Source organism: Chenopodium quinoa, unplaced genomic scaffold (assembly GCF_001683475.1).
Source record: "Chenopodium quinoa cultivar QQ74 unplaced genomic scaffold, ASM168347v1, whole genome shotgun sequence".
Lineage (NCBI taxonomy): Eukaryota > Viridiplantae > Streptophyta > Magnoliopsida > Caryophyllales > Amaranthaceae > Chenopodium > Chenopodium quinoa.
This window is the reverse complement of record NW_018744996.1, coordinates 311,932-384,020: the sequence shown is the minus strand read 5'-3', so window position 1 is coordinate 384,020 and position 72,089 is coordinate 311,932. Positions and strand designations below refer to the sequence as shown.

General features: G+C 34.7%; 5 protein-coding genes and 1 long non-coding RNA gene across 11 annotated transcripts; 5 read left to right on the top strand and 1 right to left on the bottom strand.

Annotated features, from left to right (window-relative positions):
- Positions 1-23,888: 23,888 nt before the first annotated feature.
- Positions 23,889-32,704, bottom strand: LOC110707209. 3 transcript variants are annotated; one of them, XR_002508440.1, is made up of 5 exons: positions 32,617-32,704; positions 32,112-32,219; positions 29,495-29,564; positions 27,649-27,778; positions 23,889-25,271 (listed from the first exon to the last, which is right to left on the bottom strand). It is a non-coding gene; the product is annotated as an uncharacterized LOC110707209 (long non-coding RNA). The 3 variants fall into 3 exon arrangements; XR_002508441.1 differs by having other exon boundaries at positions 23,889-25,123; XR_002508439.1 differs by having other exon boundaries at positions 23,889-27,778.
- Positions 30,620-33,495, top strand: LOC110707208 (myb-related protein 2-like). 4 transcript variants are annotated; one of them, XM_021885212.1, is made up of 7 exons: positions 30,621-31,100; positions 31,175-31,386; positions 31,496-31,572; positions 31,791-31,848; positions 31,938-32,016; positions 32,104-32,287; positions 32,572-33,495. In XM_021885212.1, the coding sequence occupies exons 2-7, from the start codon at positions 31,182-31,184 to the stop codon at positions 33,229-33,231; spliced, it is 1,263 nt and encodes a 420-aa protein (XP_021740904.1). In that variant the 5' UTR covers positions 30,621-31,100; positions 31,175-31,181; the 3' UTR covers positions 33,232-33,495. The 4 variants fall into 4 exon arrangements, with proteins under 4 accessions (XP_021740907.1, XP_021740905.1, XP_021740904.1 ...); XM_021885215.1 differs by having other exon boundaries at positions 30,620-31,386; positions 32,104-32,173; positions 32,578-33,495; XM_021885213.1 differs by having other exon boundaries at positions 30,620-31,386; positions 32,578-33,495.
- Positions 33,496-40,628: 7,133 nt separating this feature from the next.
- Positions 40,629-41,807, top strand: LOC110707143 (glutathione S-transferase T3-like). The gene has a single exon (XM_021885155.1). The coding sequence runs from the start codon at positions 40,629-40,631 to the stop codon at positions 41,805-41,807; it is 1,179 nt and encodes a 392-aa protein (XP_021740847.1).
- A 1,369-nt stretch (positions 41,808-43,176) lies between these two features.
- On the top strand, positions 43,177-43,818 carry LOC110707142. The gene has a single exon (XM_021885154.1). It carries the CDS (start codon positions 43,177-43,179, stop codon positions 43,816-43,818), a length of 642 nt encoding a protein of 213 aa, XP_021740846.1.
- A 10,101-nt stretch (positions 43,819-53,919) lies between these two features.
- LOC110707141 lies at positions 53,920-54,831 on the top strand. The gene is made up of 2 exons (XM_021885152.1): positions 53,920-54,497; positions 54,555-54,831. Exons 1-2 carry the CDS (start codon positions 53,920-53,922, stop codon positions 54,829-54,831), a joined length of 855 nt encoding a protein of 284 aa, XP_021740844.1.
- A 1,153-nt stretch (positions 54,832-55,984) lies between these two features.
- On the top strand, positions 55,985-61,332 carry LOC110707207 (protein ABHD18-like). Its single transcript, XM_021885211.1, has 5 exons — positions 55,985-57,434; positions 58,775-58,859; positions 58,985-59,151; positions 59,329-59,603; positions 60,861-61,332. Exons 1-5 carry the CDS (start codon positions 57,053-57,055, stop codon positions 61,035-61,037), a joined length of 1,086 nt encoding a protein of 361 aa, XP_021740903.1. The 5' UTR covers positions 55,985-57,052; the 3' UTR covers positions 61,038-61,332.
- The last annotated feature ends 10,757 nt before the right edge of the window (positions 61,333-72,089 follow it).

Here is a 72,089-nt window from a genome sequence, read left to right as displayed (position 1 = left end):
TAATGTTCTATTATGGCTTCTTAACAGAGCTACAAATAGGAAGTTGAGTTATGGTGCAATCAAAGATGTTGCGCGTCATTTTAATGTGTCAAGGAGAACCATTGGTAGCATATGGAACAAAGGGAAAAGGTAGAGTATTAAAACTGATTTTATAAGTATATCAAAACTGATTTTATATACTTATAATATATAATATTCGAATATTTCATAAAATATTAAAATCTGATTTTTATTATTTAATTTGGCTGAATTTTATTAATAATTTTCTAATTTAATTGTTTTCATAAAACTGAAAATTAATATATAATTTTCGGTTTCTTGAGAAAATAAATATTGATTTTATTTTTATTATTTGGTTCGAAAATTTGGAAGATAAAAATGAGTTTTGGAAGCTTAATAATCTCGGATTTTATGAGGAAAATAAAATAGATTTCGTTTGATTTAATTATCTTACCTTAAATTAATTAAAATCCCAAGTTTTCCTATTTTCATAAATTAATATCTTATATTTGATCATATATATTTTGATACTAAATCTCTTATACTTATTTTTCAAGCAAGGTTTTAAACTAATTTCATGATCATCTTACAATTTAAACACTTTCATAATCTAATTTCTACTTATTCTTCAAGCAAGCACTTGCCTTAATTTTATTAGCCATCCATTTAATTACCTTAAATCTACACTTTTCATATTCCTTCCTTCATGAGCTTACCATAATTCTTGTAATCCTACAACTATAAATACCCCTTTCATACCTCTCATATTATCCACACAAAAACCCAATTCTCTTCTTTTCTCTTATTCTTCTTTTCCCTAAACCTTTTCCTAATTCTCTTCTCTCCTTTTCATACAAATATTATCCCATATACCTTTGAAGCCAATTTTCAGGAACTTCTGGTCATTTTTTTGGGGTTTTGATGTTTCACAAAAGATGGTTTCTCTCAAAAAATACTTGAGTTTAGACGCGAATACAATTTTCTTTAATTCTATTCCTTTATTTTCTTCATGGTTAGTTTTCTAAAATATATATAGTTATTCAAAGTTATAATTTTATATTAAAGTATTATTTTTAAAGATTTTTATAGTCCATGCATATATAGATTTGGGTTTATGTCGAAAAATGTTGTGATAACCTTATGGTAATATTGAACTTTGAAAGTGCGAAATGTTGATTTGAGATTCGGAATCAAGGTACGTTTAGGTGGCTAGATACTTTACTAAAGTGCTTTGAGTTGATCAACATGTTTATGTGAAATTATGTTTGAATAGATTTAAATATTTTATGTTTGATAAATAAAAATGTTTGAGGAATTGATTTTAAATATCATGTTTTGAATGGTTTGAATTATTTATTATGTTTGAAAGACAGAGTTATTGATTTTTGAAAAGTTATTTATATGAGATTTAATTCTCAATTATTTAATTAAAGGTTGATTTATCAAGACGAATTATTGATTAATTATTTAATGTTTTCCAACCATGTTTATGTAATTCTATTATGCAGATTTGGTTGATAAGACTGTAGAATTTGTATGACCTAGTCTTTCCTCAAAGATAGTCTTTTTACATAGAAATACTAACTTGGGGTGTGTGCACACATGTGTTCATAACCGGTAACCGAGTTTTCGGGTACCCCAGAAGTGCGGGTGCCCAGAAGAGCAGGTAGTAGATTAGGCGGCCCATTACCGACCCGGTAAGACCGGGTACCCGCTTTTATCGGGTCGGGTCACCGGGTTAAATATATCAGTTTTTATTTTTTTTATGAACTGTTTTCATTTTTAAAAAACTATTGTGTTTATTTTCAAAAAAAAAAAAAAAACAACTGTGTTTATTTTAAAAAAAAACCTGTTGTGTTTATTTTTTTTTTTAAAAAAACCTGCTGTTTTTTTTATTAAAAGAAAAAAAACCTTCCAAATAGTTTAGTTTTCTTAGGCTTGTTTGATTCGATTTTGCTCCCGTCAAGTCATTAGAAGACATTTTCTGATCAAAGAAAAAAAAAAAACAAGCACACTCTCATTACTTAACCCTAAAAATGTAATTGAAAAAAAAATAATAAATAAACAAACATCAGCAAATAAATAAACCCAAAAAAAATAGAAGACTAACCTGAGAGAGTGACAGTGAAAGATGCCCGGAAAATGAGAGTAGAGAGGTGCGGTGAGAGTGAGTGTTTGAGAGATGAGAGAGATGCGATTAGTTGTCTACTCAAAGTTAGCCTAGTAAGGTTGTAACCCTAAAGCCTAAAGAGAGTGCTTTTTAGAAAGAAAAAAATAAAAATAAATAAAATACGGATATTTAACGGGTACCCGTTACACTTAGAGGGAAGCCCATCACCCGACCCGCAAATCTAATTTTTTAACGAGTCGGATATCCGATCCGCAAAAAGGGAAATTTTCAAAAGTCAGTGAGTAGGGTCAACTGAGTCGGTATTTTTAACACCCCTAGCACACATCGGAGAGGAATTAGTTTCAAAAGATTTGGTTTTCATTATTTGAAATATTATTCAAATTTATTGAGTTATTAAAGTTTTTGAGAATTTTTGAGAATTGGTTTGAAATTATGAAGATTGAATTATTGAAATGAATATTAGAATTTCCATGTTGGATTTTAAGAGCATGTTTGCTAATAAATTGAGTTTACTTATTTTGCACTTAAATGTACTTATCATATTTTGCTAATCTGTATTCCTATTTGTTTAGTTCCCCTATTTATCATAAGTCCGTAATTGTAAGCAGTGATGATTTTCTGGAGTCTTGATTGAGCATATGGGAATCCCGGAATTTGCTTCACCTAGTTTAGGAATGTTGGTTGTTTTTTTATTTCAAATTGAGTACTCATAACAATGGTTAATATTTTAAGTATTTAATTAAGGAGAGTTGAGATTTCCGCTGCAAGTTTATTATTGAGTTAAGTATTTAAAGTAGCCTTACATTATAACGTGGTGGTAATACGCCTGAGTTTATCTCTACGGTATAATTATACATATTATACTAGTATTTTTGTAGAGGGGATATGGGGGTGTTTCTCAACATGGAACATTAACCCCCAAGGCAACTACTATCACAACATCCTAATCAACAATAACAACAACAACATTAACATCACATAATCCAACAACATTGAAATACAATTCTATACTGAAAAATTTAAATTTGACAGGGAAGGTAAGAGAGCACCTAGCTTTAAGATTCTTCATCAGAATCTCTATAAACAAATCTGGAGAGAAGAGTGGTGAAAACTAGGGTTCTTCAATTTAATAATGGAAGAACGAAAGAACTTGTTTAGAGAGAGAATGTAATGTCAGTAGTGAGAGTAGAAGAGGGTGTAGAAAAGTAGGGAATAAATGTTGTACAAGTAATCAGAAATGGCACATTTATTTGTGCAAATTAGAGGGTAAAAGAGAAACATAACCCCACATGGACAATTATTTGTGCAAATTAGAGGGTAAAAATGAGGGCAAAAGTGTCATTTTAGACATTTAGGAAAATGAGGGTAAAAATAGAAAAAAAAATGAAATGGGAAGAACATTTAGGACTTCCCGAAAAGGAAAATGGGAAAATCAATTGGTGACGGAGAGAGTAATTTATATATTTTAGAACACCCAATTCAAGTAATTAATTGTAAATTATTTTTTGTTTCTTTTAGAGACACCACAACCCTTGTCTTGGCTTATATAATAGAGATAATTAATTTTTTTTTTTAAATGATCAATTTCTATTCTTGTAATTTATGAATATTTTTATTTAATTTTTTTTTTAAAAGAAAAAAATAATTTTTTTAGTAATCAGTTGGTACATTGATTGATGTGTTTAAAAAAAACAAAAAAAAAATTGTTAGTAGTCAAACTGGCACATTGATTAACTGATATGAATGGTATGTATGATTTGGTGAATTGCTATTTATTTTTAGAAAGTAATAATTGTAATATCGGTGTTTCATGGGAACCATCACAACTTTCCTCCTTGATTTATATAAGGAAAAATTGATTTAAAGTAATCCAAGATTTGGGGGCCTTCTTTTTTTATTAGGCCAAATCGGTCACCAACCTAAATAGCAGGTCACTATGTCACGTGTCATGTTTTAATTCGTTTAAATAAAATTAATTTTATTTTTCATTTTTTTAATAAATAAAAAATTTACTTGTTTTTTTTTTAGAAAAACAGCCCCTTTCTCCTCCATCGATATCGATTTTCGGCCGCCACTTTCCCTCCATTTCCGGCCACCACTTTCCCTCTCCCTTCCCCTCCCATTTTCGACCATCCTCGGCCCCTCCCTTTTCACTCCATTTTCCGACCACCGCCCTCCCTTTTCACTCCATTTTTTGACCACCCACCCTCCCTCCATTTTTCGACCACCCATCCTCCCTTTTCACTCCATTTTCAGTTCCCTCTCTGTCACTCGTGAACCTTCGTTCGCCCTAAAACCTAGAAGTCAGCATTTTCAGTAGTTTTGGGTGAACAAGGGTTTTGTTTTGGGTGGCAAGGGTGGGGAGAGGTGGTTTCGGGGAGGGGAGATGAAGGATAGGGTTGATGCGCTAAGGGGAGGGGCGGCAAGGGTGGCTAGGGGTAGGGGTGAGCATAACAAGGTACCCTGTAAAAATTCTTAGAACCGGAATCGAACCTGTTGCAACAGGTTCCTCAAATGGGAACCGAAACTGGAATCGGAACCTGTTGAATAGGTTCCTGGAAATTAGGAACCGGAACCGAAACCTACAGGTTCCGATTCTGATTCAGGGTACCCTGTCTTGTAATATACTTATTAAGTTTTTTCAGATTTTTATAATAAAAAACTGGTTGGTCACTAATTTATAATGTTTACAACTCGTAAAATTAACAAATTATAGTAGTTGTCTAACAAATTAATATGTATATTTATAATTGTGATTTTGATTATTATTATTTAAAAAATAAGTTAGAATTGGTGTATAACTTAAAATTAAGTGATACTTTTAACAGGTTACTAGATACCCTATAGGTTCCGCTAAAAAAATTAAGAACCTGAACCGAAACCTGTTGCAATAAGTTCTCCATTTTGCTACCCGGAACCGGAACCTCTTGTACAGGTTCTGCTTCTGGAACTTGCAGTTCCTAACAGGTTCCGGTTCCGATTCAGGGTACCCTGATTTTTTGCTCACCCCTAGCTGGGGGAAGGGGATGGGTGGCAAGGTGGCTGGCCGGCAAAAGTGGGAGGGGCGGCTGGGTTGAGATGGTTGGGGGAGGAGGAAGAGAGAGAAAGTGTTTGAATTTTTTTTCTTAAAAAAAAAAAAAAAATTACCTATTCTTCAGATTGCTGGTCAACTTGGCTTGATAAAAAAAAAGATTTTTTTATCAAAAACTACCTATTATAACAATATTTTTTGCGAGAAACTAGCTAATAAAAAAATGTTGTAATAAACTATCTATTAAAAGGGTAAATGTTGTAAAAGACTATCTTATGTCGGAATGCCACCGTTGACCTAAGTTTTCCGACGCTGACCCTCCTATGTGCCCATCACATGATTTTTCCCTCCCTTTTCCCCCCTATCCTAGTCTTCTTTGTACAAAACTCACTATTCTCTCATTCATAGCTCTCTCACACTTCATTAACACTTAACAAACCACAATGATTGATTAGCGAATAATGATTGGTTCGACAAAGAAGGGGTCCGCTTGATACTGACGATTTTTCTAACAAATTTTGACATTCCAAGCGTGCTCTTATACTACAAAGCATAATGAAATCAATTTTTTTTTTTTAAAACCAAGTAAGCATGACTATATTAAATCAATCTCCGCCAAAGTATAAAGGCTTTGGGGAAAAGAGTCTGTACAAATAAATTCCGAGTTTGAATTCGTAGCCCATCTAGCAACCAAATGCGCTAAAGAGTTACCACCTCGTCTCACATGCTTACACTGGAAAAACGTAAAGAAATTACTAACGTTAAGGATATCCTCATAAAATAGAAGTGTAGGAGCACAACCCTTCTGCTTTGCCTGAATAGCACGAACCACCCGCAGCGCATCACACTCCAAAATTACTTCTTCGTATCCAAGCCAGCGACCCAACTCCACCCCAAAACGAGGAGCGCCAGCTTCAACCATAGTTCGACTCCAACGGACGTCAATGTGTTTCACAGCAGCTGCCAATAGTTGCCCCCTAGACCCTCTGATCACTGCACCAAATTTGATCCCACTCTCCTGCATTACGTACGCATCCACATTAATCTTCACCTTTCCACCAGATGGGGGATGCCACGAAGCCCTCAATGCAGGAGCACACCCTCCACTTGTCTTGCATACCTTCGAGTTATAGGCACAATGGTCAAAGAACAACTTCACTAAACCAGCTCCCATCCACACGCACTGCATCAACACTAGAGTCACCCTTAAAAATATGTTGGTTCCTGCAGTGCCAAATTGCCCACGTCAGAGATGCAATTATACTCAAGCGTTCTTTATTGACCTTTATTGTAGCCATCCAAACAAATCTAGCATCAAAAGAGCTTATGGGTGCAACACCTAACAGGTCACTAAAGTCACTCCTTGCCCAAACTGCTGCCGCATGAGTGCACTCAAAGAGAGTATGCATAATGGGCTCCTCCCCACTACTATAGATAAGGCAGCGAGGTGAGTCTCTAATATGACACCTGTACAAAACACCTATCACTGCCAAAGAGCCCTTACAAGCAACTCCACAGAATATGGTTAAGCTTTGGAGGTCCCCCCACATTCCAAATCAATTTCCATAATGAGTTGGATTATCACCATGAAATAAATCCCAAGCTCGCAAATGTCCAAGCCGACCCAACTAGTACCCACTTTTTGCAGAATCAATCCCATCCTTCAAAGGCCATCAATAACCTTTTGGTCAGAGCAAGGAAGAAGGAGATAAAGGATTGCTAGTCTGTCAGCCGCACTAAAATTCGAGGCAATCACCTCATCATTCCAACAATGCAAGGTATTATTGATCAAGTCAAATACCTTGTGGTCCGGGTTACTGCTACCGATAGGCGTGGGCACCACATAAGAACTGTCACCAGGAAGCCATGCTTCGTCCCACACTTGGATGCTCGTCCCATCCCCAACCCGCCACTTCAACCCATCAAGCAGAAGGCATTTAGCACCCCACATGTTACGCCAACTATAACTCGGATCGTATCATTGTCTAGCCTCAAGAAAATCAAAATTCTTGAAATAACGGGCCTTAAGAACATCATGTAACAAAGAGGTATTGTCATATGATAATCGCCAACATTGCTTTGCCAATAAAGCTTGATTAAACACACGTAAATAACGAAAACCCACACTAGGCGAAAAATGCAAATGGGCACTGGTTCAAAACCCCCATTTCGCACCGGTTTTGAACCGGTCCTTATTTGAGGGGTGCCAAAAACCAAAAGATTCGCACCGGTTTTAAACTGGTGCGAAAAATAGCCCCCAAAAAAAAAAAACTTTTAGCACCGGTTCTGTTTCAAAACCGGTGCCAAAAATGCCCCCAAAAAATAAATTTTTTTCCTCCTCCTTAGGTACATGTTACTCCTCCACAATGAATTTTTTTTTCCGCCCAAACTCCTCCTTCTTAGGTCACTAAAGTCACACCCTTACCAAACCAGCTGCAGCAACAACCTCGCAGAGCATAAGTAGCAGCAGATCAGATAGTGAATAACCATGCTATTAATATTTCATTTCAGCCACAATAACAAATTTTAGAGTATTCAAAGCAGAAACAAATCAATAACACTTGAGCAAGCAAAGCAAATCAATCGAAACCAATAACAAACTAAACAAGAAGACTAATTGAACTAAACAAACTAAACCAACAACAAACACAACCTCACAACCATTCAAACAATCAACACAAAGAATTCACAAAATGAATTACAATCTAAGGCCACAGAGTAATATCCCATAATTTCGCAAACTTTCTTAAATTAGATTCAATATATCTAGTTCTAATTTCACCTCCAACACAAACTTAGACCATATAATATCACAAAAATAAAACACGAATAATCAGTAGGAATTCATTAGAGTTTAACAGAGAGAGAGAGAGAAAATACCCCAAGCAACAGTACACTAGTTAGCTTGGCATTCAATGCCTATTCAAACACAACAACAAAAATCGCAAATTTCATCAAAATAAAGCAAATAATTCATGAATCCATCAGAGGTTTTATTTTCATCCAAAAACTTTTCAAACTGTGTTACCTCAACGGACAAACCGGAGCAAATCACAGTGAGAAGTTGTACGGTGAAAGTGAGTCCCTTCATCATATGGATTATCCTAGTGTAACTATTTACGGCCAAGGGACTCAACGCATTATGATATCTATAGCACACATCATGTCCGCTCAAAGAGGTTCATTGGGCACATTAATAGTACACAATCAAGGAACAATAATCCAGCAACAATAATCAAGGAACAATAATCCAGCAACAATAACCAGCAACAATAATCTAGCCCGCCAGCAATGTATGCTGGTATACAACATGTTTGCCGCGCTTTTTTTTGGGTATTAATAACAACGTATGCTGGTATACAACATGATTTCCGCGCTTCATGCTCACTTCATGTGCAACAACAACAACACAAGCTCAGCATAGGCAAAGGCAGAGACTCAACATGCACAACAACAACAACACAAGCTCAGCATAGGCAACAACAATAAAAGAGGCTGACCAAAGGAATCAACATCAACAATGGTTGACCACATGAAGCAATAATAACACAGGCTACGCATAGGAAGCAACAACAACACAGGTTGAGGGACAGCAGCACAACCTAAACCGACAACAACACTGGCTAAGCACAGGAAGCAATAACAACACAGGTTAGGCATAGGAAGCAACAACAACATAGGCTAAGCATAGGAACCAACAACAACACAGGCTAGTCACATGAAGCATTATCAACACATGGTAACCATAGGAAGAAACATTACCACACCCTGGCCATAGGCATTCACAACAACATAGGCTAACCATTAGAACCAACATCAACATAGGCTGACCATAGGAACCACAACACAGAATGAGCATATGAAACAAAAACAACACAGGCTGAGCAGAGTAACAAACAACTACATAGGGTGGGCAAAGGAATTAACAATATCACAAGCTACACATAGTAAGCAACAACCACCACACAACATCAACGAACACCAACACAAATATCATCAAAATCCATCCTGGCCAGCAACTGAAGTTACTGGCATACAGTCACAACCACAAACAAATCCTCCACTCTAAACATGCTGTTATTTATGAAAAAAAAATAGAAAAAGAAAATAAACGGAATGATAAATAAATTAGGGTTTCACAGAGACATTTACCCATCAGCTACAGTTACTGGATCTAACGCTTAAGAAGTGAACCGGGGGGGACTCAAGATTCACATCATCTTCATCATCGCATGAGATTTTTGCCCCAACTCCATGAATTCTTCTGAGGGTCAGACAAGAAACCCTACGAACAGATGGAAGGTATAATGGGAAAACATTCATGGCCGACATCGAGGGACTCAAACACAGATCTTTTAACCTTTGCTTTCTGTGACTTGTGTTTCTTTCCATATTAACTTCTTGCACCAACTCGATAAGATACACATTTAGAAAATAATACATGAAAAGAGCTGGGATGTGACATGCTTTTCTTCCTTCTTTTTTGGGTTTAGGTTAACCAAAATACAACGCATTCTGAAGTATGAACCATTACAATGATGGCCTAACAAAATGAAATAAGATAATAAATCAGTAAAACAACCTTTCACAGTTTGCATCTATCCCTACAATTCGGTCTTTATCATATACAGAACGACAGGCAAGGCACCGTCCCTCTGACTCATCCTTCTCAGCCATATCCATTATGTGATGCCAACACCACACACAAATCTGCACACAAGAACAGAAAAATTAATACATTTGCAGAGAAAGTACAAGTTCAAACTTCAAAACTTGTCAATAGAGATTATTACTATTATTAACTATTAGGTAGAGTCGGCTGAAACTAATCAGAAAAAGCATGATTTTGTTCCAGAATTGAAGGGAAATATATTAGGTAGTCACTTTTTTCGTCTATGTTGCCAGGCAGCTTCTCGGCTCATCTAACATGTATTTTCTAACAAGATTCATACAAATTCTATCCAAAAATCAACTTCACACACCCTTTCAGCTTGTCCCGAAAGACAAAAGTTAACACTTTTGTCATACTCTTCCTTGTCCTTTCCTCTCTCTAAACCAACACTTCTTATTACTTTGTTGTTTTTTCCACTATTTGCCATTTCAATTTTTGTTTACTACAAATGACAACTATTCCTAATCCCTCCGAGCTGATTTCCATCAGTGGAATCAAATTTTGTGAACGGAGGGAATAACCCATAGGATCCAAGTTCCAAGTTGAAAGCAAGAGCAATCTGAATTGTGAGAAGAGATAAACATATTTTTTGGTAATCCTTTGCTTTTTATGAATCAATTTCCCCCTAGAGCTCCCCAAAGGTCCATATACATGCATTTAAACTAAAACATGGAATATCATTATCCAGTAGAAGCATTAGACAGAACTCGAGAGACCAGCATTACAATGAAACAATGAATCATACAAAGTTGTAGCTGCAATTATCTCCCATTAGACTATAATATGTAGATTGAAATCAGTTGTTAGTCAGAGTTGGGATTTCTAAGACTTGGCTAGCGCCTCAACTTCCCCTATTTGGCAGTTTACCAATGCACACTATCCTATCATGAAACTTATCTTAAAGTAGCTTAAGAGATCAAGCGCATTCAACCTTAGGAAGTTCATTTTAAACATTTATTTTATTGGTCTGTACACAAACATATTCACACACAGTAACATAGCATCAATAAACCATCAAAAATCCCAATTCACCCAAATCAACCAAAAAAATGCCCAATTTCCACAACATTAACACTCTTTTTAAATATGCATGCATTGTCATAAAATAATTCAAAAACATCAAAATCGCAAAATTAATTTCATCGGATCATCCAAACCAGCAACAACTTCACAGAAAATTAACACAAAAATCCTTTAACCTAAGAAAATACAAAATTGACACAAAAATCCTAAAAAAGCAAAATAAAATTCACAGAAAAATCAAAATAATCACCAAAAAAAATTAAAAATAATTACTTAACCTTTAACCTTGAGATTGATATGAGTATATTGATCAGGAGCAGGCTTCTTATCTTCATTAAAAGCGTTGTTACCTCCATTGTTGTTGGTATCAATTTCTCCAGCCATATTCAACAAATTTCGAACAATGTTACATCAATTAAACCCAAAAATTCAAAGCATTTAACATTAATAATTGGACCAAAAGACCAAAATATAACGCAAAGCTAAATAACCCAGAAACCCTAACCTCGAATTTCTGATTTTTGGTTCGAAATTGATTCGAATTTGTTGTTGTTGAAGACGCACGCACATCGAATTGATTCAAAATAGACGCACTCAGAAACCCTAACCTCCAATATTGTAGATTCAAGAAATAGACAGCGGCGATGATGGTTGTCCTTGGTTCGAATTGATGTTTGATTTCGAAGGAGAGCAGCAGGTTATTCAAGGCCGATTTCTTCAGTAGATTAGGGTTTGTTTGAGGAGAGAGGAGAGAGAAGAGAGAGATAAGAAGGAAGAGGGGAAATAGAAATAAGGAAAAATTGACGGCGGCGGCGATGGTGGTTGTGCTTGGTTCTTCAATGGAGAATTTCGAGTACGCTTCAATGGAGGATAGAGAGAGGAAAGAAAGGAGGAAAGATCGAAGAAATGAAAGAGAAAGAAAGAGTATATATACAGACCAAGTTTTTTTTTTTATTTAACAAAAGCTTTCGCATCGGTTTGAACTGAACCGGTGCGATTAACTCATTTTTCGCACCGATTTAATTTTTTGCATCAATTTGGTTAGAACCGGTGCGAAAACTCTTTCTCTCCATCTCGCCTATTTTTTCGCACCGATTTTTAAAAATCGGTGCGCATTTGGCGGTGCTCATTTAAGATTTTCTACTAGTGCCAAACCCCCTTTTGATTTCGGAAGACAAAGATCCTCCCACTTATGCCAATGCATCTTTCTTTCCGAACCATTCGAACCCCACCAAAACTTGGTCAACAAAGAGTGAATTTCATCAATCAAACCGTCGAGAATTTTGAAAATACTCATCATATAGGTAGGGATGGCTTGAGCCACCGCCTTAATGAGGATCTCCTTACCCAGTCTAGAAAGGAGAAGGCCTGAAATCATACCACTGCAGCCGGTGTCCCTTCAGCAACCTTGTTCCATTAATAAGCCTTTCACGAAAGTAAGAGTAATCTAGACGGCAACCTGTATCCATTCGCCCTTAAGAAAAAGCCAATTGCAGAAGCTCTGAAGCTTATTAATGGCAAATTGCAGTGGACATTGACTCAAGACCATCAAATTACTTAAATTGATAAGTGTTGTCTTGGCCATTAAGCTATTAAGGGGTGAAGCCATTGTGCTTGCATCCATTAAAGCAACTCGATAAAACCTAATTTTAGGAACACCCAATTTTTTTTTACAACAAATCAACAATTGAAAGAGGAATTAATCGAAAACTAGCAAAATTGCATAAATTTAAGTAATTCAACCTAAATTAGAAGCAAGAACAAGGGAATTGATGGTTGTAAGGAAGGAAAGGAAGGATAATTGGGAATTTGTAGCTTATAAGTGTGACCTGGACATTAGGGAGGGAAAATTAGGAGAAAAAAAGGAAGGGAAAGGCTTAACTAAAATGTCACGTGAGGAGTACATGGGAGTTCAACACCGGGAAACCTTGGTCAACGGTGACATTACGACCTAGGGTAGTCTGTTACAACATTTACCCTTTTAATTATTAGGTAGTTTCTCGCAAAAAAAGTGTTATAATAGGTAGTTTCTTACAAAAAGTCCTAAAAAAGAAAACCCCCTAAAGCTTGGATTATTGAGGAGTAATCCAAAGGTTCAGTGGGATTATTAAATTTAAATGAGCTAAAGGTTGAATTATTTAAATCAAATTTTCCTTAATATAATAGAATTAGTTTTATATCTTATCCTATATCCTCATTATGTTAGGTTAGAGTCATTAACACACTTGTACCCAATCCACACTAAAATTATTTTATTATATTTCTCCATTTGTTTATTTGTTTATTTTTTATAACTAGTGTAATTTGTTTCATAATGTTCTTAACATTTATTGTTTATACAAAAATTAAGAAAATTTAGAGATAGTGTATAGAAAACTGGTGGTATAAGAAAAAAATTAAATAAATTAAAAGTAATATAAAAGGTGGAAAATGTAAGAAAAAGGTTAACTTGGTAAAAAAAAAAATGAGTTTCTGCAATTATAATAGGGTGGGAAGAGTAAGGTTGTAAAATGAAATACGGTGAAAATATTACGAACATTATACAACATATGCGAAAATAGAAAGTGCTAAGATTGTTATAAAAATGAGGTAGTTGTTAAAAAAAAAAGAAAAGAAAAAAGAAAAAAGGGAGAATATTAGAGAGAGAGATGTAGATAGTAATTTCTTGTTGTACTCTCATTTCATTAGACCATGCCATATATATACATGATGAGAATAATGTAACCTTCATGTACAATTAAGATTCCATTTATGTGGGGGTTACAATGGAGGTAATGGCATATGGGGTTACAAGGAAGTTACAATGGGTGGCATAATATTAAGAGAGTTACAAGCCATAATGAACATCCACAATAATTATATTTTGTAACTCTCCCCCTTGGATAGCCATTATCTAAAATAGATTTAATGTGCATATATGTTGTCTCATTAAAAACCTTTCCAGGGAAAAACCTTGTGGGAAAAAACCATGGATAAGGGAAAAAGAGTGTAGCGCGCAGTTACTCTCCCTCATTATTATATCACTAGAGATCTTTGAGATGAAACAATCCAATTCAATGAACTAGCTTTTTAAATGTTGCAGTCGGAAGAGCCTTAGTAAATAAGTCTGCTAAGTTCTCACATGAACGAATCTGCATAACATTCATATCTCCATTCTTCTGAAGATCATGATTGAAGAAAAATTTGGGTGAGATGTGCTTTATTCTATCGCCTTTGATGTATCCTTCCTTAAGTTGAGCAATACAAGCTGCATTATCATCATATAGAGTTGTCGGTGCTTCTTTCCCGAATGATAAACCACAAACTTCTTTTAAATGTTGAATTACCGACCTTAACCATACACATTCACGACTAGCCTCGTGAATTGCTAAAATCTCATAATGATTTGAAGAAGTAGCTGCAATGGTGTGTTTCATAGAACGCCCAAGAAATGGCAGTACTACCATATGTGAACACATATCCAGTTTGTGATCGAGCATTATGTGGATCAGATAAATAACCTACATCAGCAAAACCAATCAAATTTTCTTTGGACAATTTAGGGAAAAATAAACCCATATCCTTCGTACCTTGAAGGTAACAAAGTATATGTTTAATCTTCCAATGCCTTCGGGTTGGACATGAACTAAACCTTGCTAATAAATTAACTGAAAATAATATGTCGGGTCGTGTATGACTTGCAAGGTACATTAGTGCTTCAATTACACTTAGGTATGGCGCTTCAGGACCAAGAATTTCTTCATCGTTTTCCCGAGGTCGGAAAGGATCCTTCTCTACATCAAGTGATCTTACAACCATAGGGCTGCTAAGTGGATGTGTTGTATCCATAGAAAATCATTTAAGGGCTTTTCCTATGCATGTTGATTGATGCATAAGGATTCCATTCTCTAGGTTCTCTATTTTTAACCCCAAGAAAAACTTTGTCTTTCCAAGATCTTTCATTTCAAATTCTTTCTTTATACAATTGGTAGTCACCGAAATTTCTTCAGGAGTTCCAATGATATTCAAATCATCAACATACACTGCAATTATAACAAATTCTGACCCAAATTTCTTTATAAAAATACATGGGCCGATGGGATCATTCTTATAACATTATTTTAAAAAATACTCATTTAGATGATTATACCACATACGCCCAGATTGCTTCAATCCATATAGAGATTTGTTCGATAAAAAATAGAAATGTTCTCGAGAACTAGATTTTGCTGCTTCTGGCAGCTTGAATCCTTCTAGAAGTTTCATGTAAGTGTCATTATCTAGTGAGCCATATAAATAAGTTGTGACTACATCCATCAAACGTAAGTCAAGTCCTTCTCTTATTGCCAGATTAATCAAAAATCTAAAAAGTAGTTGCATCCACCACAGGAGAGTATGTCTCCTCATAATCAATACCTGGTCTTTGTGAGAATCCTTGTACAACTAATCGTGCCATATATCTTACAAATTCACCATTTTCATTTATCTTTCGCACAAAGACCTATTTATATCCCACTGGCTTTACACCTTTAGGTGTACGGACTACAGGTTCGAATACCTCTATTTTTCCAAGAGATTTTAATTTTTCTTCAATTGCTTCTTTCCATTTTGGCCAATCATTTCTTTGTCTACATTCTTCAATGGATTTTGGTTCATGATCCTCATTATTATCCATAACATCTAATGCCACATTGCATGCAAAAATATCATCAACGTCGATTTGATTTCGTTTCCATGTAATTCCAGACATGATATAACTTGTTGAAATTTCTTCATTATCAGGTACCTGAATTTCTTGAATCATGTCTAAAGTCTCTTCTGGAGTTCCATCGCAAATTGTTTCCTCAATTTGACCATCATCAATCATTGCTCCTTTTCTTTTCCGAGGATTCTTATCTTTGGAACCTATTGGTCTTCCACGTTTCTGACGTGGTTAAGACTCATTTGCAAATTTATTTTGGCCTTTCGGGATATCTATTTTAAACGGTGCATTTACTGATGGAATATGTGACTTAGTCACTCTTTTTGGGTTAGCAAACAAGTCTGGCAATTTATTTGCTAAACTTTGTAAATGAATTTTCTTTTGAACTTCCAGTTCACATTGTTTAGTTTGAGGATCAAGATAAGAAATGATAATTCATTCCATTTAATTTCCTTTTCTAGCTCTCTATTTTCTCCCCCTAATGTTGGGAAAAGTGACTCGTTAAAATGCAATATGCAAAATGAGCCGTAAATAAATCCCCTGTTGTAGGCTCAAGATATTTAATTATTGATGGGGATTCAAATCCAACATATATTCCCAACCTCCTTTGAGGACCCATCTTACAGCGTTGTGGTGGAGCTACTGGGACATAAACCGCACATCTAAAAATTCTTAGATGAGAAATATTTAGTTCGTGACCATAAATCAATTGTTAAGGAGAGAACTTGTGATAACTTGTTGGCCTGATGCAAATTAGCGCTGCTGCATGTAATATAGCATGTCCCCATGCAGAAATTGGGAGAGTGGATTTCATAAGCAATGATCTAGAAATTAACTGAAGACGTTTAATTAATGACTTTTCCAAACCGTTTTGTGTATGAACATGTGCTACATGATGTTCAACATTTATCCCAATGGACATGCAATAATCATTGAAAGTTTGAGACGTAAATTCACCAGCATTATCATGACAAATAGTCTTAATAGGAATATCTGGAAAATGTGCCCGTAATTTAATCAATTGGGCAAGTAATCTTGCAAACGCCAAGTTGCGAGTTGATAACAAGGATACATGTGACCACCTAGTCGATGCATGCATCGATTAAAATCATAAAATATCTAAATGGTCCACATGGGGGATATATGGGCCCACAAATATCTCCTTGTATACGTTCGAGAAACTAATTGATTTAAAATTAATTTTATCTGGTGATGGAAGAACTATCAACTTGCCTTCTAAGCAAGCAACACATGAAAAATTATTATGAAGAATCTGTTGGCTCTTCAAAGAATGTCCACATGAATTCTTAATTATTTTTAATTTCGCATCATTATTGAACTGGGATGGCCTAACCGGTCATGTCAAACAACAAAATTATCAGTAAACTCCTGGTTTACTATAACATGAGTTTCAATAGCATTGATTTTTGTGTAGTACAAACCAGTGGAGAATGTAAGGAGTTTCTCCAAAACATGTTTAGTTATATTCGTGATTTGAAGGAATTCATTATTTTCTTCATTGATTGTCTTAATATGATAACAATTGTTGCGAATATCCTTAAAACTTAATAAACTTCTTTAAGACAATGGGGAGTATAATGCATCAATTATTTTAATATCAGTTCCCCAAGGCAATTTTATATATGTCGGCTCTTCTGAAGCCTTCAATGATATTTGTACTACCCGATATAGTACTCACATTAATCCTTTTCATCATCAAATGAGATAAATATTGTTTTATTTTTAAGTATAGTATGAGTAGTTGCACTGTTACCAAGACATAATTCTTCAACTTGAGTAGTATCTAGGGGTGGGACTTCGGTCTGGCAGTTCGGTTTGACCTCAGTTTGAAACGGTTTCGATTTTAAATGGTTCGGGTTAAAACGGTTTCATTTAGACGGCAGGTCGGTTCAGTTCGGTTTTGATTAGTCACAGGTTGGTTCGGTTTCGGTTTATTTTTGTACGATTTAAATTCGGTTCGGTCATAAACGGTTCGGTTTATAAACAATTCGGGTCATAATCAGATCGGTTAGAAACGGGTCGCTTCAGGGGTGGATTTACTCGGGTCAATGCCGGTTCGGTTTTTAAACGGTTCGGTTAATAATCGGGTCGGTTTGAAACAGGTCGGTTCAGGGGCGGGTTTACCCGGGTCAATGCCCGTTCGGTTTATAAACGGTTCGGGTCATGATCTGACCGGTTTGAAACGGATCGGTTCAGGGGCGGTTTTACCGGGTCAACGTCGGTCCGGGTTCATATCGGTTCGGGTCATGAACGGATTATTTTGAAATGGGTCGGTTCAGGGGCGGGTTTACTCGGGTTAATGCTAGTTCGATTCATATCGGTTCGGTTTATACTCGGTTTGGTGCTAAAATCGTTTGGGTTAGTTTGGTAATCGGTTAAATTGGATCGGGTTGAAATCGAGTTCTAAAAAGTGGTTTTGACTAGTTAGCGCGTTTTGTTTTATATCAAGTTGGGACTAGTATTTCCATTTCATTAGCGGATCGGCATAGGTTGGTGAAAAAAATAATGGATCGAGTAGAAATTGGGTTTTAAAAGATTTTTGACCGGTTAGCTATTTTCGTTTTATATAAAGTTGGGACTTCGTCACTTTATTTTCAGACATCGGATTATATACAATTACACAAATCTTCATTTATTCAATTATTCTATATCATGTTAATATGTTATGTTTCAAGTTTGGTTATACTCTTGTTGTTGTTTATTCGATATTATCATATTAGTCTATTACAGATTTATAATGTATTATTGTTTCATTATTAAATATATATTATTAGGTTATCAGCTTCTTGTTGGATTGTTTTAGATATCGTGTCATGACCATGTTTTGATGAGTTGCTACTTTGAATACGATAAATCGATTCAGATATCAGATTATATAGAATTACAGAAATTCTCATTCATTCTATATCATGTTAATGTGTTATGTTTCAAATTTGGTTATAGTCTTGTTGTTGTTTATTAAATATTAGTTTATTACAAATTTATAAGGTATTAATGTATTATTGTTTCATTATCAAATATTATCAGGCTATCAGCTTCTTGTTTTAATTGTTTTAAAGATCGCGTCATAACCATGATTTGATGAATTGGTACTTTGAATACGATAAATCGATAATTGATATTGTAATAAACTAATAATTTAATGTTACGGAACTATATTTGGATGTTTAATTAAAATCACGATTATTCAATTTCCCATTAGTCTAATAAAGTAATAATTGACAATTGTTTGTAACTATTCCATAATTTTTGTGTTAAAGTTATATTGCTGAATTACTTTGTTGTCTTACCCTCTCTAATCACCATTTAAGATTACGTGCCTACAAGGCTGCAACATATATATGTTGCAACTTGCAAGTTAAAGAAAACGGGTGGGGAAGTAGAAGTATTCAATTAGATCGATCATCAACTGTTTTAAGTTTTAATAATCAGATACATTTATCGATTATCTATACATACCAATGATAGTATGATACCAATCGTACCATACATTAATATTTATTACATATACTGATATACATATAACTAATATACATTAAATATGTCATATTGAATCAATTCCAATTTCCAAACATTTGTGTTTCTTACAATTTATAAGTTACATAAAGTTAAGAGTACAGTAGTGTTTTTATTAGTACGTAGCTATGAATAAAAAAAAAACATACTATCCAAATCCATTATCCCATGATCCGTGTCACCGTCTTATATTAAATATCAGCCATTGATTTGCATGTCATCTAACGGCCTATCATCGCACACATTCCAATTCATGATCCGTGTGTTTTCTTTTCCACCAATCAGATCACTCTTACCATCGTCTCTTTAGTACTCTTTTTGATTTCTCTCTCGTTTTCTTAATCCTCTTCTGTAATATTATCAATTTTTTGAAGCCATGGCTGCTAATATGCTCACTGCTCTCTCGTTTTCTCTCTCATCTCCTCTTCCTTCTTCCTTTCTTCTTCTTCCTTCTTCTCCCTTCTTCCGTCTATGTTCTCCTTTCTTCCATCTCGTTTCTCCGTCTCCGTCCACCGGCACCACGCACGACGGTTTTTATGGTCAAATTCGACCACGAAACTCTAGATCTAGTTGTTTCATGATCGAATTTGGCCTTTTAAAACCAAATTCGAGGCCAAATTCAGGATTAATATATAAGGTGTTTTCGTTTTTCCTTTTTTTATTTTCTGTTTTTCTTTTTAATTTTTTTTCAAGTTGTGGGCAACGGAGGGGGCCGAGTTAGGGTGGGTGCGGCGGCGGTTAGACTGGGTTCGAGTGGGTGGGGAGGGAGGATTTTTCGAGGGAGGGAGGGAGTTTTATGGTGGGTGAGCAATTAGAGTGAGTTGGGGGGTTTCGAGGATGTTGGGTTTCGTGGGGGTGGGTGGGTGGGGTGGGGTTACGGTGGGTTTGTTTTTTTTTCGATTTTTTTGTATGGGGTGGGGTGTGTTACGGTGACGGTGGTGGGTGTGGTTGGGGTTGGGTCTGTTTTTTTTTTTTTTTTTTTTTTTTTTTTTTTTTTACAGTGACGGTGGTGGGTGGGGTGGGGTACGTTACGGTGATGGTGGTAGGTGGGGTGGGGTATGGGTCTGGGTTTTTATTATTTACGGTGACGGTGGTGGATGGGGTGGGGTAAGGTTTGGGTCTGGGTTTTTTTATTTACGGTGGGTGGTGGGGTGGGGTGGGGTGGGTTACGGTAATTATGGTGGGTGCGGGGGTGGTGTTAGGGTGGGTCTGGGTTGACGTTGGTGGGGTGGGGGTGGGTTACGGTAACGGTGGTGGGTGGGGGTAGTGTTAGGGTGGGTCTGGGGTGACGGCGGGGGTGGTGTTAGGGTGGGTTACGGTGGTGGGTGGGTGGAGGGTGGTTGGATTGGGTGGGTGGCCAAATTTTTTCATTTTTTTATTTAATTTATAACTCCTAATTTAGTTATACAAGAATATAATTTTAATTTTATAATAGCAAAAAAAATTACAAATTTAAATCAATAATTATATGTAAAAAAAATTGTACTGTTAAATTACATTAAACATCAAATATATTTCGTGGAATTCTAACAAATTGTTAAAGGCTGTAAATAGTTCAATTTGAATGGAACGGGTTGTAAACGGTTCGGTTTAAATAGTTTGTTATCGGATCGGTTTAAACGGGTTGCGGTTTGAAAATAGTTCGGTTTAAACGGTTTAATGGGTTATAACAGTTCAGTTTAAACGGTTAGCGGGTTGTAAATGGTTCGATTTAAACGGTTTTTTCCTACGGTTTAAACGGTTTCGGTTTATAAACGGTTTGGTTTAAACAGTTAGCGGGTTAACATTAATCGGTTCAAACGGTTTTGGTTTATAAACGGTTTGGTTTGTTATTGGTTTACGGTTCGTAACGGGTTAACATTAATTGGTTCGGTTCGGTTTCGGTTTGACATTATACGGTTCAGTTCGGTTTTCGGTTTAAAATTAGCGGGTTATAAACGGTTCGGTCCGTGATGGTTCGGTTCGGTAACGGACGGTTTCACGGTTCGGTTTGAAAAGTCCCACCCCTAGTAGTATCCATATTCTTCATGAAATAAAATACATGTCAAAATATTAAGCATAAAATTAATGATGATAAATAAATCAATAAAAACACCCAAATAGTTCATAAATTCATAAAGCATATAAAGTCTTTATTACAACCATTAAAATTAACATAAGTAAATCACTAGAATAAGTCTAATACTTAAAGATGGCACAAATTAATATAAATTTAATTATTCCCTTATGGGAAAGTGAATAAATCAGCAACTTCTAAATGAGTTGCATTGCCAAAATCAAAATTATTCCCTTCCGGGGAAGTGAAGAAATCTTCAACTTCTAAATGAGTTGCATTGCCAAAATTAAAATCACCTTCACCATCTTCAAGAACAAGGTTTGCCTCAACTTTCTTTCCTTTCTTCAATGATTCTTGGTAAAGTTCAACAAGATGCTTTGGAGTTCTACACACCCGAGACCAATGACCTTATACTCCAAAACGATAACATATATTGGTCTCACTTTTCTCTTTCTCAACTTTATCATTCCTACGTTCCAAATTCTGGTGGGAATGTGAGTTTGTGAAATGACCTCCACGACCTCTACCATACCCACTAAATCCACGTCCATGACCGCGCCATTGGCCACGACCACGACCGCGACCTCTACCTCGATCACTATTGCCGGAATGGTCTCTGTTTTTAGTTTCTTTCCCGTTATGGGTTGTCACATTCGTTTCAGGGAATGAGTAGAGCTAGGATGTGATTCATGATTTTTCATTAACAGCTCGTTATTTTGCTCAGCCACAAGTAGACAAGATATTAATTCAAAATATTTTTGAAAACCTTTTTCTCTATATTGTGTTTGCAGGACAATATTATTTGCATGGAAAGTGGAGTATGTCTTTTCAAGCATTTTCTGCATCAGTAATATTTTCTCCACATAATTTCAATTGAGAAGTTATTTTGAACATAGTTGAGTTATATTCAATAACATATTTAAAATCTTGCAATCTCAAATTCAACCAATCATAACGAGCTCTAGGAAGTATTACATCTGAACTTTATGCATCAATATCTCAACTATTATCAAGATATATTGATATGTCGTAACAAAGTATGCCAAACCGTAATACACGAAACAAAAGAACCATGGTAATAAATTACACTTAACATTTCCTCAAAGAAAAAAACACTTAACAAAAAATTAACCTTAAGATAACGTGTTATAAAAATAAAGAAAAAGGGAGAATATTAGACAGAGATGTAGATAGTAATTTCTTGTTTTATTCTCATTTCATTAGACCATGTCTTATATATACATGATAAGAATAATATAACATTCATGGATAATTAACATTCCATCTATGTGGGAGTTACAATGGAGGCATGGGCGGATCTAGCGTGGGTTCATTGAACCCGCTGAATTTTTGAAAAAAATTAAAAGGTTCTTTAAAAAATAAAAATAAATAAAAATAAATAAAAAACCGGGAAACAGATAAAATGATTTTTTGTTTAATATGTGTTAAACATCAATTCAAGTTTAGTGGTAATTTTTACCTTGCATCCTTATAACACAATGAGCAAGAGGTTAAGAGTTTGATTCTTGAACCTCATTTTTTTTTTTAAAATATCAATTTCAGTTTCTCAACACATAATAAACGTTGCGTTTGCCTTCCCCGTCTAGATAATCATTGAATATTAATAGATTGTATTAGCTTGATGAAGGCATCCTCTTTGCATATTATTTTTTTTCTTTTGAAACCATCCTCTTTGCATATTTTAATTAATTAGCCTTCCTATTTGAGTTGGAGGTAGAAGATTAGTATTAAGGTTAAGTTTGCTTCAAGGGACCCAATAAGTACGATAATATGGTCTAATGTTACAACTTACTAAGTATAATATTGTTCAGATTCAGATGATTGCATTTGTGAATTGTGTTAAAATATAGAATAGTAGTACTCTGTAATTTATACACATGAACGTGTTATTCCTCATAGGAATGTACTTGTACTAATTTTGTGTGACAATATCATTAGGACATAACATTGATATTCCTAAATTTAATATATACAAAGTATGTATTATTATATAACCATAAAAAAATCTATCAAATGTTAGATATCTCCTTGATATATCTATATATATATTATTGGAATATACAAAACCCAAATAAAAAAGATCTAAAATCAATCAATGAATATAAGCGTGACCCAATCGGATCATGAACTATTTCCTAATCACCCAAACACGATTCAAACTAAAGTGATTCAACATAGTCCCAATTCAACCCAACTCTTTTGGCAACTCAAAATTGTGTCCTCGTTGTTGAATTTTTTTTTTTTTCATTTTTCTATGTGTAATCGATTTGTAATCCACAATTTGAACTTATGTATTAAATATTTTATTAATATATTTTCATTTCTTCGTTAATAACGATTCCGAATCCACACATCGAAATTCCTGGAGACGCCACTGAATTGAGGTAATGACATATGAGGTTACAAGGAGGTTACAATTGGTGGCATATTGAGGGAGTTACAAGCCATAATGAACATCAACAATAATTATATTTTGTAACAGTAGTATAAGTGTGTAACTTTTCACATTCGTCTATGATTTCATGTCCTTATTATTACATCATTTCTTGTATTTCGTAAAGAGTTTCCTCCTATTGTCTTGGCCTACCCCATCTTTGTTTCACCTTTGGTTTTGACTCCTTTATATCCATTAATTATATCATTTTCTTATTGTATTAGGTTACAACAATTACACACTTACACCCAAAACCACGTTATTCTTCATATATTTACTTCTTTTCTTCTTTTTTTATTTTATTTTTTTTTATTATTTTGTATTTCACATGGTTCACCCTTTGGCTTAATCTGAATTTAGGGTTCAGTTATGGGTGGTTAGATTCCAATCCCCTCCCAATAATTGTTGCGAGGGATTGAACACGCAATCCTCCTTATCAAGTGAAGCCCCAATCACCACTGCAATAATAGTCAATTGGTATATTTACATCTTTTATGCTTGTATTTTCTTTTCCCATTCATTCACCCATGATTTCATGTCTTTTTACCCTACTTGCTTTGATATAATATTTCTTATTTCATTTATCTCATCTTACCGTCATTTATTTCTTATTTCATTTCCCTCTTGGACTTTGACTCCTTTAATTAATAAATTTTATGTTTTTCTTTCACAATTTTCTATTCTCCAAAAAGGGTGTCATTAATATTAATAGCAACTACGCCGTGATCACCACCACAGACACCATTAAATCATTCAAATGGCGCATTCCACTGTCTTTGGATGGCATTATTGTTATTGTTTTTGGGTAGGCAGCTAAGGTGGTACTGTGAGTTTAATTGTGAGAGGAGGGAGATAAAGGAGATAATTATGGGATGAGAGGGGAAAAAACGTCAAAAATGAAGCGGTACCTAGCAATTCTTGGTGATGTTTAGCAATTAATTCCAATAAAAAAAATTAAAAATAGAAACATGAGTGATCCCTCCTCCCTCTTTTCCGTAGTTTTATTTTTGAATGAAAGGGAACTTGATATGGGCAGGTGTTCCCTAAAATTAGCATTACAGGCAGCAAGCAAATCCACATAACAATAATCTTAGCAAAAACTTAGAGATCAACTAATTCAACTTTAATAAACTTCCACTAGTTCATTCCTCTCCTGCAAGGTGATCAACTACCGCCTTGGTTGGTTCAAACTAAATCTTCCCCAGGCTCTCCCTTAGCAGGCAGCACCCCTGCACATCGTACTCAGGTATTTCCAAGGATGAGCAGTGGTGGAACAAATAACTTTTCTACAGCTTTGTTGTAATGATCACATTATTCCATCCATAATTCCTGCACCATCTCACGACAGCTCGAAAATTTTGCAGCTCACAGTGATGTAGGGAGCTGAGTTGATTTCGGAATCAGCACTTAGCAGTCCACCTTCCCATGCTATCTAGACAGATCTTAGCGAAGAAAGCATCTACATTTAACTTGAGTTCCCCTTGATATTTGATGTCACAATAAATTGATAAAACATTAAGAACGGATGGCCGGAGCACTACATGAAAATTTGGAATATTCTAATAAGTATTTCTCATGAAAATTTGCATAGCATGTCTATATATTCCCCTTGTATTTCAATTTTGTTTTTAATGTTTGTTTTCTCCACCTCCCCGAGTGTTGTCCATGCCTGACTTGTGACCTTTCTAAACAAAAAACCTTTTATCAGTTTCAAGACTTTCTTCTTATTTCACTTCAAAAATATTCATCAATCTCCAATTTTATGTTCTTTATATGTTTCAAATTTTCATTTTTCATTCATCATCTCTTCTCATAGACAAACAAGACAACAATAAAGCCATACTGCCATAGCGTATTCCCAAAGAGGAGTCAGTTGCATGAACCGAGAGTCTATCTCATTTTGGTCATCCACAAAGGTCCTCCCCCTCCATTTGCTTCTATCTAATGTTACGTCACATAGCAAGCCCACTTTCTTTATGTCTTTTACATACGCAAACAACCCAAATACAAAAGGCAGAAACAAATTGCCTAAGTTCTAATTTTCAATGCACAACAATGCAATAAATAATGCCATGTCTCACATCTCTAATGTGATTTTCTATCACTCTTTAATTTTAAGGAAAAACCTTTCATTTCTCTAAGATCAAAGATTACTCAAGAGGGGATCACTTATATAGGTACACTTTCACCAGGATTTTACTTATTTCATTAGGATCGGAGTTATTAACCCTTGTCTTATTTAATTTATAAACCCTTATCTGATCTTATTGTTAGGCATTACTAGCCCTTATCTTGTTTGAACTTATTAGCTTTTATCTTATCTTATTTTAACTTATCTAAAATAAGTGAGGAGAACAAAGCTAAGAGATTATTATATCAGGAAAAAATAGGAGATCAATACTAAAAGAACCAAAATTCCTCATGTACTTTTACTAAAGTTTTCATATTTATCGTCCACGCTAGCAGCTAAACTGACTCGGTCAGAAATAAATCGCATAAGTTAGCACTTGGCAGTTTTATAACAATTGAATCGTAATTAGCGATTCTATGCTGACCATCCTACTGACTCTAAATTTTTCCTAGTTTTCATAGGGATTCACCAAGAATAAATTCATTAATTCAGTTGTCAGTTGTTGCTGAGCTGGTAAAAAAAAAATTGATATTATTTGTTAAATCAACATAATTGAGGATATTGTCATTCTTTTAGCATTATCTAAGAAAATCTTTCTATAATTTGAGAAAAAAACTAAATCTTGATAAGCTTTTTTTCGATAAGAATTCTCAATAAATTCATCTGTCTTATTTGAAAACGAGGGGGTAATTATTCAATGATATTGGAATATTTACAATTTGGATGTGTTCATATTCAAGCATAAGGTCATGAATAAATTGTATGGCTTCAAAAATAATACGGAGTAAGTTTTTTAGTAAATTAAAATTCAGTGGCCTCTAAATTAGTAAACAGAATTTGAGCCGCCGTAGTCTTTTCTTTAAGCAGAAATAAGCTTTATCTAAATAAAGTAAATAAAAATAGGATGGTGACGACTGATGAACTTCATTATTCATCAGCAGTAAACCTTTCACTATCAATAATAGAAGATGTAACCCTAATGATCATATTCATCATCAATCATGAACATTATTAAAAGTAGAATTTTTTGAAAATAAAAACTATTAAAATCCTATATAGGTAAAGAATGAAAGTACAAATGCGAACCCATTTTTAGTGGTTTCAAATTGTGAGAATAAATACAAATTAAAATTCTAGACTTGAAGAATAAAACCCACCGGCTATACTTTGAGTCATGATTCTAATATTCTTATTCTCTAAGAATTTTGGGGAAAATAAAAAAAATTAAAAAAATAAAAACTTTATACTGCTCTTCCCCACTTTCTTTTTACAACAAGGAATATCATTCCGTGGTCATTTCTCACTTTTAATTTCTAATGGAAATCCAAGGGCCACTCTTGTGTGGTCAACAAGGAGCAATTATCAAGCATCTTAACACATGTTTGTGTTCAACTTCAGCTTGATTTGTACTATCAAAACATCACATAGACCATGCTGCTTCTCTTCCAAAGAGCATCTATGACACCACCTTAAGGGAAAAGCCCATCTCGTGCACGAGTGCGGTGGCTCTCCCTCCACCACTTAGTTTATGACGTGACTCACATGAGTTTAATTTCTAGGTACCTAAGGTAAGGTGGTCGAGCATATAGATATTGACACAAATTTTCAAGTGCTATCATAAGATTATTTTGAACCATATAATAGAAACAATAGTTGTATTCTAATGGAAAGTAAATTAATGTTCATTTCACCTAGTTATAATAGGGTATGGAAAGTAACACAACTTCAACAATGTTAAATTAGCCACATAGTATGAGATAGACCAGCCTAAGTAGGCCCCTTCCCATTTGATTTAGCTTTGGGTATGAGGGGGGAGGTTGGGTTTGAGCATCAAAAAACGACCCCACCCCATTTGTTTTTCCATCAGTAGATGCCTTAATATCGCATAAGGGGCCTTAAAAGGAAATGCAAGTACAGAAATCGAACAATACCTTATATAAGTTTCCCTCTTTCACCAATGTGGAGAATCATACGCCTTTGGGAGAAGATAGCCACAGTAAATCTGAACAGTGGAAAAGTCGAGTACTCTAATGTACAACAATGAGCATTCTTATTCCTAGCCTGCACACGAAGCAAACAAAGTGAGCAAAGATAAGATGAAAAAGGTTTTCTGGGACATCAAGGAATAGTTAATACTCTTGCATTTATAAATTTTTATTAAATATAAAACTTGTTTGTCAAGCAGAAATGAAGCATCTTTCCCAGGTGTTATTGGCCCATATAGCATAATTAGCCAAGTTCCTAGTCTTCCTACAGTCATAGAGATGCCTAAGTGCCTAAGACAAACTTGGAAGCAAATAAAACAGACAATTTCATTTCATAGAGAATCAATAAGGTATTTTACAATACTATTTGATTATCGACTTATCATTAGCTTTTAACTATGATTGAGTACACCAAAAAAGTATCAACCAAATAAAAAGGGTAAAATAGGGGAATAGTGTGCTTTTTACCATGCCTTGCAATTTTCAAATTTCAAGTTAATTGCGTAAGGGTAAAACTGTCGGTTTGTATAACATTGACTGAATAACATCAAGGCATTTAGAGTATTTTTTTAACAATGTGTCATAACCAGAAGTCATTCAATATCTAGTCTAGAGTAAAAGGATTGCTTGGGTTTACTATCATCCAGTGAGCTACATACAGAGAAAATTACAACGAAACACACTAGCGCGAGAAACAGGAGACAAACATATAACGGAAAGAGAGCAATAAAATGCATCCAAGTATTAGGAAAAGAACTAAGAATTTATACACAGAATTGAGAAAATGGTGTAATCACTACTTTTGATCTAAACATCTTAATGTTTGCCTTAAAGATAAAAATATATTTGGGAGCACTCTTACAGAAGACACAAAAAAAGTCACTCCGTATCAAACTGTACAAAGTATTGCTTCCGTATATATATGTCATGGGTCATGGTTCATAAGGCATGACTTTACTACAACCATATAGGCATTCTCTTCACTTCTTAAAGACTCCAACTTCTGAAAATCCTCTTTATTTGAACAATGATACGAAGAACCAACAAGATTGCAGATCAATCAAAATCCGATACACCATGGCTCTAAAGGAACCCATATTACACATAATGATTTTAAGAACATGATTTACAAGTTTTAAATCACCTAATGAATGATAATTCCCTAATCAAATTGTTGATAAACAGAATCACAATGGTAGAAAGTATCATGGTGACGCTTATTCCATTTCCACATGCCAAGTAACTAGTGAACAAAGTCACTTTAAAACTTCTTTTTGCAAAAGGCCTATTGATTCCCAATCTATATCCTGACAAATCAGAATCAAATTATCCTCCACAAAAAAAGGCAAACTGAGTCTGGAGTTGCTATGATGCTATATATTAATGTTCGCTAGTTTAAATTCCCCAATTTCCGTGCAAAGATTAAAGAAAAGCTCCCCATTTTTAGCTTCTTTCATGCAAAAAATTGCTTGTAAAATACTGATTAGGCAGTATGACATTTTCTTTTTTTTTTTTGTGGATTTTGATATATTGGGTTGATTTGGAATCAATAGCAGAAAAAACGAATGTGTTCTTGAAGTCTTATGTTGTAGATATAATTAAAGCACTAGCATTTCTTTTATTATCATTATCATCATTGATTAGTCACCAGTCTTAGTACTGCTAACAATTGATGGATTGTCAACTTGTCATTATTATTACAGAAAAGACTTGTATACGATAATATCTCATGAAATAAATTCAGGAAGAGCATCAAGAATAACTTGCAATGAATTATTAAGAATCTTTATACCTCGCCAATTGATGGTATTCCAAAGGGGTCTGTAAGAGTTTGTTTCTCAGTGTGTCTATGTGCAAAAGACCTGATGAGGAAAAACTATTCATCATATGAAACATCATTTTTGTATGATTTGTACGAATTTCTAGAAGGGCACAATAAATATAAGAGCAAAATACACAAGAGCGCAGTATATGTATATACTTCGTATCTACACAGGTTTTACTGCAGCAGACATATCTACACAGGTTTTACAGCAGCAGACATGGTTTTACACAAGCATATGTTGTTTCCAAAAGGTACATGACACGACTTGAAGAGGATCATGATTGATGCCCAAACTCGATTAATTGACATGGAAACATATACATATATATTAAATACATGTATAGATGCATGCTTTGAAATATAAAACAAGGAAAACAGAGTATTATATGTGTATTTGGAGGGAATCACAGAACAAGTCATAAGTAAGGTAAATGGTCCTACACAGATGAAAGACACATCTTTGAGAAAAGAAGCAAGTACAATACTCAGCAATTCTACCAGGTCTTAATCTATAAAACAATCAGTGTGGGACTAGTTGCTCAAGCCAAATGGCAGTGAGACAGATTTGGGTCCATCGATGTATTTACAATAAGTGGGTTGAATAAGTTCCATATTTACCGAAGGAGATATAATAGTATGTATTCCATATTCCATGCTTTTCCCTCAAACAATGTTCCAAATTAAGCATCTTCCTTCATTTTTTCTTGTCAATATCATATACTAAAGTTTTATGATGTTCCAGTCAACAGAATCTTCCCCCAGCAATTTCCACATTAGAAACAGTTACATTTCTTGCTTATGTCTCTATCTAAGCCCTTTAATAGCATGGTGTTGTTGTTCATCCTCAATGACATAGAATTCAAAGTCATTGAAAATGAATGATGATTTATTAGAAGGCAATGAACAAGGCTTAAAATTGCAATATTTACCATATGTTGTACAGTAAAAGGGATGACTTTGAAAATTTCAGGAGAATACAGTTAGTGGATTCTCCTGTCCAAGTCAGAGGATTCCAATATACCATCAGAGAATAAGGTTCTAGTTTTGCCAGATCAAAGAATATAAATTCGGGGAGAAAAAAGGAGCCGCTTCATAAACTAAGAATATAATTAGCAGATATAATAGAAAACTGCTGCGCATTTATTCTGGTACTTAGTGCAATTTATGTGATGTCCTGAAAAGTTCAGTTCAGAGGAATTCAAACTAGAAGTTTTGTTCTGAGTGTGGAAAGTGGACCACAGGACAGGAATGACAAGATCTCTTTTGAGTTGCTATGAAAAATAGATTAGGTTGCGTTCATTGTTGGCTCTGTCCAAGATTCCATATTCTCTCAGCTTTCTATCACCTCTTCTTCTCCTTCTTATAAAAGCCTCCTATAGCTTGCCTTTTTCTCTCCATAAGAAACGATAAAAAAAAAAAAAAAAAAAAAAAAATGTGCAACAGAAGTAGAAGATAATTGGTTTCTTAAGAGAGTATAAAATATTAGGAGGCAAAGAGAACAACCAACAAACTTGGAAAAACCAAGGCTCAGCCTCATAAATTTTACTACAATAGAAAACATCTATTTCCTCAGGTAAAACTCCCAACAAGATTAGAGCAATTGATGTTTACTAGATTTACATCAAATTAAGATTGGTCATCTTCAAGGCAGGATATGTTTCATCACCAAACCCAGGCAAACATGTACACTTCTACAAGAATGCCAGCTCCTCAGGAAAGGCAGCTCTTCCTGCAAGGTGGAAATGGCTCTAGGGATTCAAATCTTGTCCTTTCAACTGATGCGAAGCCTAGACTGAAATGGACACCTGATCTTCACGAACGATTTGTAGAAGCAGTAAATCAACTCGGGGGAGCAGATAGTATGTCCAACTCTAAACTGACGTTAAATATTGAACAGGGATATGCAGTAGACATGTAGTAATATAAAATGGGTCAGCTAACCAATTCTATTCCTTATATATTTTGCAGAGGCTACTCCGAAAACAGTCATGAAACTCATGGGAATTCCAGGGCTGACTTTATACCACCTAAAGAGCCATCTTCAGGTGATTATCACTTTCTGAATGACAGAGTTCAGGCTTCACCCTTGCTGATTTGTCTATTTTGCATACTGGCATAATTGGCAACCCCTTACATTTTCAGTTTGGTTCATACACACCAAGATAGCCATCTAAGTACCAATACATCCTCTTTTCCACCTCTTTTCTTGGGAAGAGAAACATAAATTGCAGTTTCTAACGTTCTTTTCATTATTGGTTAGCAGAAATACAGACTGAGCAAGAATATTCATGGACAAACCTCAAGCGGGGCCAACAAAACTGGTAGGATAACCTTCTCATCAATATCCTTTATCATATTTCTAAAAAAATATCTTACAATGGTAAATTTAACTGATAATACACATTTGCAGTTGTCATGTCTGGCGACAAAATACCAGAAACAAGTCCTTCCCATACCAGCAGCATCAACATTGCCCACCAAACAAACAAGTAAATATGATTTCCATTGCTGTGATTAGAACTAACAAAATGATTTTTATGCCATAATTTGCACTAACAGCTTATTGTTAAATTCAGGAACTTACATATAAACGACGCATTGCAGATGCAAATCGAAGTCCAGAGAAGGCTACACGAGCAGCTTGAGGTACATGATCCTGTCTACTTCCAATTCAAACAGAATGGCCTTTCACCTAATGCGGAAACAACAACAGCTGCTCAGAATTTACAGAGACATCCTAAGAACAGTCGTGACAAAGATGTGGGGTATAAAATGAAGAATAAGTTTTGTTATATTTTGTGCCTGTACATGCCAACGATACTTCATATGCATTGCTTCGTAATAAAAATGATATCAAGAAAAGTGGTAGGTCACTAAAGGATAAAAGGGTTAAAAAAAAAAAACACTTCCAAATATAAACTCATCTGAAAAAGCTTGATACATGTATGAGACAATTAATCTGTTCCAAGATTTTTCTTGTTGGGTTAAATACTTCTGAGATTATAAATCCTTATTTATCCCCTAATGAATTTACGTGGAATTAGGTGCAGCGGCGTTTACAGTTAAGGATAGAGGCTCAAGGAAAATACCTTCAGTCAGTCTTAGAAAAAGCTCAGGAGACTCTTGGAAAGCAAAATATTGGTGTAGTTGGTCTGGAAGCAGCGAAACTTCAGCTATCTGAATTAGTTTCAAAGGTATCCAACCAATGCTTGAACTTAGCCTTCGCAGAGATGGCAGAAGAAAAGCAGGGGGTATGCCCTAAGCAGCAAATACAGCCCTACAAACCGATAGGGGATTGTTCAATTGATAGCTGCTTAACCTCATGTGATGGACCTCAGCTGAGAGAGCAAGATATGCAGAATAGTGAGTTAGGGTTAAGACCATACAACGATACCAAATTCTTGGAGGGAAATGAATTCAATGGAAATCTAAAAGATCATGCAACAATACTTTTCCCTACAACAACTCAACAAGATACAGAAAAGATGGTGTTTCAAATGGAAGGAACATGTAGTGATTTGTCCATGAGTGTCGGGATTGGAGGAGATACACAAGATCAGCTTGAGAAGAACACATTTCAGCTCGATAATAAGAACTACAAACTTGCTCCATTTAGTAGTGATCTAGACTTAAATGTCCAGGATGAGCATGATGTTCCTTCAAGCATCAGACACTTGGACCTCAATGGATTAAGCTGGACATAAGAGTGACTTGAGCAACACCAAAAGGTTCAAAATTCGGAACCATCATCCATCGCTTCAACTAGTATGGAGCTTTCAGCAGTAAAACAGCTTGACAGCATAGCCTTTCACAGAATTGAATGACATGAATTTAGTCCTCTTGTATGCCTCCTATACCATTAGATTTGTAAGGCTTTTTCTTGATCATACCCTAATTTAGCATTAATGGCTATTCAATTGACAGGAAAGACAGAATAACATGTTACATATACAAGTGTTACTTTTAGCACGAAATTATCTCAAACCATCCCATATATTTTTATCATGGAAATTGTCATTGGCGCATTTCATCAAACACATTAAGCGCAACATTCACTTTAACAAAAATCAATAATTTAAAGACATGAATTCAAAATCCATGTTCCAATTCCCCCTCGTTTTCCGCTTTCTCCACTGCATCAGTTCAGAACACCATTATTCGACGAACGAAAAGGTGTAAAAATCGAGATTTTTGCCAAAATTTAGGGTTTCAAAGCCTAAACGATAAACAATAGACGAAAACATCTAATCCAAAGCAACAAATTCACAGAAAATTGAAAATAATTATCATAAAATTTGAGAATTTGAACCTTGTACTCATCAAAGCAGCGGCCAACGGACTCAATTCGTTCATCTTAACTGCATTTTAATTGTTCAGGCTCCCGCGCATTTCAGTGGACCATATGAAAGAGAGATGACTGAAAGATGTGCTTGTCGAGGACTTGCTATGCACGGCCCACTGGCTTATTGCCTTGTGGCTTGTGCTGTGCTCCCAATAACCAAGCCTAAGGGGCCCAAACCCTGGTTGGCTCGTAGCACGATACGACTCTACAAAAAAGAAGAGTGCTGGGTAGATACAACAAGAGGCGTTTCTAGGGAGTGTAACACATTAACAATGTATATCCTAAATCTATTGGTACATAATAATGGTATTTAAGTATTATTCATATGCATGGGCAAATGTATATCCTAAATTTAGAGTAGTAACATTGGACGATAAAATGATACCAATGAATATTTAGGGGTACTATATAATTATATATGCATGTATTCGTACTACATAAGCATTCAATAATAGTACTAAATTTATACATATAGGGTACCATTGAATGATAATATAAGCTTTTAGTGGTACAATTTGAGTATATTCCCATCATGTGATGACAATTGGACCGAAAATAGGTGGGGTCCACCAACCTACCTCTCTCTTCCTTTGTCTCTCTACTTTTCTCTCTCTTCCAAGTGTTTGTATTTTAAAAAATACATAACAATACTGCATTTGTATGATGATCACTCTAAAAAAAAAAAAGTAAATGTATGTATCTATATTAATCTATTAAAAAGTGTTCCTAAGAACGTCTATGTACCACGTAGACCTTTTCATTACGCCACGTCACCAACTCAAGTTTAAGATTTGAATATGCAACCTTTACTTCTAAAACTAAGTGTCCTATCACCAAGCTATATGATATTTTATGTTATCATTTAAATACAAAATATTAATGTGCAGCGAATGACAATGTGATTAACAAATTTAATTACATGAAATTTGAGTCATAAATCAAAATGTATATTTATGATCAACCTCATGTAATGTCCGGGGCATCACCCGGGTCCAAAAACTAGTACATATACTAAATTAGTCTCGTGCGGTGCACGATTTAGACAAATAAATTTGTTATATTGTCACAATTACAGAGTTATTGATTAGACCACGCACCCCACGCCAAAGACACATCCAAACATCAAAAAGTTTTCATTGTATGCAATAGTTTACTTTAAGAGATTATTAGTATACTTTAAGAGAGATTTAGTTTACTTTTATAAGACTTATACTTAATTAAATAAATTATCTAAATGAAATGGACCTCAGATGGAACATCAAATGTGTTTAAGACTATTAATCACCATTAACAAACAACATATATATATGATCTCTCAGAGGAATTTCATCGAACAGTTGATATGCAAAGTTACAAAATAAGAAGCTTCTTTTATACTAATAAAATTATATAACAAAAAAATCACTGAAAAACAAACAAGGGAAAATTATAAAAAAAATTCAGAAATATTACTCAATTTCACGTAAAATTTCAAATTCAAACACCTTCAATTACGCACAACCTCAATCTCTCGCAACCTCATTTTGAATAACTTTAAATTTCAACAGAATTCAACCTGAAAACACTAAAATAAATTGGTAATTGCATAAATAACTATACAAACATTATAATCTTCAAAGACTATCATAGCATTATAAATCTAATTCAAATTAAAATTTTGAATTAGTACCAAAATTTTCGAACTATTATCGAGTAATTTCTGCAAAATGAGTTAGAATCAACAAGTAATTTACTTAAGCCGCTTAAATGGAGTCGTGAAAGCTTGAAATTCGCTTCAATGGAGTATAGAAAGCTTGGAGGTCGCTTTAATGCACTACTAGAAAAGAGCTGTTCAACGACGGAAAAATTCCGTCGGAATAACCCGAAATTCTGTCGGAACTGCCAGTTTCCGACGGAATTCCGTCGGAACGCACCGTTGTATTACATTTTGTAGGAATTCCGCTATATTCCGACGGAAAGGTCCATTCCGACGGAATGATGGTTGTCGGAGTCAGAATTGACTTAAATGGGAAATCCGTCGCAAGGTTCCTACGGAAAGATTTCCGTCGTTATACAATAATTTTCGACGGAATTTTCCATTGGAAACCACTATACTTCCGACGAAAGTCGAAATGCTGAATTAAAAAAAAATTAAAAAAAAAAATCAGCCCACCCACCCAGATCCACCAACTCCCCCCTCCCCTGCTCAACACCCCAATCCACCCTACCGCCACCTCTTACCCACCAACGACGCCACCACACCAAACCCCACCGAAACCACCCCAACAGCAGCCCACCAAATACCACCGACACCACCACAATCCCACCCACACCAAACTGAAGCCACCACACCACACTAGCCCCCACCACCACCGACACCACCACACCACACCACACCACCACCCACACAATAAACGCAAACAAAAATCACCAATTAACCCAAAAAAAACCCAAAAAAAAATTAAACATCGAAAATCAAACGAAAATTAAAAAAACGAAAATTAAACATCGAAAATAAAAAAAAACGAAAATTAAACATCGATATCCAAACGAAATATATAAATACACAATTGTGTAATAAATTTTATAAACTACCATTACAATTACATACAAAATTTACTACATCTACACTTTAACCTAAATTACAAGATCTACAAAAACAAAAAACCTTGAAACACGTGGCTGGCGACAGTGGTTGTTGCGGTTGGCGTTGATTGTTGTTGTTGACGGTGTGCCCGTTGTTGTTCACGGTGGCTGGCCACGCTAAGCACTTGATGTTGAGTAAATTGTTGTTGTAGTAGAGGAGAAGAGAGAGAAAGAGAAGAAGAGAGAGGCGAGAGAAAAGAGGACAGGAGAGAGAAAGATAATGAAGGAGGAAGAGAAGAGGAAAGAGGAGAGGGAAAGTGAAAAGAGGCGGAAGAGAGGAAAGAGAAAAGAGAAATGAAAAGGATGGGAAGTTAGGGTTTCGGGAATTTTAAGGAGTTTTTTTTTTTTTAAAAAAAAAGCCAAAATCCGTCGGAATAAGCTAAAAATTCCGTCGAAAATTTAATGTTCCGACGGAATATTCTGTAGGAAATTTCCTACGGATTTTAGTTCTGTAGGATATTTAATATTCCGACGGATTATTCCGTTGGAAGCTTTCGACGGATTTTATTTCCGTTAGAATTTTAATGTGTTGACGGAATATTCCGTCGGAAAGCCTATATTTTCCTACGGATTTGTATTCCGTCGGAAAATTTCCTATGGAATAAGAATCCGTCGGAATATCTGAATTTTTCGACGGAAATACGTGTCCGTCGGAAACTATCTGTCGGAAATCGACCTATTTCTAGTAGTGATGGAGAATTTAGAGGCTTGTTGTAATGGAGGAGAGGAAAGTGCAGTTGATTTTGGGAAATAAATTTGAATATGTGTGAATTAATCTGGGCCACTCATCATGCGCGCATCCAAGTTAGATCCAATGGTTGCAGTTAGTTTCTATTTCCTATTATTCACCTAGTTCTCATTGTAACGGATCTAGGGGGTTTATATACATATATATACATATATATGTATGTATGTATGTATGTATGTATACATATATATATATATATATATATATATATGGATTTAGTATCAAATGAAAAGTTTCTTAAAATGAGAAGGATAAGAAGGATTTTATATGCATATATTTTGTATTGCATGTGCATATTTTTTAAATTGAATGTGCACATATTTTTTTCACTTAAATTCGATGTGCATAAATTTTAAACAAAATGTCCATAATTTTACTTCTAAATATGCATATATTTACTCCTCTTATTCATTCACCTAAGAACAAGAATCTGGCAGAGAAGGGACAACATTTCCAATTCCAATAGACATTACAGGTTATCCTTTGAATTTGATTTAATTGCTTATTTTTCTTATTCATTCACCTAAAAACACCTTTCTTCTCTTTCTCTCTCATCCTCTATTTCCATTAAAGAGTTGTAAAATAACATTTATTGGCATTGTAGGGAGCTTTGAAATGAAAATCTATGATCTAATATGGTGAAGATGATCAGATTGCTTCTACTAGAGGGAAGAATTGAAGGTAAGGAGATAATTAATCATGAAACTTGAGGGAGGAAGAGAGAGAAAAGACGAATAGTGAAAATTTGAGGACGACGGTCGATCTTGATCAGATCGAAGAGTAGTATGAATTAGTGAGAAAATAAGCTCTATAATCTAGTGATATTTGATCAGTAAAGAGATGATGAGAAAGATGAAGTAGAGTAGTGCGGTCTTTTTTTGTTTCTAATATCAGTCGTTAGATTGCTCATATGAATGGCTGAGATTCCTTCTCATCCTTCTCATTTTAAGATCCTTCTCATTATATATATATATATATATATATATATATATATATATATATATATATATATATATATATATATATATATATGGGATTATGTGAGAACACATCCCTTATGTGAGAACCCCAACTTATGTGAGAATAAATCTAGACCTTTTAATTTTTTTAATCTAGGGGATGTGATTATTCCCTAAAAAATCAAAACCAAAATAATATTTTAAACCAACCCCCTTATTTCTCTCTTTCACCTCCACATTTCTTTCTTTCTCTCTCCTCTCACCTATTGTTCAGTATACATCATCAACTTCAAATTAAGCTCAACTTCTAATCAACCATGGCGTCTTTGTACTATGCTCATATCACCATCATCTTCGCGCCATTAAAAACAAGGAAATTAAGCTTGAAATCAGGTCGATAATTGCGTCTTCGAGCTCCAATCGACGACGATTATGTTCGCTATCAACAACATCGCAATTAACATCATTGTTATTAACTTTGCAACATCAATAACAAAGAAATCAAGCTCAAAATTCAGACCAATTATATCATTTTCGAGCTCCACTCAACGACGATTATGGTCACGTGTTCCGGTGAAATTGAAAGATTTCGGCGATCGAAAATGAGTTTATTGAGTTTGTATTATGTGATGATAGTATGGAGCAATTTTTTGAGATTCTAATATAAGCTTGTTCATTTTCATTTATGCATTTTTATTGTATGTGTTTTTGCTCAATTTAATTTAGTTTGCTCATTTTAATTTAAGTTCGCTCATTTGTGAAGGATATGAGCAGAACAACATGTATTAAATTAACCTTGTGATCTATCTACTTCAAAAATAGGCAGAAAATGAAGTGCATAATATAAACTAGTATATGGTTGGTCTCTTATGGTCCAACAATTGTTTACATTTTCAGATATACTAAGTAAGTTCAAGGTTTCATATTAGTTTGAATTTTTTAGAATTGTTGCTCATTTGATAAATGAACAAAAAATAGTTGCTCATTTGATAAATGAGCAAATAAAACAAAGAAATATTGTTTGATAAATTAATAAATGAACAAAAAATTATTGCTCATTAATTGTTCATATATAAAATAAGCAAATAATTTTTGTTCATTTGATAAATGAGAAAAAAAATAATAACAAAAAGAAAAATAAAGTAAAAAAAAAAAATTGCTTATTTGATAAATGAACAAAGAATTGTTGCTCATTTGATATATGAGCAAATAATTGTTTGCTCATTTGATAAATGAAAAAAAAAATTTGTTCAAAATGAGTCAAAAAAAATATAAATTATATTTTTGCCATTACTATGTGAGCAATATCAACAGTTGAATTATGAGGTATCCAATGGTTCTCACATATAGATCTATTTTCATCGGATCATATATATATATATGATCCAAGTTATGATGAGAACCTCACGAATAATAAGAACTAAGAACTAACCGTTGGATTCAGATAAAATATGCGATTCTGATTCAATCTCATAGCACTCCCAGCAGTGAGTGAAAAAGCCCTCACGAGTGAAAGTTAAGGTGTAAAAAAAACCCAAACACTACATTAGTAAGTGGAATTGCTCTCATGGTTGAGGAGATTAAAAACGCACAAGAGTTGAGAGGAAATGAGGATGAACAGTAGTAATGTGGGACCCACGAGAATCTGACGCCAGCCCATTTATTTTGCTGAGAAAGCAGCCGAAACGACGCGTTTTGTGCTTCCTGAGGCCATAACGACGTCGTTTGGTTGCATTCTCAGCAAAAAAAAAAATTGAATTAGCTGGCAACTGGCACGCGTCAGCTCAACCAATGGGATTGCGACACGCGTCAGTGTCAGTTTAATCAACCAATCACAATTTTCCTCTTTTTCCCAACGGTAATATTCATTAAAACGATTATAATGCCATTATAAATATATATAAAAATAAAAAAAAATCACCAACGGCCATAAAATTTTATTCTCTATAAATAGACATGCATTTTGATATATTTTGATATACTTTCCAAAACCCAAAAAATCTCCTATATTCACTAATTTCCCAATCCTCACTTCTTCTTATTATTATAATCATTAATTACGGTTTCCTTAAAAAAAATTATTATTATTATTATTATTATTATTATTATTATTATTATTATTATTATTGTTATTATTATTGTTATTATATTATTATATATTATTATTATTATTATTATTGTTATTATTATTGTTATTATTATTATTATATATTATTATTATTATTATTATTATTATTATTGTTATTATTATTGTTATTATTATTATTATATATTATTATTATTATTATTATTATTATTATTATTATTTCTGTTGCTGCTGTTTTTATTTTGTGAAAATATAATTTAGTTATTGTTTTTTTTAGTAATTGTTGAATTTTTTTACTAATTATTGTTTAAAGCTTTATTACTTTACTACTTTATCAACTTATGGATCCTAACAACCCTGATTTTTCTAATCATTTCTCTGATTTGGGTGATGATTTTGTCACTAATCCTCGATTTCATCTTTTCCTACAAAGGCTTGGAAACACTTCTTTGCAAAATTCACCACAACAGACACCTCATCAAACTCCGTTCAAAAACACTACCTATGAACCATATTCAACTCTTGTTTATCAAGGGACCAATTCTCAATTTGATGATGAAATGGAAGAAACTGTTCCAGACATTCCTCAATACTCTCCACCTCCTCCAAGAGTGTCTGTGAATCAAAACCAACCACTTACAAAAGCAAGTCGAATGTGGTCTGTTGCGGAGGATGAAGCTCTAATTGGTTTGTATCTTCAATTCAGTGAAGATGCAATTGTTGGTACAAACCAAAAAGCAGCTGCGCTATGGCGAAAAATATCTGCAGCATATAATCAAGCGCAGGCTGAGAAACCCCACATCCTACCACCAAGACCTTTGAGGAGTTTGGAAATCCGTTGGAGAAGGATAGTAACTGATTTAATACAATGGAGTAGTTGCTATGACGAAGCTGGAAGGGCAACTGGAAGTGGTTACAACGAAGCAGACCGAATTAATAATGCAAGTAAGTTATTCTATATTTCCTCCAAGCCTACTCCACATAATTTTAATTGTCACCATGGTTGGGAAATGGTTAAAAATGACCCGAAGTGGAGGACAAAACTGAGATGGGCGTTGTCAAGAGAGGAAAGATTAGCTTGCGGTGATGCTGTCGAAGATGATTGTAGTGGAAGTGAAAAGCGGTGTAGAACTGAAGATGAAGATGTTGTTCCCGTTACCGGTTTCTGTTCTGGAGGTCTTCCTCGACCTGATGGCGTTAAAAAGGAAAAGTCTAGGCGTAATAAGGGAAAAAGAGTGGCTTTTGAAGTTTCAAACATTAGTGAGCAAATGCAGCAGAATAATGCAAGTAGGGAAATTAAGGCACAAATGCGGTTGAAGAAGTTGGATTTCGACATGGAAAGGGAAAGAAGGAAGCAAAAACAAGTTGAGCTTCACCAAAAACAAGTCGAAATTCAAGAGAGAAGGCTCAACTATGAAATGCTGCAAGATCTAATTGCAAAGGGATCGGACCTAACTCCTGATGAAGAGGCATACAAGGAAGAATTACGTGCACTATTCTATGGTAGAAGGAACATGTAATTATGATCAGCTTATTGTGTTTGCTACTGTTTTATTTAATTAATGTTCAATGTAGTCCTTTTTATTTTAATTAATGTTTTTTTTATTTTAATTAATGTTAGATGTACTCCGTTTTATTTACAGTAATGTTAAATGAATTATGTTTTTATATAACATTAATTATGTAGTAATTTATTTACTTTATTAAATTGTTTTAAATAATAATCAAATTTATTGGTTAATCAGAAATATACAACTCTCAATAAAATCTTCACAGCTTTTTGTTGAAGAGTCATATCAACTGTTGAAGTGTCATAGATCACATGCATCAATAATTCAATTGCAATTCAGAGTGCAATGACAAATAAATTTCATTGCAGAGATTGCATTGAAGTGTCATAGATCACATGCAGCAATAATTCATTTGCAATGCAGAGTGCAATGACAAATCAATTTCATTGCAGAGATTGCATGAAGTGTCGTATGTCACATGCAATGATACATGAATTTCAATTTAGAGTTAATCACATGCAACTTCAGAGCAACTCACATGCATTGATAGTCACTTGTACTATATATACATGCATGTGTTATTCAGAACGGAAAGAATCCCAAACAAACCCACTATCAAACCATAACCAAAAGATGTCTTTTATTTCCTCCACCTCAAGCTCTAGTTCTCTGATTTCTCAAATAACATTGAATTTGATCGGTTAGTTGATGATTATGTTGCTAACACCTACCTCATATTTTAATTCCCCAACACTCATCACAAGAATCCTAACTTAAGAATGATATAGAAAGTGTCCCGGAGCCTAAAAGGGACAGGGAAAGGGAAAAAGGACATGTGCAACTATATAACGATTATTTTGCGAGTAATACAATGTATAACGACAACCAATTCCGCCGTAGATTTCGTATGCAAAGATCTTTGTTCTGTCACATTATGAACAAGGTCGTTGAAGGGGATCAATTCTTCCAACAACGTCGGAATGCAGCTGGAAAGCTTGGTTTATCACCGTTGCAGAAATGCACCGCTGCAATAAGAATGTTAGCCTATGGCGTAGCCCGAGATGTCGTGGATGAATATCTATGTATAGGCCAAACAACCTCAAGGAATGCATTGCAACATTTTTGTCAAGGGGTTATTTCATAATTTGAAAGTGAATATCTACGTAAACCTACAGATGAAGATTTAAGGAGAATCCTTCATCAAAATGATTTGCGTGGGTTTCCAAGCATGATTGGTAGTATAGACTGCATGCATTGGGAGTGGAAGAATTGTCCTACGGCTTGGAAAGCACAATATGTTGGTCGTAGCAAGACTGCAACCCTCATTCTTGAAGCCGTTGCTGATCAGGATTTATGGATTTGACATGCATTCTTTGGAATGCCTGGCTCATGTAATGATCTTAATGTCCTTTACCGCTCACCGGTGTTTGATGATGTTTTACAAGGTCGTGCACCACCAATAAATTTTTGGGTAAACGGACATCAATATGAGTGGGCCTACTACTTGGCAGATGGGATTTACCCGAGATGGCCAACTTTTATACAAGGTATAACACATCCTCAAGTTCAAAAAGACAAGTTGTTTGTTGATCAACAAGCAGCAATTCCGAAAGACGTTGAACGGGCTTTCGGAGTTTTACAAGCTAGGTTTGCTATACTACGACAACCATCACTGGCCTTCGACGAAGATATTCTTTGTGACATTATGAAAGCCTGTATAATAATGCACAACATGATCGTCGAGGATGAACGACACAACTACACACATGCAGATAGTTTGAGACTATACTACGAAGAAGATCGACCACAACGTACAGCAGCACGGGCGGGACCGAGCACAAGTGCCACGGTGAATAACAACGACCCATTTGAATTCAACGTCGGGCGGCCACCCAACATTGATTTCAACGCGTATTTTCAAAGGAGGATTGCCCTTCGTGATAGAGAAATTCATTCGTCTCTCAAACAAGATTTAGTAGAGCACATATGGCAGAACTTTCGTCATAAGACAGCCGAATAAGCAAATTTGTAGTTTGTAATCGTATCGTTTTTAAGTTTTAATACTCGTCTTCGTGTATTATTTTAGGTCAAACCGCTGTTATTAAGTTTGTAATCGTACTGTTATTTAATATCCGATGTATTTGTATTGTCGTTTATGTGTTCATTTCAAAAATGCGTTTCTTATGTAATCGTTTAAGTTTAAGAAAACATCTTTCATAGAATCTATAATTGCTGTAATTTTTTTAAATTATTATATTCTGATTAGAACCTTAAATAAAAAATTATATTGAAAATGTTCTATTTATTAATTTTAACCGTAATTAAATAAATAAACAAAAAATTACAAAAAAAAATAAAAAATTACCAAAATAAATAAAAAATTATTACATTATAATTAAAACGTAATTATAAAAATAAAATATTACATATTTTTAATTTTATTGGAAAATTAAATATGTAGTATAAACATTATTAAAAAAAATGGAGAAAAAAAAAGGTGATCTGTATTATGGTGGGGTATAGTAAATAGTGGAGGATAAAGTGATGAGGAGTTTTTTTTTTTTTAACATTGGTATAGTAAAAAAAACCTCTCATGAGAGGAATTGGATGGGAAGAGTGAGAAAGTGGGTAGAGAGAGATTGAGAGGTTTGTTTTATTCTCACTGCTCTGCTGATAATGGTCTCATGCTCATTACCTTTCTCTCTACTTTCCCAAAATACTATTTGCAATTTTCTCTCTCTCTCTCTCCCCTCCTACAGTCTCTTTCTTTCTCCTAACTTCAATGGCAGACGTTGCGAAGATGTGTTCCTCTCGATTTGGTGCTATAATTTCTTCTATGATGTCGAATTCCTCATGCTTTGAATAATCGAGCTCGAAATCAGGTATATGATCTGATGCGTATCCAAGGCATCAATACCATCATTTTATTATTTTTATTTATTTTTATTGAGTCGTCTATTAATCATGAGGTTGAGTAGCGTCAATTCTAAAGTTACGCGTGATTAATCGAATTAGAGTTGGAGTAGAATTAGTAGTTTGATAAGATATTATTTTCTAATATTATTAGAAGATAAATTTTGTTATTTAGGATTAGTATTTAGTATTTATATCTTATATATTTTATTTTATCTTTTAGTTATCCTAACGGCATGGGATGTTTGCATATAAATATTCTTTATTTTCATTAATGAAGGGAGAGAAGTTTTGAGTTATAATTGATCAATTCGTATGAATTGTTTTTAGCAAGAGAATTGCATATGATATTTTGCTGAGAAAGCTACCAATATAGTTGTTATTTAGTCTTGGTTAGATTAAATAGCTCCATATCCTAGTTACAATTTGATCTTGCTTAGATTTAATTGTTCCATATCCTTTAGATTTAGTCCCTTTATCCCAAAATTGTGCAAAGTCTAAAACTACTATCCATCTAAGGTCGAAATTTTAGTGGAGCCCATAAAAATACGCATCAAATTAGTGTGGCTGCTGCTACTGCTGTTAGGCGAGGGAAACGGTGCACTTCTTGAAGTTTCGTGCGAAATTTTGTTGAAATCGGGCCTAATAAAACTCAGTTTTGTAGGTCAGATTGTTTGGCTTTGTTCTCCTTCGTTTCTAAAGATTTTGAGGTGATTCTTGTTTTCATATTAGTTAACTTTTTGTCTAGTTTTCACCTGAAAATTTTGAAATTTTTTTGAGGAGCATAACTATTAAACTGGGTTCGTTTTTTGCAACTGGTAAAAAATCGACCTAATCTGACAGTGTTGAGAAAAAATAAACTGCGAACACTTGGCTTGGAATTCTTGGCTGATTTTTTGGTCTAGTATTTTAGACATGTAGGGCTATCATCGTACAAAATTTCAGAAGTTTTTGAGGTGTTTTGATTGGGTTTTTGTCCTCAAACTTTTGATCAAATTTTGGACCGGTTTTGTGAGTTTAATCATTCATATAAACATGGAGAATCAAAGTTTGTTTGAAGCATTTATGATGGAAATCAAGAAAATGAATGAATGTTTGGATAGAATCGAAGCACATCATCAAAGATGTATCGTGAGATGTGGCTTACAAGATATGTCTTGTGAGAAGGAGAAAGTAGAGCAACCTATTATTACGGCTATATACGAGGAAAAGATTGTATCTTTACCGAGTGATAATTTTACAAATCCAATTTTAGAGCAATCTCGTGAACAACTACTAGAAGAAAAAGAAATTATGGAGCACAAAAGTGTATATCTGTCTAGTTTCGTTGACGAGGAGGTTACATTTGTGATGTCTAAGTTGGAATCAAAAAGTCAAATTTCTACAACTTCCTTTTACGGTGATAATTGGGATACAAATATTTTCACGTATTATTTCCATTATATTGAATGCATAAACAAAGGTGTTTCATCAATTAAATTTTTGGAGCATTCAATTGAAGTTTGTGGTGCATTCAATGGTGTAAGTTATAAGCATGGCTTGGTTGGATGGAGACATATTCTTTTAGTTCATGTTCGATTAATTTGGATGATATCTTGGTTCCATGCTTTGCTAAACTTGAGGTCAAGTTTTTTTTTCAAGAGGGGGAGTATGATGCGTATCCAAAGCATCAATATCATCATTTTATTATTTTTATTTATTTTTATTGAGTTGTCTATTAATCATGAGGTTGAGTAGTGTCAATCCTAAAGTTACGCGTGATTAATCGAATAAGAGTTGGAGTAGAATTAGTAGTTTGATAAGATATTATTTTCTAATATTATTAGAAGATAAATTTTGTTATTTAGGATTAGTATTTAGTATTTATATCTTATATATTTTATTTTATCTTTTAGTTATCCTAATGGCATGGGATGTTTGCCTATAAATATTCTTTATTTTCATTAATGAAGGGAGAGAAGTTTTGAGTTATAATTGATCAATTCGTATGAATTGTTTTTAGCAAGAGAATTGCATATGATATTTTGCTGAGAAAGCTACCAATATAGTTGTTATTTAGTCTTGATTAAATAGCTCCATATCCTAGTTACAATTTGATCTTGCTTAGATTTAATAGTTCCATATCCTTTAGATTTAGTCCCTTTATACCAAAATTGTGCAAAGTCTAAAACTACAATCCATCTAAGGTCGAAAATTTAGTGGAGCCCATAAAAATACTCATCATGATCTTCGTAATATTTTGCTCTATAATCGATTTTTAGTTTTCGTTAAGAACAAATTTTGTCAAAATTGTCAAGTTAAATTCTACTGATTCTTTGAGCTTGAATTTCGGAGCTTAACATTGTCTTGATTTTTTTTGATTTTATGTTAATATTCATGAATCAAGGCTCAAATTTGAGAGAATTTTAGGTTAGAATTTTTTTATATTCATTTATTTATTTATTATTATAATTATTTTTTTAACGATTGAATGTATATGATTTTTGGAATGTTTTAGCTTGTATTTTATAGTAGTGATTTTTGTAAGAGATGTTGTGATTGTATTCTGAGTTTAGATCCAAGGCTTAATGAATTTCAGCTATAGTTTCTCGTAGATTGAAATCCTTAATACTAATTTTTGCTTGAGCTGGACAGATCTAAATATTTTAAATGACCTTGAATTAGTCAATTACATCTCTTATAAGTAAACAAAACCGTTTTAAAAGTCGATTAATTCTTTCTCAAAGTAAATAGATAATCCCATCAAGTAGTCATATATCTGCATTAATTTGTTTTGCCCAAAATATGTACATATGCGCTTCCTTGTTACTTTTTAAAATCAATCAAGCTTTTATTAATTGATTGTTGGTTTAATAAAGAACCTTGAATTGCAAATTTCATTAGTTTGAAGGCTAGGGATGCAACAGAGGATTCGTGACATGCATCTATCTAGATACATTTGAAATTTGACAAATAATATTATTAGCTTAATGATAAGAGATGATGCTAAACTAGTGATTTTCAGGGCTGTAAAGGGTATTCCCCGTAGTTGCTAATACTTGAAATGGCAGAGACAAGGCTGCACTTTTTTTGGCTAGAAGAATGGAATATGAAATGTAGTATGGAAAGTATTAGACATTCTAAATTTACAAGTGAAGGTCAATTACACATAAATCAATCTATAATTGCATTTGTAGAGCCTTCCATGATCCTTGATAGTCCAAAAATAATGATTGATTACTATGTTAGCCATGGGTCTGACATTATGCTGCTTCATTTTCTATTGTAAAGCTTCTAGTTAGTAATCTGAACAATTTACTCTGAACAATGAAGTAAAGCTTCTAGTTAGTACTGTGATGATAAAAATGATTGTGTCAAACTACTGTGTGTGATATTAGGACCTTGCATCCTGTTTTTTTATGATAAAAGTCATGGCAATCTTGAATCTGATACTATGAACTATGATGAGGTAGCAAAAAGTACTTGAATGGTTTGACTAATATCAAGGAGTGCTTACATAATCTACAGTCTCAAAGTCAAGGTAGATTTCTACATTAGTTTTCTCTAAAAGTAAATAAAAATCAATTTAAAGTAAATAAAAAACACTTTAAAGTAAACCTATTAGCTCAAGTGGCAGAGAACTATGCAGATGCATAGAGGTGTAGGTTCGATTCCTACATAAGTTATCTCTAAAAGTAAATATAAAACACTCTAAAGTTATCCAAAATATCTTTAATGTAAATCAAACTAGCTAACTAAAAAAGTAAATCAAGTTAGCTCTAAAGTATACAAACAAAGATATTGTATACCTTACAGTTAATTTGATTTAAAACACTTTAAAGTTATTCAAAACATCTCAAAAGTAATTTAGAAAGATAAAATTAAATCAAAACATTTCAGAGTAAATCACAATACCTCAAAAGTAAATAGAAAAATATAAGTCAAAATAACTAATAGAGTAGATCAAAATATCTTAAGAGTAAATCATGAAACTCAAAAGTTAATACAAAATGCTAAAAAGTTAATCAAAATATCATTAAGTTAAATAGATAGTGTTAACTCTAAAGTAATTAATATTACTCCAAAGTAAATGAGAAAAACTCAAAAGTATATATCAAAATCTCAAAAAGTATAATACATACAATCAAATGGTTTAAAGCGTTAGAAAAACCTACGTGGGATTTGAACCCACATCTTTTGTGCATTTGCACAATGCTCTACCTGTTGAGCTAGTAAGCTAGTGTATATCAAACTTTTGTAAGTAAAAAAAATTAACTCAAAAGTAAATAAAAAATTCTCCAAAGTAAATTAAAATCATTAACCGAAAAGGGTTGCTGGTTTATTTTGCTCCTCATTGAGTCACTGATAGAGTTTAGTATGTCTCTTCTATGAGTCAATAACTATATCATTTATTTATGAAGTGGTTGAATCAGCCGACGAATTTTCATGTATACATTATAAGCCTTTGAAGTGACTAAACGCTTTAGTAAAAATATACCTATTGTCTACAAGATCTGCCGGACAGCTGGTCTGGTTGTTGTTAAACGCTGAGCATAGGTCTCGACTGTTGGCTAAATATGATAGAAACAACACCAGCAATAACAGAAACAGAGCTGCTGCATACATACACCCTAAGCACTTGAATCTTATCAGAAAGAATTAGTGTAACCAAGATTCAAACAAGGCAATTAGGCATATATACGGTTATTAAATTTTGCATGATCTGTCTGTGCACTTAATGTCATTTACTTTGCTTAACCTTAGGCGCTCGATGCGTTTCTGTATTTCTGATCAATATGCAGGGACAAATTACCATGATATATTGAATGACAACGAAAGGCTTATAAAAAACTTGTATATTACATCGAATAAAGTATATTTATGCTAATCCTGCATTCCTACTACCTTAAACAAGTCTGATAATCACTTTCGTTACGTCAGTTTATATGAGGAAATTCTAGGAAGAACTTGCTGGACCATATGTGCACTAATTCACTAATTATATATGCTACAAAAAAGATAAGCATTATAACTTAAAGCTATTAACTAACCTCCATTTCATAATGTGTCATATTAACAAGGAGTATATTCTTTGCATCAATGTAATTATATAATCTGTCAACATCAGATTAGTGAACATAATTATCAGATCCTAGCACAAAATCATTTAAGCAGGCAAATCCTCAGTCTTATACTCACATCAGTTATTAGATATGAATACAAAAGAATTGTTCACACTGCTTATAAACACACCTAGCTCATCACTCACACTCATTAATACACACATACCAATTACTCCGAACAACTCATACATATCAAAACTTATCTACGATCCATCATACAAACTCCCACAAATCACACAAATGTAGGTCCATCCAGAAAACCAAATCAATACATCTCTCAAATCCAAAAAGAATCACTATCCAGTACAATAAAATCTAATTTAAAATGATAAAAAAAATGAACAGAAACTAGCAAAAAAAAAAAAAAAAAAAAAAAAAAAACCTTCTGCACTTGATTACTCTTTGTTTTCAATTTTATTTTCAATACTATTTAGTAATATCTTTTATATATCAAGTGTAATTAAACTAAACTCCAACAACTCATTATTTGTGTACTCTGAATATTAGGAAAATTTAAAAGTAAACAAAAAAAAGACAAAAGTAAATCAAAGCATCTTAAAAATAAATCATGCTAATTCCAAAAATAATAAGGTGGGTCTGATGTTTCAGAGCTAACTTATTTGATTTGGTGAATTGAAAAAGGCTTATTGCCAAGATAGAAGCCATCAAGAGAGTCAACCTTTATCCATATTAGAGAAATTACCACCTAAATCAGCAAGGTTGGCAATATGATGCACATACATAGCACAAATGATCAACAGTGATGCATTGTTGATAAAAAAAGGAGCAACTTTCCATTATGTTGATATCCTTATTGCAAATATCATATATTTACAAAGCAAATACGAGGACATGTCATTAATAACCTCAGATTGAAGAATATATAAGAAAACAATACCAAAACAACTATGCAAAACTAGTAACAATTTGGGCATACAAATTAAATAAGCTGGTCTCAATTATTCAATTAATTTGAGCAATTGATCACAATTGTACTAAATTAAACACCTAAGCTAGCAAACTAGCATTACATTCAGTCCATTAAGTCAGGCATTTCATCAATCACTTGGCGTGCAACAAAATAAAGCACTAAAAAACTCAACAACCATTCTGATATTCATATTCAAAATTAAGGACATAAAGACTAATTGAAACCCATACATCGGCATAGTTTAGTCTCAAGATTCTTCAGCTCCTTCATACTTAAGCTGCTCAAAACAAAACCGAATACAATAATTCCAATCGAATTCCTATTAATGAAAATCAGCAATGCAACTGAAATCTAAACAGTCTAGCAAATCGTGAGAAGACACAACAAAAATTACAATAAAATCTGAAAAAAAAAAAAAAATTAACAATCAAAATTGAAAATACGCAAATATTTAATTGTAAAATTCCTAATATATCGATTGCAATCACAAGTACTCAAACAAATAATTGGACAACCCTAATTTTCGCAATCAAAATCGCAAAAACTTGTTTCAAAATCGATTAAATTAAAGAAAACAATGATTATGAAAAATCAAATCAACTTACCACCCATTAATTTGCTAGAACAAAAGATTAGAAGTTGCAAAGTTGAGGACGTGCGATGATATTATATAAATCGCAATAGAGAGAATTTACAGGAGGAGAGAGAAAATATGATGAAGAGAGAGAAAGTAAAAACAGAAGCTGGGAAAATTTTTAGGGTAGTCATTCAAACACGTAATGACCATTTTACCCTTAATGAAGCAGGTAGAATGACAACCGTAAGATGATACACGATCAACGACCGAGATGAGTTCTCAATTCTCATTATAAACCTAAATTTTCACGGATTTTTTATGAAACTGAGCCAAATTGAAAAACAATTTACGAAAATAGACGCGTGGCAAAACTATTTACGAAACTGAGCTTCAGAGGTAAAACGCTGACTCAGTCAGCGTTTTACCCCTTTTTTTTTTTTTTAAATTTCGTATTTTAAAATGCCAAATTAAAAAAACATGAAATACAATGAAACGCTGCCTGAGGCAGCGTTTCATTAACAAGGAAAAGACGCTGCCTCAGGCAGCGGTTTTTGCAGGTATTTTGCCACAGAAAACCGCGACATCACATCATTCACTCTACTTCAAACTCTCTCAAACGGATATTCCCTCGTTGTACTCGCCGTCCCCGCCGCCGAAAAGTGTGCTGTCGCCGCCGTCGCCGCCTTGTTGGTACTCTCTCTCAAACTCTCCTCTTCATTTAATGACATTGTTGGTACTTCTCTTTGTTTTTAAAATTTTAAAACCTAGGTTAGTTTGATAATTATATACTACATTGTTTTAATTTGATAATGTTGTTGATTATTCTAAGTTAGTTTGATGTAAATTGATAATTATGTTGATAATTCTAAGTTAGTTTGTTGTAATTTGATAATAGTTTAGTATAAAAGCCCTAAATTGATGTTAGTTTAGTAAGAAAGTTTATGATGAAATTGTGGAAATGTTTGATAAAAATGTTGAAAATGTTGATGAAATTGTTAATGAAATTGTTGTTTTAATTTGATAAAATAGCTTACATTGTTGTTTAATTACGAAAATTATGTTATGTAGAATATGTTGGTTGTTATAGTGTGAATATGTTCGTTGTGTACTTTGTTTTGGTTGTTATGTGAATCGGAACAATGATGGTTAATTATGTTTATAATGTGAATTTCTTGGTTGTTATTGTGCGAATTGGTGGAGATTTCATGCAATTAAGATGTGTTTTTGGTTGTTGTATAGAATATGGCTGCACAAAACGCAGCTTTGTTATGCCGATGGGGGGGTGAATTTGTGTTTGATGGACCGAATGTCCAGTATAGTGGTGGAAATATGGAACCATTGCCACTTGGACCAAACATGACTTTCAACGATCTGATGAACGAGGTTCATAGCATTATTGGCTTAAACCCAATGAATGTACAACTTAACATTCAAATGAGGTTTGAGACTAATAATGCGGTTCAAGTGTTACCTTGTTCTAACGATAGACATTTGAAAGCTTTGAGGAGTGCTGTTTTAATGAGGGGTTATCCACATGAGATATATGTAGAAATAGTGTCTACGTGTACGCAACAAAGTACTCGACCAGATTAACAAACTACCTATTTTTCCGGTTACACAGAGTCCTTCCGAATGCCCTCACAAGACATTCCATCAACTGAATATGGGATGGGGTCCTTCAGCAGACTGCTTCATGACGATCGGTTCCAGATGCCGTTGAGTTCACATATAGCACCTGTATATGGTGGAACATCTACGACAATGTTTGGCCAATCTGGGCCTTCGACATCGAACACAGCTATATCTTCTCCCACGCAACTCCAAAGTTATTCACCTACGCAGCATGATGATCATACATCACCGTCTCAACCATTGGTGAATCATCTTGAAAATCTACAACATATGGTGAATAACGAGTTGTCTCTGTATGATGCGCTCCGGGAAACAAATGATGAGGCTGAGAGCGAAGAGGAGGAACATGGACTGGATAACATGGATGTTGATTCTACAGACATGGAAGGTGGGGAGGCCATGGTTAGAACTCCTATTCCTTGGTTAAGTCAAGTAAATGAGAATTATGAGGTTGATCAATATTGGGCCGAATCAGGTAGTCATACAACATTTGTGATCGGGGGGGAGTTTGAGAAGGGTATGTTCTTTGAATCTAAGAAACTGCTTCAGGAAATGGTGAAGAAGTATTCTATACAAAGGAACCAATTCTACACCACAGTGACCTCGAATGAGAAGGTCCTTCATCTGCGGTGCAAGAAGAATTGTGGTTGGTCGCTATGAGGCACTAAAAAAAGTGAGCACTTAGACGGCTTTACCATAGTCACATACAAAGGCCCGCACCGGGACACCTGTGTCACTGAAGTGTTATCTACAGATCATGCACACTTGGATTCATCCATAATTTCCGATTTTGTGAAGTCTTTTGTGCAGAAAGATCCATGCTTGAAAGTTGAATTTATACAGGAACTCATATCCAAGCATTTTCAGTTCGACGTTACTTAACGAAGAGCATGGTATGCTAGGGAGAAAGCCATAGCTGAAGTATTTGGAGATTGGGAGAGTTCTTATGGCCGACTTCCGCACTTCATGGAAGCACTCAAACAGTCAAACCCGGGAACCGTTGTTGTATGGAAACACAAAGCTCTGGTAGATGGTGTTTATAACAGCAACTTGGAAGTGTTTGAACAAGTATTTTGGGCCTTCGACCCTTGTGTTGAAGGTTTTAAACATTGTATGTCTGTCATCTGTATCGATGGGACGCATTTGTACGGGAAATATAAAGGAACATTGTTGGTTGCTACAAGTGTGGATGCAAACTTCCAAGTGTTTCCGCTTGCATTTGCGTTAGTCGAAGGGGAAAACATTTCCAGCTGGTCTTGGTTGCTGGGCTGCATTCGGGTTCATGTCACTCAACGGGATGACCTCTGTGTTATATCTGATCGACATGCTGGGATCATTGCAGCAATGAATGACCCTAATGTTGGATTCACCGAGCCGCGAGCCTATCACAGGTTTTGTGTTCGGCACTTGGCTTCTAACTTGAAGACTCACGTGCGAAGAAACGACATGAGAGATATGTTCAAGGCTGCTACGTACCAAAGGCAGGAAAGAAAACTAGTAGTTGATATGAGTTTGATCGGTCAGGCATGTACCAAGGCCATACAGTATATTGTCTAAGTGCCCTTGCCTATATGGTCTTTGTTTCACGATGCTGGTCGCAGATATGGGATATGTACTACGAACTTCTCAAAAACATTTAACAATGTGTTGAAGGGTGCTCGATTTCTACCTATCATGTCCCTTGTTGAATTAACATTCCACAGAGTCAATAAGTATTTCCCTAATAGAAGGGAATTATCTCAGGCTAGATCTGAACAGGGACTTGCATACCCCCCCAAAGTCACTTCCATTATGGAGAAAAACATTGCAAAGGCCAGATATCACAAAGTGGAAGCGTATAACCGTCGACTGCATATATATCAAGTTGAAACAGGATAGAGAGCCGTTACACCAAATTGATGAGTCAGAATAAGATAGAATTATCTGATTTATTTGCTGTAATGACCTTCTCTAGTTTGTTGTACATAACACTTACATTACATTATTATTTTAATAATTATTTGAATGAATTTATGTCTTGTTTGAATTTGAAATTCCTTATTTGTCCACATTTGACTCATTTCGTTCAAAATAAATTGTGGATGTGGAGGAGGGTGGTGGTGGTGGTAGAGGATGTGGAGGAGGAGGGTGGTGGTGGTGGTGGATGTGGAAGAGGAGGGTGGTGGAGGTGGATGTGGAGGAGGAGGGTGGTGGAGGTGGTGGATATGGAGGAGGAGGGTGGTGGAGGATGTGGAGGAGGAGGGTGGTGGATGTGGAGGAGGAGGGTGGTGGAGGTGGTGGATGTGGAGGAGGAGGGTGGTGGTGGTGGTGGATGTGGAGGAGGAGGGTGGTGGATGTGAAAGAGGAGGGTGGTGGTGGTGGTGCATGTGGAGGAGGAGGGTGGTGGTGTTGGTGGATGTGGAGAGGGTGGTGGATGTGGAAGGGGGCTGCTGTTGGGGGCCTGCTGTTGCTGGCTTCAGCCAGCAGATAAAACGCTGACTGAGGCAGCGTTTTATGCTTAGGAATAAAACGCTGCCTCAGTCAGCGTTTTCTCCTGTTATGCATACACAAAAAACGCTGACTGAGTCAACGTTTTACTGTATTTCCAATTTTTTTTTTTTTAAATTTGTATTTCACAAAATACAAATTTTTTTTAAAAAAATAATAACCAAGGTAAAACGCTGACCGAGTCAGCGTTTTACATCAGAAGCTCAGTTTCGTAAAAGTTTGGCCACGCGTCTAGATTGGTAAATTGTTTGCCAATTAAGCTTACTTTCTTAAAAAAATCCAATTTTCACATGATCTCGATTATATATTTATAAAATTTCTTTAAATTTTTTTTTTCAATAGAAAAAGTTAACCTTGGTTGAACTCTATGTTAGCCTTAATCGAAAAATTATTATTAAGGTCACGGTTATAAAAAAAATGTAAAAGTTCAGGTCTACCAACGAGAATAAAAATACAGAAAAAAAAATTCTTCCTCCGTGTTTAAATAAATGAAACGTTTTTCTTTTCAAGCCGTGTTTAAATAAATGATATGTTTCCTTTTTCGATAGAAATAGTTTCTCTATTTTTTAATATATATTATTTTTATTTTTTTAAAATAATATTCTACTAACTTATGATCCTTACAATATACCCCTTACTTTCTTCTCTCTCTTCAAACTTATACCTCATTAGTCATTACCTATTTTTTTTTTTAATAAATTTAACTAATCTTTCTTAAACTCCGTAAAGAATATAAAGGAATAAAAAAGCAAGACTACTATTGAAAATTTCCCTCAAATAATTTTAGACTAATTGTGTCAAAAAAAAAAAAAAAAAAAAATTAGACTTAAAAGAATTTGACGACCAACCGACCCACCACTAACCGAACAACAATTATTCACATAAACACAAAATAGTGAAATAAGGCATATTCGAATAATAATTCAATCAAATGTTATCCATAATTATTTTTTACTTCGTACGATATGATGTTGACCTTTAACCCATCAACTATCAGAGCCTGACGTGTTGCCACGTGTCGTCATAGTGGGTCCCATCTTCTTCTCCTTTCTGCCAATCCATTTCTTTACCAGTTTTTTTTTCCCTCTGCCCCTTGAATTCGACTTCTATCTCCTTTTCTTTCCCAACAAGAAAGTTTTTCAAATTAAACTTCAATTCATTTCAAGTTAATTGTTAAACATTGAATTTCTTCCATTTTATTCACTATTCCAGATCTAGTGTATTATGAGCTTCCATAATCTGGGTTTTTTACCAGTTATTGAAGTGTAAATATTTCTGGGTTCATTCCAAATTTGTTCAAATTGCTCTAAATTTGGAATATTTGGTGAAGTATTTCGTGGGGTTGTATCAAATACACTGAGATTGCATCTGGGTATGATTCTGCATTGTTATTATAGGATAAGCTTTTCTTGGTTCAATCCAAATTGATTAGTGTAGGTCATAGTTGATATTCTTGGGTGAATCATGATAATAACATGGTCATTATTATTATTTTTATTATAATTTAGGATAAGATCGAAGGGTTCAATACAAATCAATCGCCCAATTTGTGTAAAAAATTGGATTTCTGGGTGGTTTTTTTTTTTTTTTTTTCCTGAGAATTGTTTGAAAAATGGTGGCAGTGAAAGTGAAACTGGGTATGTTACACTATGTATTAGACCATGTATATGGTGCATTTGTGCACAGAACAAGAATAAGCCCACTATTTTTTTCAAGAGGTTGGGGTGGAACCAAACTTGAATTGCTAGAAAGGCTAATTAAGCAACTTTTCCCAGAAATTGAAGGCCAGAATTGGCCGCCTCAGTTGATTCAACCAAGTTGGAAAACTGTTTGGGAGACGAAAACTGCTTGTTTGAGAGAAGGGGTTTTTAGAACTCCTTGTGATGAACAGCTTTTGAGTGCATTGCCCCCTGAAAGTCATGTTGCTAGGGTTGCTTTTCTCACTCCTAAGTCGTTTGATCCGGAGAAGATGGCCTGTGTGGTTCATCTTGCAGGTACATTATTGATTTTATGCTCGGTTTCTATACCATGTCACGATTTTGACCATTAATTGTTTGAGTTTTGTTGGTAGTGTTGATTGGCTACTTGTAATTAGTTTCTAGCATGAGTTATTTGAGTTTGAATTAGCATATATGTTCAACGAATGAGGTTAATTATAGATGACTAGTGGATTTGAACTATAGTTAAATTTCGAGTTAAAGCTTGTTAATTTTGAATGTTTGATTATTAATTTCTTCAATTATGATGCAAATGGCTCTAGCTGGATTAATTTTAAGGATTGGTTATCCATGAATTACTCCATTTGAGTTACTAGATGGGGGAGAGTGAGATGACTAAGGTTATTGATGGAGCAATGTAGTCAAGGTGAATGTGCCTGGTTTCATGTTAAAGCTAGTCTGTCCTATGCTATCCCATTTCTTTGGTAAGGCATTTTTGTGTTACAGGTAGTGTGATCAATGAAAACATTAAGAGCATGTTTGGTAAGGGTATTATTTTTTGTTGGAAATGGATTCAATTAAACCATTATTGTTATCAAGTGTTGGGTTAGAAGGTTTGGGTAACAATTTCCATTACTTAGGGATAATGGTTTTCACTTATTTGTTACCTCTCTAAAACATAAGGTTACAATTAACCTTACCCTCCTAAATCAAAAAGAAATGGAGTTAAGTTTCAGTGATTTCTTTTCATAGTTTAATCAAACAAATCAACAGGTCTGCGTTTAATGATTCTTTTTCCTCATATTATTTGTTTCCTTTCCATTTCGTTTCTAGTATTCGTACCAAATGCCCCCCTAAATAGCTAGCGGAATATAGTCTTTTACTTGGGTGAGCATGAGTTAGTACATTTAGGAAGCTTTGGTCGTGTAATTTTCTAATTTTTCCGAAATTAAATGAATTGTGGTGCTTAATGTTGAAGAAGAGCAACCTGCTATTTGTGGACTTTGAGCAATATGATGAATTTTTTATTTCGGAATTGGAAGTTTGGAACTTTGGTTACTTTGATTGGGATGGTTTGTGGAATTGTTTTGCAGCTGTTGTTTTCTTTCTTTCTCTCTTTCTTTTTTTAATCTCATCTAATTGTACTGTTAAACTTCAGATTTTACTGATTTGCAGTTTTACTAACCTTTTACTGTCTTTGCTAATTTGATCATTTGTATGTGATCATGCAATAATGCATCAATTCTGTTGCAATGCACATTACATGCTCCAGTTTGTGGTGCTATACTGTTTGAGTGTTTTCTTTGTCAATATGTCATGTTGCAATTTTTTTTTTTTTTTATATCAACAAGTTTGATACTTGTATGAGTTAATAATGTGTATGGCTATTTGCATAGGCACTGGGGACCACACTTTTGAACGGAGGTTGCGTTTAGGTGGACCGTTGCTAAAGGAAAATATAGCAACTATGGTTCTTGAGAGGTGGGAACCCCTGTGTCATGTTTTACTTCACCAAGGCAAATCAGTTTGTTTTTATGTTGGATAAATTGAAATCTATATTCGTCGGTCTTGACAGTTTCTAACTCCTTAATTTTGATAACTTGCAGCCCTTTCTATGGACAGAGGCGTCCCATGCTTCAATATGGCTCAAAACTTCGTTGTGTAAGTGATTTGTTGCTATTAGGAAGAGCAACTATAGATGAAGCTCGGTCTCTTTTACACTGGTTAGATGAGGAAGGGTTTGGCAAGCTTGGTATATGTGGGCTTAGCATGGGTCAGGCATCTAAATTCTGAATGCTAAAAGTTTTTGCTTGAAGTTAAAGTTGAAATTTAAAGATTCTAGATATTGTCTAATGACTCTAATCTACGTTTTAGCTTGACCATTTTTTTTATGGATTTCTGCCTTTAGAAAAAGTAAAACATATGTGACGAGCAATTCTGTTTCTACTAGGTGGAGTGCATGCTGCAATGGTTGGATCTTTGCACCCTACGCCAATAGCGACCCTTCCATTCCTCTCCCCTCATTCTGCTGTTGTAGCATTTTGTGAAGGTGTTCTGAAGCATGCAACTGCATGGGATGCATTGCGAGCTGAACTTGAAGTACAACAGGATTCATTGACTCAAGAAGATGTCAGACAGAGGATGAGAGAAGTGCTGTCTCTCACAGATGTTACCCGCTTTCCAATTCCCAAAAATCCTAATTCAGTTATATTTGTTGCTGCTACTGTAAGTGACCTTTTTCATATGCTCAGGCATTAATGGTTTATATTATTTGTATTAGCTGAACATGTTTGTTATGCTGTTGTATTATATAACTTACTTCATGAACACCTGTTCTACTGGGTCTAAAAGAAAGCAAAAACAAGTATCTGAACCTTTTGCTTTTTATCACTGTATCTCTTTTATCTAGATGTTTGCATTGTTTGATCATTCCCCAACCCTTAGGTCACATTGAACCATTCTGGGGGAACATATAAATGCTTTTGAAAATGAAGTCTAGTACTATAGTCAATACTGCACTGTTCACTCTTCTTGATGGCAAAACTTTTTGCCTTTTTCCAGCTTCTTATGTCTGTTAATCTAGTTTAATTTTCTTCCTATGAACTCCTGTGTAGTGCAACATTTTTGTAAGGATTTTCACATTGAACTTTTAAATGATGTTCTAAGATGGCGATTTTGTCATATTTTTTATATGTACAAACATTATTGCACGGATGCACTCATCAATTAGTATAATTTGAATTATTCTGTGGGTTACATGGTCTTGTTTCCTTCTCTGTTTCTTGTGTCTAGTCAAATTTCATGTTAATCCTATTAACATCTGATGCAGATATAATCCTCTGCTCCCTTCCTAGATCTTTTATTTATTTCCTATTTTTTCACTCTAGAATACTGTTTGAGACACACAAGTAAGGTAGGATTCTCTTCACTTATCTTATTGGAACTTATTAGCCCTAAACTCATCTTATCTTATTGAAACCTATCAAACTGAAATAAGTAATAATGAGGGGAGAATTGAGCCATGAACTTTTTTATCTTAACTTATTATTCCCAAACTTATCTTATATGAACTTATTAGCTCATCTGGAGCTACTGGCCACTTATATTAGCCGAACTTATTTGACCTGAAATAAGTGAAAATAAGGTGAGGAAAACAAAGCCTAATATGGCTTAGAAGAGTGCACAAGATACATTAGGCTATTATCCCCAAATAGGCCCTATCATAGACATTCTTTCAAATATACGAAGTATATCATTTGAAGTATGCTTTAGCCTTTGTATGTTGTGTACTTGTGCATGTGTATACTTTCTCGGGCATGTGTGTTTCATTAGATTCATCCTTTCTGACAGTATTTCTTGAGCATTGATTAACCCATCTCTTATTCCAATCTGTATGTCATTTTTGTTATTTGTGGAGGGATTACCTGACTGTAGGGCATTATTAAATTAAAACCCAATTGAAGTCATATTTATGTATTTCAGGATGATGGGTATATACCAAATCACTCAGTGTTGGAGCTTCAGAAAGCTTGGCCAGGATCAGAAGTGAGGTGGGTTAATGGCGGGCATGTATCATCTTTCATTCTTCATAATGGTGAGTTTCGCAGGGCGATTGTTGATGGACTTGACAGATTAAAGTGGAAGGAATCTCCCTTGTGACAAATACAATAGCAATTATTATGTTCAAAGTAACAGATCTGTAAACTGTAAATTTTATTCTTTCTGATTTTCTATTTTTTTTTTCTCTATTTGAATGGAAAAAAATAGGGAGAACCCTTTCATAAAGAAAAAAATTAGGGTATCCACTTTACATGTCCTAAGTTAATTTTTTCCCCCCTTTAGTCATTGCTGCTTTACCAGAGGGGATGTGCACGAACTGGTAACTGAACTGTATCATTTGATCAGTTGGTTTAAACTGAGCATAATGGCCTTCCTTTCAGTTGAATTTTCCCTATTTCATTGTGCTCGTGTATTAATGGTGGAAGATAGAGTGAAAGTACGAAACCAGTTTGGTTTTCTCTGATTTTCTTTGACATCATAATATCTCTAATAGGCAAAGTAGTTCAATTGTAGACTAGAATCAGCATACAAATGTGATGATAATTAGACTGTTAGTTCTTGAACCATCTTCAGAATTTTTTTTCTCTCTTCCATTCCACCTTGCTTAACAATCGAGAACTCATGCACTCTCTAACAGAAAAATTCCCATTTTTGCATTGTCATATCCCAGTCATTCTCTAGTTGCCCAACAGTCTTGAATCTTCTTGATCATTTTCATCTAATTTGTTTTAGTAAGGTGAAAGAACAAGACGAATAGGCGACAGTTAAAACTATAAATAATGTTGAATCCACATCAGCCCCAGCTCATTGTATTCCAAGATTAGAATTCGGTACATTTACAACATATATTGTTGAGTAGACACATCAAATTCATGCATCAGCTTTGAAATAAATAGTCAAAAACCCAATGAGGTAAAGTTGGGAACTCTCATAATCATCAAGGCATATTTTGAGCATTCCAATCTAGGAAGTCTTGGCACATAATCGCACGCAGTCTTGCCCGCCAGCCTTGGCTTGAATTTTGGGTCTGAATAATGGGCTCGATTCGATCTAATTTTTAATTTTCCTTTGTGAGATTTTGAGCAACTGAAAATGTTATTAGTTACGAGTTAATTTTATTCAACCGAAAAATAGGTTTAAAATGACTTGGTAATGTATTTGGCCTAGCCTAGAGCTCAGTCTAGGCCATAATCAACTCTAATGGCAGTGTGTAATTGAGTAATATACAATTGCTAAAGTATAGCATTAATTCATATTAAAATGCTAATAATATTTAGAAACGGACCAAGTTAAAAAATGTTGATACGGATATCATTCAAAAAGAGAGGTATTATAATTTTCAAGGTTAAATTAAAGTCATTATTTATAACTTCGTATGAAAAATTGAAAAGTCCGTTAAAGATATAGTCTAACTATCTTCAATTCGGCTGGCCTGGGACCTGGGTCATTTCAGTTTTGGGCCAAATCAAATTTATCTTATAATTTTGTAGAGTTTTGGTGGGTATTGGTCTGGATACATCAACTCCAATTATGAGTACTTAACCCATATTTTACAAACAATGTAAAACGAGGGAGCTTCAGTTCTCATAGCGAAATTGTTTCTCACATGACATATTTGTAAATAAATCAACAACTTTATTCAATTGTGGATCCCACAATAATGAAAAAGTTGTTGATTTATTCACAAAAATGCCCCCATCAGAAACAAATGTCATTTCTCACTATGAGAAACAGGGAATTTCCCATGTAAAACAACAAATTACAACACCATTACATATTTTACTCCATTTCTAAACTTCATCTATCTGCAACCTGCAGCCATAGGAGGACCACAAAGACACTTATTATGTTCAAAGTTTGTCCTTGCGAACCTCTTCAACCCACTAGGAATCAGCCCACAAAGATGGTTGTAAGTCTTGTGACTAACATCAATGCTCTTCAAGCTCTTCGAAAGCGTAGGTGTTGATCCTTGAGGAGTTTTGATGATGATAGGATAAGCAAACTTCTACTAATGAGATTTCTCTTAGTGTTGAACTAGTGCATGTGAAGTAGACTCAGGGAGTGGAAGAGTAATCTGGCTATGGAGATTTTAAAGAGAAATAAGAGAAAGATAGAAAGAATAGAAGAAGAGTTTTACTTTAGAACTAGACAATGATCCTTATCAGGAACACGGAGAGAAGCTTTCTAACAGGAGCAGGACAACAAACTAAGTAGATAAGTTTGGACTGTGTTGAAAACGCCAAGTTTCAAAGTAACTTGGACTGCGAGTTCCAACAAGGTGCTGAAGAAGAGAAGACCGTATGATCCCAATCCTGTTATGCGAAGAGGAGTAAATGTGATGAATCACAATAACTGTGTTTGAAAGCCTGGATGTTAAGCTTGAGGGATACTATGGGGTCTGAGAGAGAAAGCAGAAAACATTATCAATGAAGAAACTTTGAATGGGTTGAGATTGATAGTTGGAAATGGAAATTTTGCAAGGGTCGAAGAGAAAAAGGATGTATTATCCGAGATCATACCTAAGAATATGGGCTTTTAAGATTAAGGGAAGTCTTGCTCATAATCTTTAGTTTTTCTGCTTCTCACTGTATTTTTGAATGTTACTTTTTTTTTTTTTTTTTTGTTCCTCCCGGTTCACTAATCCGGATTCAAGGATCAATTCTGAGTGGTTAGGTTTTACTCCCCTCTCAATTGTTGTTGTGGGGGATCGAACACAGTTCTCCCTACCAAGTGTAGTCCCAATCACCACTACACCAACAACCAATTAATATGTTAGTTTTATGTTGATTGGGCAAGTTATTGTCTGACTAATTAAAGATTACTTGACACATTCAAGAGTCAATAGTGTTAGATTATCACCTATCCCTCGTCTCTCCCCCTTTTCTCCTTAAAATTGAAAGCTTAACTTTTTTCATGTTTCTTGAAATTAAGCTTGCATTTACGAGGGCGCCCTCATTACTCACTGTGAGAAACGAAACGTTTCTCACAGTGACAGTTTCGTAAATAAAATGTACCACTTTAGTCACGGTGATACATTTTATTTACGAAATGGATGATAAAATTGTACCACTTTAGTCACGGTGGTACATTTTATTTACGAAACTGCCACTGTGAGAAACAAAAACGTTTTTCACAGTATGTAACAGAGATTTACTGTGCATTTACTATTGAACTGTATCAAAATGCTCCCAACTCTTAATAGATGTGTGTATAAGTCTTCTACAAGCTCGTATAATAGTACAGCTTATGCTGACCGATTATCACCATTGCCGGTGAATATTCTACTCCCTCTGTCCCTTAATTTTTGCCCCAATTTCCTTTTTAGTCCGTCCCTTTAATTTTGCCCCATTCTATTTTTGAACATATGAGTCCACATTTCACTCTCACAACCACCCCATTAACCCCACCACTTTTCTCTCTCATCACTTTTTTCCAACCAAAACTTAATAAAGTAACATTACACTATGGGGTAATATATAAGAGAGAGAGGGAGTATATTCTTACTCTATCCTTTGTGTTAGCACCAAAATCGAAGTACCTTACACTTGCAAGCTAAGGTTGTGGACAGCTCTAGATTCAACTGTTCGAAAAGAAGCATTTTAACTTTTTCCTATATGGTGCAGCACTTAAGAGATGACAAGTGATGATTGTTAATCAGGTATAATCTAAATTTATCACTCTTTTAAAATATCAACTTCGAAAACATAATCGATGAAACTACATTTAAAATTTATCTCTTAGCACTTTCGTACAATTCTTATGTTGTATTATGCTATTTGGTGGATTTTAATGTCTATTAATCGTGCCTAAGAATTTTTTTCTACCATGATACATATGTGTGATCTTGTGTATGTAAAGCCTATTATTTTATGGGCTTGTCCTAGTTTCTCACAGTGAAAAACAAAAATTGTTTCTCACATGATATTTTCGTAAATAAACCAACAATTTTATCCAATCACCTTTAATTGTAAAGCCCATAATTATGAAAAAGTTTATTAATTTATGAAAATGCCATGTGAGAAACAAGTATTTACCCTTATTTTATTATCACTTAACAAGTCTACTTGATCTGGTTTGATTGGTGTTTGTCTGTGAGGTTTTTGTTGTGTCACAATTAGTGTGGCATGAGTAAGAGCCGTATGAGTGGACAAGATATACTATGCTTTTACGTAGCCGTGCTCCTACTTTGTGGTGGGCAGCAATCTGTGGGCAGTAGCAAGCTGGGGTGCATTGTGGGATGATAGGGTGGTATGGGTGATGTTGTAGAGGCAGTAAGAGTGGATGTGTGTTGGTGCTGCAGAGTAGCAAAGGTGGCATAAGGGTAGGTTTTGTTTTTGCTCCTTAAATCTTGATAGTTTTTAAAGTAAGAAAGGTATACACTCTATAGGGTGAAGCTTAAAAGGTCCATTTAGTAGTAGTATTTAAAAGCTAGCTGATTGTATTTTAATGGAAAATTTTATTTATAAGTGATCGAATTTGAAAAGGACCTTTTAAGTGAAAATTTGTGAAATGGGACATTTTAAATTGTATTATGTTATGAGGGGGTAATAGGCTGAGTTTTCGTCCGGGTGGTCAACAACGGAGCTTTGGCGTTGACTCTCACATGGGAGTCACGTGACTTTTAAAAATAAGTCCACACGTCTTTTTAGGAAGTATGAAAGGGGAAAAATAAAAGGGGTAGTTCGAAAAGGAGGGAAATTTGGGGGAAAAGGGGAGAAAAACGTGTGGGTTTTTTTTTTCAGAAGTCACGTGACCCCCACGTGAGAGTCAACGTCGGAGCTCCACTGTTGACCATACGGAATACTCAGCCTAGTACCCTCTCACAACATAATACAACTTAAAAGGTCTTTTTTCACAACTTTTAACTTAAAAGGTCCTTTTAAACAAAATCGACCACTTAAAAAGTGCTTTCACACAAATCTTCCTATTTAAATAGAGTCATATTCAACTTCACTCTCAGTAGTGGATCATGTATTCCTATTATGATGCTTAGTCTTCAACTTAACATTAGGTAATTTTGCTTTTCAAATTTCTGCTATGACTATCTATAAGTTAAATGTATTACCATGAAAGTTTTTTTGGAAAGCCTATTAGTTCATATGATAGAGCAATGTGCTATTGCACATATACGTAGATTCAAGTCCTATATAAGCCGGAATATGCATTTTTAGGTCCCAAAATTACATAGGTTTAAGTCCTACATTGGTTGGAATACACATATTCTTAGGTCCGAATTCTACAAAGATTCGAATCCAATCTAAAATATGATGTGAGAAGGTCAACTGTAACCATCAAAAATTAAGCACTAAACAACACAGTTCAAAAACATGTCTAAAATCAGTTGCAATTTTTAGATCATAATCCTATACCTTAGCAGCAAAGATAGCGGAATTCTCAAACTAAATTAAGATCCATGACAAAAAAAAAAAGGCTTAAAAACAGCTTTATTTAGGCCATTTCGAATCCATTCAAAGATAGGCTCAACTGTAACCATCAAAAATTAAACACCGAACAACACACAATGCAATAACATGTCCAAAATCAGTTACAATTATCATAATCCTATACCTTAGCAACAAAGACAACAGAATTCTCAAAATAAATTAAGATCCATGACAAAAAGGCTAAAAAACAGCCTTATACTACCACTTTGAATCCATTCAAAGGCAGACTTAACTAAGTATTTACAATTCAGGTATGTACCTTGTAGCGCTCAGTTGGCATCCTTTCACTTCACTATTCTAAATCAAGCAGTTCTTCCGAAAATTCAGTATCTTCCTTATCCTCGTCAGTAGCAACAAGATGAAAGCTTTCACGTGCTGCTGCATTTAAGTGCTTGAGAGATATTTTTTTTTACGGTTATTTTATGAAATGCCACAGATTAATTTCGAAATACACCAAATGCCACGAAGGTTTTCAAAATTCACCAAATGCCACTGTGGTTTATTATAATATCACCAAATGCCATTTCCGTTAGTTGACTGTCACTGTCCGTTAGTTGACCCCACCACTTATCACGTGTCAACTTCTGATTGGTCCGTTTTAAAAAAAAATAAAAATTAAACATAAAAAATAAAAAAAATAAAAAAAAATTAAAAAAAATAATAATAAAAAAAAAACCCCAAACAGCCACCTCCCCTTTCCTCCATAACTTCCGACCAACACCACAACAGCCACCCCCCTCAATGCATCACCAGCGAACCCCCATCCTCAAGACACCACCAACACGACCAACTACTAGCCCATAACCCACAATCGGCCACCCCCCTGCTGCCCTCGCCCCTTCTCGGCACCCCATCTCCTTCCTCGCCCTTTCTTCCTCATTCCCTCATCGTCAAGCTCCACCTGCCCCATGTTCGTGCTAAATCAATGGCTTCCCTTAATTCCAGGCTTAATCCCTAAATCACAAAAAACCCAGAAAAATTAAATCAAAAAAGTGATAAACATGGGAAATGGGTATTGATTAAAATGCGGAAAAATGAAGTGGGGTTACCGGATAAATAGCTGACAGTGACGAAAACGCCGGTAATAGTGACGAAACGGAGGTAATCGAGAGAGCTTAAATTGCCGACGACTTTGGTAAAAGCTGGGTTTCGATCGACTACTCTGAATTCGGGCTTTGTTGATGCTGTGATGTCATTTTCTCTCTCCTATTGTGATCGGAGCTTCGGCAAGTGAGATTTGGTTCACGCTTTGGCCATTGATGCGAATGGTGCGAGATAGGTGGAGGAAATAATCTCGGCGGCGGTTTTTGGGGTCGAGGCTGGCTGTGTGGGTGGTTTTGGGGGTCGGCGGTGGGTCAGGTTGGGTGCTAAAGGGCTGGCCGGCCGATTTTTGTTGGTTACGAAGGTGGCCGGCCGTTTTCCGGCAAGGTAAGGGAGGGGCAGGGTTTCGGGGTGGTGGCTGGGGTGGTTTCAATGGTTTCTGTTTTTTTTTTGTTTTGTTTTTTTTTTTAAAAAAACGGACCAATCAGAAGGTGACACGTGGCGAGTGGCGGGGTCAACTAACGGCTGTCAGTCATTAATGGCACTCGGTGAATTTTTGTAAAACTCGGTAGCATTTGGTGAATTTTGAAAACCTTCATAACATTTGGTGAATCTCGAAATTACTCAGTGACATTTCATGAAATAACCGTTTTTTTTTACGGTTGGTGAATTATTCGTAATCATCTCTAGTACATCCTTTTATAATACCACATCATCTGAACAATATGCTTGAGACAACTTTAAGATTCCCATCCTTTTTAAGATATAGTTAGCCTTAAATAACGAACTAACTTTTAGTAGTGAATTTTCATGGTTAAGTAAATTATAAAGAATATACAAGAACTTCAAATAGTTATTACTCCATTTTTATTTCAACAATAATACGTAAAATAGAGAACATCCAATGCAAGAATGCATAATATTGAATGCAATAGAATGAACAATTTAGATGCCAAACTGAGTAAATTACATAAAAGAAGATAATATGTTATAATTACCCTTGTCGGATTATCCAGAGCAATTCTTTCATGGAAGCAGTTGTTTTGTTTGTCATTTTCTGCAGGGTTGAATATAACACTTTACATAAATGAGTTCAAATTAAATCAAAATTAAATAAATTATATTATAATTATTTATAAATTAACAAATTACATGAAATTAATATCCATATATATATATAGCAGTCATTAAAATTGTTCTTGCTTTGTTAAAAATTGGGAGTTGACTATTGTAATAGATATTTTTCAAATTGTTATCCGTTAGTTTAATTAGTTAATGAGGTTGTCATTGGACAGTATATATAATGGGGAACAATAAATTTTTATTAGTTCAAATTATTTATTTTCAAGGTTACATTCATAATTAACGGGGGAGGGGTTTTGAAATTGTGCTTGTGGGGAATCGAACCTTAGATTGGGTGCATGACATTTTAAGTAAGGAATAAATTGCCATTGGGACTAGGGTGAAAGTAATATGGATTAAAACCAAAAATCGAATCGAACTGAACTGAATTAGCAATTCGGTTCGTTTATTTTTTTTTTATTTTTTAAATTTGGATTAGATCGATTTGATATTTTAGAAAAATATGGATTCTGGATCGGTTTTGGTTTAGGGCTTCCAAAAACTGAAAACCGAATTTCCAAACTGTATTATATTAAGCCAAATTCCCTAACCCATTTTCCCCTTCATATATAAACCTAATTACCTGAATTCACACTACTAGAAAACATGTCATTTTCGACGGAAAAAATCCGTCAAAAACACCCTTCTTTCCATCAAAAAACCCGTTCACGACGGAAATTCCGTCGGAACTGGTTTTCGGAAAAGGTTTTGTAGGTAAATCGGCCTTTTCTGTCGGAAATTCTGTCGGCCCGGAAAAGTCTGTCGAAAAATTCCGACGGACTCAATTCCGCTGAAAATTTTCAATGGAAATTCCATCGGAAAAGGCTACAATCAAATTAAAAAAAAATTCGCCGCACCCCCATCGGCACGACGTATCACCATTCACCACCTCCAACCACCCTATAACCCATCATCAACCCCACCCCCACCCAACTGCTCTAAACACCACCACCACTCTAATCGAACCACCCCACCACCCACCTTAACTAAACCACCCCACAATTTACCCTAACCAAACCAGACCCACCTCCTAACCCTAACCGAACCAGACCCCACCACCTTAACCCACCCTACCTAACCCTAACTAAACCCAGATCTAAACCATCCACCACGGACCACCTAAACCCAAATCTAAAAACATCCATCCAAGGCGAACCACCCACCACGGCCCACCTAAAACCAGTCACCACGGCACCAAAACCCCCCCAACCACCGTAAATATTAAAAAAAATCGAAAAAACAACTAACAAATTTTTTTAAAAAGGGAGATACATACCTTATTCCACCTCCAAAACCTCGAAATTGGGTTTATGAGGCCAAATTCGACCATAAAAACTCTAGATTTAGAGTTTTCATGGTCGAATTTCACCTAAAAATCTTTGGTTTTTGCTGTTGATGTTCATGTTTGTGTTGGTGTTGCGGTTCATATCGGTGTTGTGTTGTTGCTGCGGTGGTGGTTAGTGTTGGTGGTGGTAGTGGCTGGCGGTAGGTGGTAGTTAGAAAGATAGGGGAAAGAAGATGAGAGAAGGAAGAGGAGAGAAGAAACAGGCGAGGAGAACAAGAAGAGGAGATAGGAGGAGAACGAGAGGAAAGAGAAGGAACGAGAAGAAGAAGAGGAGAGAGAAGGAGAACGAGAAGAAGAAGGAGAGAGAAAGGGATAGAGAAAGAGAAGGGGAAAAGGAAAGAAAAGAGGCGAAAAGCGAGGGGTTTTGTTAGGGTTTTATGTAAGAACTTTTTATTTTTATTTTAAATTATTCCATCGCGAATCCGTCGGAAAATTTCCGATGGAATAAAAATCCGTCTTCATTTAAAAAAAAAATTATATTATGTCGCAAATCCATCGGAAATTTATGACGGAATAAAAATCCGTTGGAAAATGTACTTTCCGACGGAAAAATTCGTCGAAAGGTACTTAAATTCCGACGGAATTATTTTCCGTCGGAAATTTCCAACGGATTTGCGACGGATTTATTGAATTCGTCGGAAATATCCGACGGGATTAAAATCCGTCAGAAATTTCGATTTTTACGACAAAATAATGTGTCAGTCGGAACCTTTCCGTTGGAAATCGACCTAATTCTAGTAGTGTCATTTTCTATCTTTTCCCTTCTAGCCTTTCTCACTCTTGTTGCAAACCTATTTTTTCCCCATTTTCTCACTAAGTTGTCCACCTCTTCCCTCATCACCGCGTGTCTCTCACTCTCAGACTCTCCGGCGGTCCCTCACCACCGTTCGTCTGCGTGCTCCCTTCATACTTGCACTCTCACTAGCTACGACCCTCAAAGGTAAGACTTGAATTTGATCGAATTAATTTGCTTCTTATATCTTGATTTTTCTCGAATATATGTTCTGAATTTGCTCGAATTAATCCTTTCATGTATATGTTTTCATTTTGCTACTTGAATTAATCCCTTTGTATATATGTTTTAAATTTGCTACTTGAATCAATTTCTTCATATCTATATTTTGTATTTGCGCAAATTAATTGTTGTTGTAAATTTAATTTGGATAAAACGTGTTGTTGTTGGCCTATTATGTAGCTAAATTGTATTGCTGTTGTTGTTGTTTTTGTTGTTGTTGTATAACTGCTATTGAATCCAGTTATTATTGTTGAATTTGCTATTGGCTATTGCAGGATGATTAATGTGGTTATAATTTTGGTGAATATGCACTTCTGCTTCTCCACATTGCTGCAACATTTTTGTTGTTCATAGGCTGCATCACTTACTCTTCATCTGTTGTTGCATTTATGTTGTTCATATGCTACATTTCTAATTTTTCTGTGTTGATATGCGGTTTTATTCTTTTTTGAATCAAAATGTCAACATATTTAGGTATCAATGAAGGGAATGTCCCGCTTGAGAATGAGGAGAAACTATATGAGCTTCCATGTTGAGGAGTTGAAGATGGTAATATATTCATGAAGGAATTTAGTTATGATATAAATTTGGGTATCAATAAAGGAAGTTGAGGGGCTTGAAGAAGGTAAGATAAAACTATATATATATATATGTACATATACATACATACATACATACATATATATATATATATATATATATATATATATATATATATATATATACATACACACACACACACACATATATCAACAACGTACGAACAGTTACTTGATTTTGGTTAAAGGATTTTTGAAGTTGTGTTTGAATAAATGGAATAAAATGGATTCATATTGGTAGAGCAGATATAATGTAACTTATTTACTTTTGTATTGCTAGACTTAAGGAATAAGGAATATGATAATTGGTGGTCAACATTATCCAGACTTGGTTGAGATTGATTGATGATGCCTTGGAGACTTGTTGTTTTGCTTGGAGCCTTGAAGTGCTTATTGTTTTGCTTGGAGAATTTGCTGTGTTGCTTGGAGTAGCTGTTGCTATGTTGATTGAAGCTGCCATGTTGACTGTTGTTACATTTTAAGTATTTTCTTATGTCTGTAACTTGATTTAATTTTGTTGGACAATTATTTTTTATTATGATATTTCCTAAATTTGGTCAATATTAAGCCTCAAGATGTATTATA

Coding starts and splice junctions, on each gene's coding strand:
- LOC110707208 (XM_021885212.1), top strand. CDS start 31,182: ATGTTTCATCACCAAACCCAGGCAAACATGTACACTTCTACAAGAATG. Junction 31,573..31,790: donor ACCTAAAGAGCCATCTTCAG/GTGATTATCACT, acceptor ATTGGTTAGCAG/AAATACAGACTGAGCAAGAA. Junction 32,017..32,103: donor ATTGCCCACCAAACAAACAA/GTAAATATGATT, acceptor TGTTAAATTCAG/GAACTTACATATAAACGACG.
- LOC110707143 (XM_021885155.1), top strand. CDS start 40,629: ATGGATCCTAACAACCCTGATTTTTCTAATCATTTCTCTGATTTGGGT.
- LOC110707142 (XM_021885154.1), top strand. CDS start 43,177: ATGCCTGGCTCATGTAATGATCTTAATGTCCTTTACCGCTCACCGGTG.
- LOC110707141 (XM_021885152.1), top strand. CDS start 53,920: ATGGAAGCACTCAAACAGTCAAACCCGGGAACCGTTGTTGTATGGAAA. Junction 54,498..54,554: donor GCATGTACCAAGGCCATACA/GTATATTGTCTA, acceptor TGCTGGTCGCAG/ATATGGGATATGTACTACGA.
- LOC110707207 (XM_021885211.1), top strand. CDS start 57,053: ATGGTGGCAGTGAAAGTGAAACTGGGTATGTTACACTATGTATTAGAC. Junction 57,435..58,774: donor CTGTGTGGTTCATCTTGCAG/GTACATTATTGA, acceptor CTATTTGCATAG/GCACTGGGGACCACACTTTT. Junction 59,604..60,860: donor TTATATTTGTTGCTGCTACT/GTAAGTGACCTT, acceptor TATGTATTTCAG/GATGATGGGTATATACCAAA.